The 72,089-nt window shown below is 38.9% G+C and overlaps 1 long non-coding RNA gene and 1 other non-coding gene across 2 annotated transcripts; one reads left to right on the forward strand and one right to left on the reverse strand.

Moving 5' to 3' along the window:
• Positions 1-16,325: 16,325 nt before the first annotated feature.
• On the forward strand, positions 16,326-16,536 carry LOC125995267 (small nucleolar RNA U3). The gene has a single exon (XR_007490821.1). It is a non-coding gene; the product is annotated as a small nucleolar RNA U3 (small nucleolar RNA).
• A 383-nt stretch (positions 16,537-16,919) lies between these two features.
• Positions 16,920-40,043, reverse strand: LOC126012292 (uncharacterized). Its single transcript, XR_007496814.1, has 4 exons — positions 39,985-40,043; positions 20,492-20,663; positions 19,779-19,958; positions 16,920-16,944 (listed from the first exon to the last, which is right to left on the reverse strand). It is a non-coding gene; the product is annotated as an uncharacterized LOC126012292 (long non-coding RNA).
• Positions 40,044-72,089: the final 32,046 nt, after the last annotated feature.

Below are 72,089 nucleotides of genomic sequence, written 5' to 3' on the forward strand. Positions count from 1 at the left end.
GAAGATCAATCTAGATCACAATCAACAGTCTGTAGTCTCTGGAAGGGCCTATTGGAATCCCCATGGATTACAGCAAGGAAACACTAGCGCTGAGTCAAAACCTATTAAGAAGGATAAACAAAGTATGCACAGCTTGGGGCAAGGTGGAAAGCAGCAACACGCCACCTACAAGGATGGATATGAATGCATACACTCTGGCTGTGTGGCCCCCTTAGCCTAAATGCAAAGGTGAAACTTGGGCAATCCTGGTGTGGTCAAAGGAAATGCTTCATTTTCAAAATCAACTTCTCATCCACACACTGTTTCTTCTTTTGGCAAAGCAGCCTCCCCACACACACCCACTTCATTGCCAGACAGGTCCCCACAACATCCACTATTCCTAGCTTCACTGCTCTGCATCACAGACAGGAAATGCTCCTTTACTGCTAGGTCCCCCAACACTGTCCTGACACAGGAAATCAATCTCAGCTGCTCCAAGGCCTCCTCTGTGACAGGGTCAACACCTGCTCTTTGTCAGAGCAACTCCAAACACTTCAACCCCTGTGCCACCTCTCACTGCAATACCTGTGTGTTGACCATTAGGCTCCATGTGAAAGGCAGCACAAGGGACGACTTAACTGTGCTACTGACAGGCTGATCTGCAGTGACTTAGGCATCACATTCATGGAAGGAAATGCACCAACTCCTCAGCAGGGAGATCCCACGAATAAAGCTGAGAACTACAGAACTGTTACTAATAATGATAATTAACATTTGGAATATTTCCATAAACCACAGCAGCATCTTTCCCCAAACAAGTGACTGAAAAAAAAAAAAAAGCCACGCCTGAGACAAGAATCCCACATCCCAAAATGTCCTCCATTCCCTTTCCTTCCTGTGTACCTGGATGGGAGCCCCCCAGAAAACATTCCCCATCACCTCCTAATTCCCTTCCTCCAACTTCCCCATGCTTTTTTTTGGTTTTTCGACCACACCCATTTGATGCTCAGGGGTTACTTCTGGCTAAGCGCTCAGAAATTGCCCCTGCCTTGGGGGGACCATATGGGACACCGGGGGATCGAACCACGGTCCTTCCTTGGCTAGCGCTTGCAAGGCAGACACCTTACCTCTAGCGCCACCTCGCCGGCCCCTCCCCATGCTTTCTGTTCTGTGCTATTGTCCTGCATGGAAACACAACAGGCTATGTGCTCTGCTAGGGGACCAGGCCATGCAAGGTTGGCCAGGCTACTGGAATTTTTCTCCAAACTGAAAACTTTAGGCTCAGAGGTTAATAAAGGTTTTAATTTTATTCCAGAGGACTTGAGAAAGTGCTTCTCTGGGTTTTATTTTGGGGGGCACACCCAGCTCTCTTCAGGGACTCAAGAGACCACGAGGTGCTAGGGACTGAACTCAGACCTCCTGCCTACAAAGCCTGTGCCTACTGAACTATCTCTCCAACCTGAGAAAAATCTTTAAGTGTTTTAGAGACATCTGCCAAATTTTCTGGCCTAATGCAAGTCGGACAAGTCAAATAAGCATTATATACAATTATCTCAGTGATTTCATGCTGGGTTTGTGCAGGGAACAAGGGCAGCAGGGAGGCAGGTAAAGCACAGAGCAGAGTGTTTCTCCTACAAGCTCTTGAGTCCGGCAGGTTTCCAGGGGGCAGTAAGCAACAGCCAGGCAGAGGGACTACTGGGGCACCAATCTTTCTCCAATGGTGGCGGAAGCGTGAGGAACACAGGATTGAGCCACAGGATGTCTGGCTGGTGGTTCCTTTTGAGTTGAGGTTGTTTGCAGGCTAGGGTCTAATTTTCAAAACAAAGTCTTTCTTATTTTTAATCTCACCCCTTCTCCCTTATATATTTGCATAAGCTAGAAGGGAAACCAAGTGGTAATATTCAAAGTGGGTCTGAGCTGCCTCCTTCCTTCCTCAGCCAGTAGCAATAGCAAAGAGTAGAAACAGGGAGGGTTCCTAGGCAAGATCACCAGACTCCTGGCCACAGGACTCAGTGCCCCTCATTCCAGTCTTTCCATCTTGAAGCTCAATTAATGTGTTGGAAGGACCTGGAGGAAGAAGAGAGCTCAAGTCCTACCCACTCCGAAGCAGGGTCCTTCATCACCCTTCCATCATCCACTGAGTGCAGAGTAAGAAGCAATAAAGGGAGAGCTGGAGTGCAGGACCTGGATTTTGACTGCCAGGAGGCCAGGTTGGATTCCAGGACTCAAAAAGAGTGAGGAACAGGAGAGGGGCAGCTTGTCTCCTACATGATTAGGAGGCTCACAGAAGTCCAGGAAGCTGCCACAGCTTAGCTTGCACCTGGGATATGTTCAGGACCTGCAAAGCTCCCAATCCTCTCTCCTGGACTGCCCACTGAGGACTGTCTAGCACAGGAGTCTCTCTCTTCTCTCTTCTTCTCCTTTTCCCTCTCCCTCCCCCCCTCCCTCCCTTCCTTCCTCTCTTTCTCTCTCCCTCTCCCTCCCCCCCCTTCCTCTAAAAACCAAAGGCAAACCTGGATGAAAGGTTAAAGAGAAAGGTTAAAGACAAAGTCACCCACCATGAGTCCTGGAGACCAACTGTGACGCTGACCCCAGGGCCCAGGGGGGCACTTTCAGAGGCTCTAAAAATCAGCCCTTCTCTCGACAGCATGGTGCCCTATTCCCCTTTCCCCAGGCTCCCTAAAACTCAGCCAGTCAGTGGGGGTCCTGTGGACCCTCCTGGAACCTAAAAGAATTAAAGACCTACACGCAGGGCAGACTTAGGCACTAGTCCACATCCTAGTGCAATGGCAAAGGGTGTCTACGGGGACAGAAACTTTGATGATATTTCCGAAGCCTCTGAACCTGGGCAATGGGTCAAGGATCCCCACAGTGCTCATGATGGTACAATATCCATTGCTTCTCTTGGGCTTGATTAGAGATCCACGCAAGTCCAGTGAAGCACTAAAGTTAAGAAAACAAAGTGGGGTTGGTGCAGTGATCCCAAAGCTGTGAAGAGAAATGCTTCTGCTGCTATTGTTTTTTAAAGAATGAAAAATATTTTTTCTCTAGAATAGAGTAATGCAAAGCAAAGGCCAGAAAGCTCTGGTGGCTAGTGGTGGGAGGGAGTGAATCTGGGGCAGTGGGGAGGTGGGGTTGTTTAACACAAGAGCTAAGCAGGGCCTGGGTGTGTGCCTGCCCCTCTTCCGCCCACCCACAGCTCTGGGCAAACACATTCTTGGCTGAGCAGGTAAGTGTGGGAGGCCTGATTTATTTTCCAAGCCTAAGAGCCTTGCCCAGAACTACTTAATCAGAATTGTTCAAGGTCATACAATCAAATATGATGTTAGAGCCTTACAAGACAAACAACTCTGGGGTCTGGGGGTAGAGGTGGATCTCTTGGGGACTAAGGACAATGAAGAAGGGAAGGCGGAGTTACTGTCCTCATTTGATCTTGCCTCTAGTTGATGCTGCTCAGCATCCACTAGAAATCTCAGAGAAAACCATGGAGAAAAGGCACAGCTACGAGAAGTAATAGCTGTTCTAATATCATGCATTATATGATATATATATCATATATATACATATTATATATATAATATATGCATACCCTATGGCAGGAACAATTCTACTGGGGGGTGGTGTGGTGCTAGGAATTGAACACTGGGCGTTGGCGATGGGAAGCATGAGCTTTAACCCTGAACTAGTTTCAGGCAACAGTGATTTTAAATGCTCCATCTCCTGGTACCCATTGAGAGTCAGGTGGAGAGGAGAATCACTATTTTCAGAGGAGGCTGAGGCTGAGCGACTATTCTGTACATCTGTGTAAGTCAGAGTTAGGGGGCATCTGTGACATTTCTCAGAGGCTGTACCACCACTGCCCCCCTCATTCTCATTGGTCTTTACAAAAGCAAACAAAAGTTCTCTTCTATTAAGGAATATCTAACTGATCACACACACACACACACACACACACACACACACACACACACACACACGAAAGTTCTCTTCTGTTAAGGAATATCTAACTGATCACACACACACACACACACACACACACACACACGAAAGTTCTCTTCTGTTAAGGAATATCTAACTGATCACACACACACACACACACACACACACACACACACACACACACACTTTATTTCCTTTAAGCTACTTTTCTGGGAGAGCTATTATCAGAGCCAGTCCCTACCTTTTAAGTACAGATAGGACAGTCCGGCCCTGCTGCTTTAAAAAAAAGCCATTTAAGCTGGAAGCATCCCAAAGCTCAAACCACAATCACCCCCACACAGGGCCCGATTACAAGCGGTTGGAGGCCTGCTTTGATCCCTGCTAGAAGGAAAGGGTTCCGGAGGTTCACACCCCTAGCTGTTATCAGTCCCAGGGAAAGTTGCTTTGTTATCTTTTCAAATACAGCTTAACGATAAGCACTTCAGGTGGTTTCCAGGCATCCATTTCACCTGTCCAGTTCGGACTTGTTCCTTGCAGGGTGTGAAAACTTTCTTGGGATCTGGCACATAACACCAGTGGCCCAACAATGCCAGTCTGGGTGAACCCAGGGATGGATGGGTATAGATGGCTCCCCTTTAGTTTTGCCTGAGGCCTTCAAAAAATAGGGAGTTAAGGAGGCATCAAAGGGGCAGCCAGGTCTGGCCACATCTCCTGGGAAAAGTCTTGGGTCTACTTCCCAGCACATGGCCTACTCAGATAGTGTGGTTGGTGGCCAACACAGATCAACTCCAGTACAAGAGCAGGCTGGCCCTTTTGTGAGTGGAACATTTGTTCATCAAGAGATTATACTTTTAAATATATTATAGTTAAGAGGGTAGCAGTAACATTATTTTCCTCTAAAATTAGACTCTCACCAAAGACCACAACCTTTCTTCTCTCTATTCTTCACAGAGCCAAGTTCTGGACGCCCTTAAAATCCTCCTCGAATGTCTGTGCCTTCAGGGAGTCTTGCTGGATTTTTCTGGCCAGATGAGGTCCCTCAACTTGTATACTCCAAGCAACACAATTCTTCCTGTTTTTATGCCAAAACACACTTCTCAGAGGCACTGACTGTCACTAATTCTAACCTTTGTCTTCCATTGGAAATCATACACTTATCCTAGCCTTAAGCCAGGTATCTGGCCAATAGTCTAATAGAATTTTTTAAAAAAGACTCCTAAACCAGTGCTCCAGGGTTACCACTCAGAGTAGTTTCTAGTTGAAACACACGCCAGACATGAACAAGAGTACAATGTTCTAAATGAAGGGGGACTATCTCTGTGGCAGCTCTTCCCAGAAGATGATCAGCTGAAGCAGACTGCCTGGTAAGGAGTATGGTCAGACTTACCTCAGAGTCTGCTCTCCCTGCTCTGTACACACAGACTCTCAGGGAGTGTATACCTGGAGGCTGAGAGGGGAACAGCACAGCCTCTCACAAGACTATCCCAGGAATCAGTTGGACACACACCACACCCAGTGCTCACCCCCTCAACCTCACCCAGCCCCCCTTTTCCCATACCAGGCTCTGCTCGGCATCAGGATGGCCTTGCTTTCATCACAGTGAGAGCCCTTTGTGGTAATATCCTACTTGGAGAGGGCAAATATTTATTCTAAGAATTAGATGTTTCCTGTATGACTACAGATCTGTGATAAGGAACAGGAGCAACTGTTTCCATAGTTTGGTTTTAGAGTGACAGTTCTGAAACAGATGTTCCCTACATTTAAGATTTGGGTGGCTTGGAAAGTATTCCAAAACCCTGAGAAAAATTGCCTAGATACAAGAAAAAAATTTGTTATAATGTTCAAGTTATTATCCATAATAGATTTTTACATGATTATTAATTTAAAAGAAGTATATGATTTTAAACACAGGAGCTGACAATGCAAATACATCTCTCTATGTCTCATTAAATAAAATTTTCCTAATATCATTATTCTACAGGTTCCATTAATCATTATAAATGTTAACTTGAACAAACTTCCATCAGTAAAATGTATTTTACTTGCTTTATGTGGACAGAATTCTACAGAGGAGAGCAGTCAATGAAAGTCCGTGGCCTCCAAAGTCTGAAACTCCCTTAGTATTTCTTGTATGCCTAAAATGGCTATGGATGTCCCAAATGAGCTTTATTTCATGGCTGGATTCCCAAATCCTTCTCTCAAAAAACTACATCCAAGTAGGTGAGGAGTAAAGAGGAGAATGGGAGGGGTGTGTGTGTGTGTTTAGATCTAGTCAATAAAGCATTTCATAGAATTCTTGGCCAACTGTTTTTGATAACATCAAGATAAAATATCTCAACAACATCCCCTTTACATGGAAACTCTTTCACAAAAGGAAACAAAGTTCACTTTACATTTCTTATCCTTCTGTGAATTCATGATGGACCCACCAATTAACATTCTTTTCAAAAGCTCACAGATCATCATGTAACCACACTTCAAGGGTTGACTGGTGACTGGTCCATGACCAGTACATCAATTTAACTTTCAGAACGCTTGCTTGGTTTAAAGCTTCATCAAAGGCTACTGTCTTCCTGGACTTACCCCCATGGAGCCCTTGCCAGTTGTTCCAGAACAGCTACATTGGGCTCTTGAGAGTCCCACAGCAAAGCCTTCATTCATGCCTGTGATCCCATAATTCTATCCCACACAATAATCTCACATAAGCATAGAAAGGCCCTTCCTTCCACTTTTGAACTCCTTACACCTTCAAATCCATTTTCCTGCTTAAAACTGAAAGTAAGCTAAAGTAGCCATCTGTTAGATGTGCCAAAATACATGGGTTTTTTTTTTTTTGGGGGGGTGGGGGGTTGTTTCTAAACATATTGGTGATGGTCAATTTTAAAAAAATCACAAAAAGACAGTGAAAAGTCACTAGTTCCCACCCTCATAACTTCTTCCCAGCCCACCTTCAAGTATGACCTTTGTTTCTTTCCAGAAATCCACTCACATACATCTGTATATTCCCCTTTCCTTCACGTAAGTAGAACACATACAAGTTCTTTAGATCAAATCCTATTCTGTTTTACAGAATACATCTTGGAAAACATTCTACATTAATACATATTGGCCATTATGAATGAGCTATATTATTGCATGAAATGGATACACTGCATTTTACTCAGCAATCCAGCTTTATGAACTTTTAACCAACACTTTATATTTTATAAATAGGAGAAAAATCTCAGTGAGAACTTGTGAAAAACATGAAATACTTGTCTTACTATTCTAAAAATCTTCAATGCTCAATTATTTTTAATTTAGTTTAGTTTTTCATTTGGGGCTTGGGACAATCTGCACACTCCTGTGGTCAGTTGGCAGGACAGGGTAGAGGCATGAAGACAGGCCCCCTGAGAAACAGGTGACAGAATCTGGATAACCAGAGACATGAGCAGTGGCATGCACACATATGAGAGGGACCAGAAGTCCCTCTTTCTCCAAAGGTGAAAAGCCCTATCAACAGCTAAGAGCAGATTTCCTTCCTGATTGCAGGTATCTTTAGCACTTAAGACTTTGGGGAAAAATTAATTGGACGAGGTTCAGCCCAAGGTTACATAGATAATAACTGATCTAGAATTCAGCCCATCTGTCTCAGTCCAAGGTTCTCCCTCCCATAACACACATAGCCTTGGTTCAATGCATGAGTTCCATTGGCAGTGTCCTCTGAGGAAATGATTAGCCCATAATTTTCCAATTAAAATATTTTCTAACTGAAAAAGCAAAACAAACGTTGGCAAGACTATTCGATTTGGCTACAACTCTGAGGCTACATTTATTATATCCTCTCTATAGAAAGGGAGAATATACTGTAAAAATTCTGCATGGGCCCGGAGAGATAGCACAGCGGCGTTTGCCTTGCAAGCAGCCGATCCAGGACCAAAGGTGGTTGGTTCAAATCCCGGTGTCCCATATGGTCCCCCGTGCCTGCCAGGAGCTATTTCTGAGCAGATAGCCAGGAGTAACCCCTGAGCACCACTGGGTGTGACCCAAAAACCAACAAAAAAAAATTCTGCATTGGGAGTGTAGACTGGGGGTCAGGGAAGCAGTTCAAAGGACTGAGTTTGACTGTGAGTTTGATTCCTGGCACAGCACAGCTTCTCAGGTGCTTCTCCCACTGGTGGCTCTCCCTCAGGTGGCTCCCCACACTATTGGACCAGACAGTAGCATATCCCTTGGGAACCAAATGCTGAGCTGTCAGGCCTGAATGGACACAGAATACTCCCAGGCATGGTCCCAAGCGCACTTCTTGGACACCTCTCACCCTCTCATCCCCGCCACCAAATGCAAATCTGAAGGTCAAGGAGGATGTACTGCATGCGGCCTTGCCTATGTGAGGCCCTGGGTTGCATCTCTGGAAGAAAGTGAAGCAACTCCCAAGGCAGGTTTAAGCCCGGAAGGAGAGTGTGGGAGAGACAATTCTCTTGAGCAGAGGACAAGTCCCAGCTCAGATTAAATCCTAGAAGCACAAGATGTTAGGGTGTGGACATACTGGTCAGTTTCCATCAGGGAGCACTTGGCTGAAGGGATGGCCTGGCCCCCCTCTAGAACCTGGTTTGGAATGAGTAGCTGGCAGAAACAGTGGTGCAGTTGATGGCCACATGGGAGGGTTCTGAGAAATATCCAAAGGGCTATCAATTCAATTTTAATCAGAGAACATTTTTGTTTTCTAAATCATAGACAAAGGCATGATATGTACAACTGGTATAAAGCCCTATGTCAAAGGAACTTGTTATATGCAAATATGTCTTGCTAGTTGAAATATATGAGCATGTGTCTTAAAATAATAAACAGAGAAGGAATTCTACATATCTGGTGGGAGGGCAAGGACAGAATTATAGACATGTGATTGTACAAGTACTGATGCAGGAGGATGAGGTGAGGCTGGAGGGAGACTCCAGCCGAGAACATTGAAGGTCTACGTCATTTTTCTCACCTGACAGCCCCTCTGAAATGGGCAGTTAGACATCATCACCCCAGAGTACTGAGTCACTGTAATGGAGCCTAAGAGATCAGTTTGCCCATGACAAGTGTTGAAAAGCAATAGGCCAACACACCTTACCCAAGGATGGCATTCAAGGACCACCAGCTCACTGCTCTCTAACTGGCCATTTATCCATGGGAGTTCACTCCAATGTTCCTGGCATATCAACCTGACTTCTGCTTATACCAGATCCATCTACTAAGTCTAGGTGTGGCAAGGGAGGAAGCCAAAGGAGGACAATCATATGCAAAACAGAGCAGCTTAAATTAAAGATAAGCACACTTAGATGATAAAGAAGAATACCAAACTCCCCTCTGAAGGAAGGCTAGTGTTCTTTTGGAAACATGTGAGCAGAGAAACAGAGCCAGTGTAAGCAATGAAAACCTATGTCCTCCTTTCCTTCTTGCTCTTCTGCAAAGAAAGCATTTCACAGTGTGAGACTTCCTTTATAAAAGCATCTATTCTCATGAGATGAATGTTTGCCAAGGGTGTGTGTGTGAGACTGGGAGAGGAAGGAATGAAAAGGCAAAGGCACAAGAGATTGGAAACAGTACAACGCCATCTGCTGACATAAGAAAAAAAAAAAGTTCTGAGCACACTGCCTTACACTGTTGTGTTTGAGAAAAATCAACACATCAACTTTTGGCTAAACTTTGTAAAATAAAAAATCAATAAGGAAAGCATATGGGATGTTGTTTTGCTTATGTCTGTCAAGTCCTGAACACTAACTCAAAATTTGAAGACCACCATTCCTCAATTGTAGACAGAACCATACCCACTATTATATTAGGATGTGCCTTTTTGAATTAATGCTTTAGTTTTGAGGGGGTAGATGCCAAGAAATAGAACTGCTGATTTGTATCACTGCACTGGGTGGTGGGGTGAATAACTTTTTGCATCGATAATTTAATTTAAATGGATAAATAATTTAAATCATAATGATCTGACTAGAACAATAAAATTTAAAAAAAATTGTGGAGATTATTCCACTTAAAGATTTCAGATAATCCTTGAAGTCAGCTAAGGAGCAACTGCTTCTGATAATGGAAACAGATACAAACTTTTAGCAAATCAGGGCTAGGATTAAACTCTTTAAAATCAGATGTTGTTCCTATGTCTTATCTTACACAAAAATTTAGTCTGGTTAGTTTCATCTTTTATGTCCTGTAAGTAGGAACAGGACACTACTGAACAGTCTGCATACTCCTCAAACAGTGCTCTAGAAAATTGAAAGCTTTATTAGGCCAAATCACATTGATGAGGCGAGGACTGAAGCAACTGAATCCATTTCTAACTGAATTTGTTGTTGTGCTCAGATATGTGGATATTCTCTTGAGAACTAAGGACTACAAATTTTTTCCATTAAAATTATTTTATTGTTGACAGCTTTTTTTAAAAAATAAAAAGATATGTCCCTCTCAAAATTGGGCCCACTCACAAAATATCTTGCCGGGGTTAAAGAAAAAAAAATAAACGTTAGTATCCCCTGACATATTTTCACAGAAGAAACATGAACTCAAAAGTTTTGTGATCTTTGAAATTCCCTTACCTTAAAAAATTGTTTTAGAACACTCCAGTCCTCTATAGTGATCTCATGAAAAATACCAAAAAAGTTAAAGCTACACAGTACCACTTCACTTTCTATAAGTGTGAGTCAAGTTTATAGGATGGTCCTCTTCAAGAGTTTCCACACAGTGATATAAAGTACTGGATAAGCAGTCCCTGAATCTTTTTTTACAAGTTATATCTCCTAAAATTTTTGTTTGTTTTTGAGTCACACTTAGAGATGCTCAGACAAGTGATAGAGACTGTGGTGGGATACTAAAGGTTCATCTGTGCAAAAACCCTACATTTAAACTTTCTGCTTCCTGGCACGTGGACCCACAGAAACATGGAACGTGTGCTCAAAGAGACAAATGCTTGGCTCTATACTCACAAGTCACTGCAGGTGGGCTTGGGGAACCATACAAGACATCAGGGAATCAATCTTGGGTCATCCATGTGCAAGGAAAGCATCCTACCTGTTGTACTATCTTCCTGACTCTCTTAAAACTATAGTTATCTAACACTCAGCTTCATTAGATACAAAAGAGCCTGTTGTTCTGAGTTGCCTTCCAGTACTAGTTTCTGTCAGACATTAGGCAGTAAAACACACAACACACTTTTCTATGAGAATAGAATTCTAGACAGTGTCACTCTCTAAAGATGACTTAGGGCTATTGAGTCATGCATTAACAAGGAAAACTGGGCTCAACTCAAACCACTATCCAGAATTTAATGTCCATCAATTTCATGAGTGCTTTGGCATTGGTACGATTTTTCATGTTTCCGTATTAATGACATGGCAGCACCTTCAGGCATTTGTCTCTTTGAGCACACGTTCCTTTAATATCCCACCACAGTTTCTATCACTTGTCTGATCTTGCACTGGTCTCTACACTTTAATCCAACTCCTGTTGGTTTTTTACATTACCCCTTATTTCCCATTTAAGAGTTTTGCTCTTCAGGAATGAGTGAAAGTACAATACAGCAAGTAGTTTGGAATCATATTCCTGGAGAAAGCCAGAGAGGGCACAAGGAGTAACTCAGACCCCATAAAACAGATTCCAGATCTGCCCAAGGAAATTTATAACTATCAGGGCAAGGCAGAAGAGGCATTTAGGAGCCAAAAGTTCTAGTAGGGGCCAAGGACTGGAGGTTCACTTATTGAGCACTACTCTAGGAACCCTTGCTCCACATGATGAGCAAGTTTGTTCTCAACTAAGGCCACTGCCAGGAGTTTGTGGGGAAAAAAAAGGATTCAGTATTAATTCCACAAACCTTTATGACAGTTAAAATATTTTAATAAATTAATAAAAGTGAAAAAACCCTCTAGGCTACTGATATCAAGGGTAAAAGAAAAGTAAAAAATTCATGAAAGCAAAAATCATCTACTAATGTCAATCTCTGGTTGTCATCTGATGTCAACATCATCTGATGTCAACTGCCTGGGACTGGTTTTTTTTTAATTACAGAAATCATTTCACTAACCTTTAACCCCATGAACCATAGCCACAGGCAGCTAATGAACACCAGACAGGCCCTAGCAGATGTTCTTACCTGGAGGCAACTCACCTTCTGCACTAACTCATCTCAAACTTATTTTAGGTGAATAGTTGAAAATGGGCAAGTAAAAGCAAATGGGGCATTTAGAAAAGTCTTTGTTAGAATCAAATAGTGTTTTCTCATTCAACCCAGTCTGAAGCAATTTCCAAGACTATTGCTAACTGCTTATTAAAAGAATCAGAAACAAGTTCCAAGTTTAAAAAGACACAACTCTTATGAATAAGTTGTTTCAGAAACTGGGTTAAACAGAGTTTAACAGTTCCCTTAACTTCAACTCTTTCATTTGCTTAAGTGCATTGCTAAAGCATATTGCTAGGAATGCTCTGTGAGTTTCCAGGAGAGGGATAAAGCCACACATCTTTCTAATTTTATCTGCCACAGCAGCTAAAATGCAAAAGTCTTGCAGATCCAGGGTTCCCACTCAGAGGTTGCTGAGCTAATTAAGTGTTCACTCTGAGATGACAAGAGGGAATGGACTTGAAGGCCTTCTGGCAAGGTGTCAAAATGCCTGTTCCTATTGCAGGTTCTTTTGCCAAGAGGTTGTTAGCACTGGGCCCAGTTCACCAGCTCCACAGACCCACTGGGCCCCACCTGCCTGCAGGCATGGATTGCCAGGCTGCCCACTCCAGTCCAGGCCAGGCCAGCAGCCAGTGTCCAGCACCTCACGTCCTGTTCTCCTGCATCTCCAAGTGGCAAATGCTGACCACAGAGGTCGCATTCAGGAACATTCATTTCACCCTCATCCTCAACTCTATGTCATTCCCTTTGGGGAAAGTTTTGGAATTGCTGCTTACTAAGAAAACCTTTTTTTGAAAAAAAAATTTTTTTTTCTCTTTAATATAAATACTACTAAGAAAAATGAGCTACAAAAGTCCCTCTTTAAACCATTCTTCTTTCACAAAGAAGTTCCAATTGGCAAGAGACAAGGAAGCAAATAGAGGAACAGTATAAATTTTCTTTGAAATATAGAAAAAAGGTTTCTGATAAATACTATTGGCCTATTGGCTGAAAAACAGTTAACATGTTTGTCACTTTCAAAAAGCTACAAGTGAAAAAAAAAAAAAAAAAAAAGAAAGAAAAAAAACCCAAAAAGCTACAAGTGAATTTCTCTGAAAAACCCAACGTCTTTTTTTTTTTTAAATCCACAAAACTGGAGCTCTGCCAAAGCATGAATGTTACAAAAACAAGTGCCACATGGCCTTCTTGAGGCTGTATGCTCACTCACCAAGCAAGGATGATGCTCTGGGAGACCTACACATCACAAAGTTGGCACATGAGTTTACGTGGTGCTCTGCTATTGTACATAGGGGCATGCTGCTTCCTTCTTACTAACCCCCATCTTCAAATCTATTGAGTGAGAACAAGACCACATTCAAGTGCAGGAATAAAAGTTTTACCAACTGTCTTTGTCAGGTCCACATTAGGCTTGGCCAAGAGAAGCAGGAAGTCCAAAGTAGTAAAAAGAGTGAAGCTTGAACAAGAGGTTTCTTCTCACTCAGGCCAAAGTCCCAGAGGGCTTACATGGTACAGCCTCCATATCTGACTCCATAATTCAAGATGGTGACAACCACATTACTGACAGTACAGTAGAAAAGATACACATAAAGAGCAAGGGAGACACACACACTCGCTCAGGAAAGATTCTGGAAAGAACCAAGAATTAGCCAGAAGTTCACTGCCAGGCCATGAAATCACCAAACTTCCTGGATCTGGAGAAAATCTCTGAGGTGTCTATAAAAGGGGGTTATAGGAGATAGCAGCAGGCTCTGTCATAAAACCTATAATGACTCACTCTTCCTCTTAAATGCTTTTACCTTTCTGCATGAGTTAAACCTCAATTTGTACACACTAGGGTATGTCCACACCAGTTATTTTTTCTTTCCTTCTGTTTCTTTACTTCTCTCCTTCTTTTCCACCTTCTCCTTCTCCTTTCGTATTGCTAGGTATCAAAGTCAGGGTCTCACACATACAAGCCAAGTGCTTTACCACTGATCTCTTTCCTGGCCCCACAATAGGTATGTAGGGCTGGTATCCATTATTAGTGTCCATATTCCTTTTGCTGAACTATGTTCAACATTTTGATTAGGAGACAGTGGGGCCACTCCTATCCATCCTTGAGACTTTATGCTTTATAACTATCTGACATTCAAGATTTTTTAGGTTAGAATATACATTTTTCCCCAATAATGTCTCCTTTGCCCTCTTTCCAAAATATTTGCAGATCATTCTCCCAAACTGCAGTCTATTTTTGAAGATGGAAAAAAAATCAATCAGTCCCCACCCTCTTAGTATGTCACAGGGAGTAGCTGGCAGTGGAGAGGAGAGAGGAGGATGGTAATGTGGACTCTTGTGGGCGGGTGCACGCAACACATCACGCAGTGCCCCACTGTCCAGATAAGACTCAATTAACACCAGTGTTCATCTTCTTTGAGACTAGCACTGAAGCAGGGTGCCCCGACCCAGAATAGTTTCCCTTCAACTTCACCATTCTGCACTAATTATTTTCCAAGAGCCTTTAATCAGCATTTCCTAAGCTGTGTTCCACAAGTATCAAGAAAGATTGCCTTGCGGGGGTGTGGGGCAGGGTAAGTACAAGGAATATTTTTTCTTGTATAATGAATTAAATTATATGCAATAAATAGTTTTTAAAGTCTTAACTGCTGCAAAATAACCAGCTTGTGAGTAATTGCCTGCCAAACCAAACCCAGGCCTGTATACTAGGAGAGCATAGGAAAATGTTGCCAACAGTCCTGGCCAGCCCTCTGCTCACTCTTGGTTGACTGGCTCCATGTAGATCTGCCTCCTAAAACCTACTCGGTAATAAGAATGTTTCAAAGATGTATTTAATCTTTCTCATCATCTTTTACTGATTTTTTGGAGGGGTGCTCCCAAATGGTGCTTAGAAGACAGTGGGATCACTCCTATTCATACTTGGCTCAAAGTAAAGACCCAAGGATACTGTGCTTGCTCAGACCCTGCAGTGCTACCCACCTGGGTAGTTTCTGGGGAACCAGGGCAACATCCACCCAGTGGTGCTTGGGTGCCACATGTAGCACTGTTCTTTGAAGGAACATATTAAGGAGTCCATGAGTTCCTCTAGATATATAACTTCTAGATGACCTCAGCAAATGAAGAGCCAGACCTCCATCAATCTTTTCAACTTTATCCTGGTATCATGGGTCAGAGTAGTATCATTCTGGAGTAGACCCATTGCTCTGGGTTATTTCATGTGTCATTTTTGTCCTGGGGAATCTTAAGTTAGGACATATGATCTATATGTACCCAACCTTGGCATCACACAGTATCCCAGAATTATGGAGTGTAGCCCTGGTGGTCCCAACTCTGCAGGGCTTAAACAGTACCTGATCTTAAGCTATCCCATTGAACTGATGACATGGGTAACTGAAAATTCATGAGAGAGACCCTTGAGTGCCAGCTATAGGTGCCCCCTAAAAAATATGGCAGCAGTAAGAGACATTCTCTATTGTCTAAGAGCAGGTGAGTGTGCAGCAGAGAAGACAATGACTCCCTCCTCTCACGGCATAGGGCACTCTCCACCTCACTAGGAGTCATGAAGTTTATGTTCAATGTGTGACCATATTATTTTTCCCTCAAAATCCACTAGGATTTGAGAACCCCCACAAAAAAAGGTTGTGTAGACCAATAGCAAATGTTGGTGGGCTGAGGATATGAGTCCTGTGATGAACTTGCTGGTGGAATAGTTGACTGGAATTCAGCAGCCATCCCTGAATTTCAGGGCCTGGGGCCTGTGTTTCTATCTGTGAACTCATGACAGTAGCTGCCTTACAGGGTTATCTCAGATCCTGGAAATGGTGTTATACTATGTCAGCACAGACCTGACAGTCCTGGCTGTAGCATGCCAAGCACAGCACTGGGTCCTCTTGCTGGTAGGTCTTTGGCTATCCAGCTCTAAAACTCAATCATTTGCAAGCCCATGTCTTCCAAACAATGTCTACTGGGAAGTCTTCTTTTGCATGAGAGCTTATAGGGGGAGATGAGACATAGAAAGGAGAACTAGCTAACCAATGAGAAGAGCAATGGGAATAAGTAGTGTTGGCAGGCAGGGGCCATAACACCAAGGAGCTCAGGATAGGGGTGTTCTGGGGACCAACAGAACAGAAGCGGGAAACAAAGATCTGGGGATACTGAACACAGAGTGTGGGCAAAGAGGCAACAGGTATTATAGTACCCCTTACTCACCTTTTCTCTGGGCCATAACAGACCGCATTTTAGAACATTCTAATAATAAAACTCACCTCTCAAGACTATACTTTCAGGGATCACTTCTATAGTATGTGACTAGAGAAGTTTCTCTGATCATGTAGAGCACCCGAAACCACGAGGAGGAGCCAGACTGTCCTCTTCTGAGCATCAAGTTGGTTGGTTGTAGGTGTTGCTTCTGTGACTGCCTTTGGCCATTGGTGATCATTCTTCCCTTCCTTTGGAGAGGGAGAGGATGCAGTCTGAAAGGTAAAATAAATCAATACATACATACATATATACATACATACATACATACAACTCACCTCTCCCAGGGCAAAAGTACTCATGCTCTCCCTTTTGGCAAAGGTGGAAGTGATGGGTAACATGGACATTTAGCTGCTAGTGGGGGCCTAGAGATCTCATGTGGCACTTGAGATCACAAAGGGCAATACAGGGGTCCACACTATCTACCAGTAGGAAGCCAAGAATTGAAGTGCATATGGCATCAAACTTGCCTGTGGGACAAAGCTGACTGGATGGGACTGCAATCAATAAAGATGGCTCAGTCACAGGGACAACATCACTGGAAACCAGTGGCAGGTCATAAATAACCAAGGCATGAGCAAGCTGCTTATATAGGCAGGTGGGCAGACATTCCTAAGGCAGAAGCATCACCTCTGGAAAGAGAAGAAGTGTGGGTGAGGATGAGAAGTTCACTAGCTATGAGGCAGCCTTTAAAAATAATCAGGACAGCCTGGAGCCACCATGCAATCAGGAAGGCAATCTCTTAAATTTATAGGGCCAGCACCCATCTTCCTACGTACATGAGAAGACAAAATGGTCTAGAGGCTCAAGGCCTTGGCATGAGAGCAGTAATGGCCTGAAGATCTGATGAGTTCTGTACTACACAAGCCATAGTTCATTCAAGCTCTAATCTGAAAGCCAGAAATTAGCCTTTGACTTGAATGTCTACAGAATAAATATTACTTGTAGGTACTACCCCAGGTGGCAATAGGTTTCTCTAGATAAAATCTTGAAAGATTGGAAAAATTATTTCAAACATTCAAAAGAGCTCACACATTTCTATCATATTTTTTCAGATTTTGTATTATTTCTATGGTCAAGCTTTTGTGTTTATCTTGTGATGTTAAGAGTTCAAATCCACATGGTAAGTCAAAGCGTGGTGAGTGCAGTTATAGAAATAACTACACTGAGTGCCCGGAGAGATAGCACAGCGGTGTTTGCCTTGCAAGCAGCCAATCAAGGACCAAAGGTGGTTGGTTCAAATCCCAGTGTCCCATATGTTCCCCCATGCCTGCCAGGAGCTATTTCTGAGCAGACAGCCAGGAGTAACCCGTGAGCACCGCCGGGTGTGGCTCAAAAACCAAAAAAAAAAAAAGAACTACACTGAGAACTACCATAACCATGTGAATTAATGAGGGAACTGAAAAGCCTGTCTAGAGTACAGGTGGGAGTGGGGTGGGATGGAGGGAGATTTGGGCCAATGGTGGCGGAAATGTTGCACTGGTGAAGGTGGGTGTTCTTTATATGACTGAAATCTAATCACAATCATATTTGTAATCAAGATGTTTAAATAAATATATTAATAAAAAAGAAATAAACTTATATAAAAATAAATTGTGAATATAAATTAAGAATATTTTGAAATTAGAAAAAAAAGAGTTCAAATCCAAAGCCTCACACACAAGGTATGTATGCTACCACTAAGCCACCTCTCCTGCCCCTCTATAGGATTCTTTAAATACCAAGTTTTTGCCATCTATTATACTCATTTAAAACACAATTTAGAAACCACTTTCTTTCTTCTTATGTTGAAAATGCAGGAATTTAGACTATTTCATGCTCTCCTTTTCTAGCATTTGGTCACCAATTCCACCCATAAATTCAATCATGACACAAAATTTTATGTTACTATAGAATTTCCTGCAGAAACTTGACTCTTTTCCTCCTCTAAAGAGCCTCCTTTGAAAAAAATAGTTTTGACAGATACACCTCTACTTGTCTGTTTTCCAACTGGATACTCTGTTGTCTGTATAGGGTACCCTACAATGGCAAGCACATTTAATGCAATGTAGTTGCATATGACAGTTTTGTTGATTGCCAACTAAAGCTAGCTTTATGACCCTGAGCAAGTACTTAATTGGTTGGTCTTTAATATATTCATAGAAAACAAAGAACGTGACAGTAAGAACTTTGTAGAACATTCACACATAAATTAGAATGAAGGTGTGTAGAAGATACACACAGTAAGTATTTGCTATTCCTACTGTATTTATGTGTGTGTTTCTCCTCTGGTTCATTAGCAGCATTGGGATGATAACACAAGAGGCAGAACACATGCCTGGCATATGTGAGGCACTGAGTTCCACTGTGGACACTGCAGGGCCACCCCTCTGAGCACCTGGTGGTCCCTCCCTGCACACCAAAATACCCCACACTGCTGGCAGGGGCTCTGGGTCTCCCAAGTTCCAATGGGGCCCCCATTAAAAAAAAAATTCAAAATAAAAAAAGAAGACTAAGTCTTTTTTTTAAATTTATTTAAACACCTTAATTACATACATGATTGTGTTTGGGTTTCAGTCATGTAAAGAACACCAGTGCAACATTCCCATCACCAATGTCCCAAGTCTCCCTCCTCCCCACCCGACCCCCGCCTGTACTCTAGACAGGCTCTCCATTTTCCTCATACATTCTCGTTATTAGGACAGTTCAAAATGTAGTTATTTCCCTAACTAAACTCATCACTATTTGTGGTGAGCTTCCTGAGGTGAGCTGGAACTTCCAGCTCTTTTCTCTTTTGTGAGAAGACTAAGTCTTAATCTTCATCTCTTTGTTGTTTACTACAATGACTATCAAAGAGGGAAGGGTTTGGGCCAAAATGAGCAGCAAGGCTCAGGCCTTACTTACTCTTGTCTCCGTGCTCAGAAATCACTCCTGGCAGGGTTTGGGCAACCGTATGCAGTGTGAGGGAATTGAACCCAGGCTGGATATGTGCAAGGCAAGCAACTTACACAGTATACCATCTCTCGCAGGAAAAAAAAAATAAACTTCTTAAAAATTCAAGTACACTTACATGGTTTGACTTTAGGAATCAAAAACATTTACTTTTTCTAAAGTGGAGAAAATGAACCAGAGCCTTAGCAATGATTCCTTCTACATATTCCAGTGTGCAAAGAAGAGGGCACAACAGACTCCACCTACTTTCCTTCGGAAAAAGAATCTCCAAAGTTGTTGGCTATAAAGGAGACTTAACTAGAATGTCTCAAACAAAATCCCCATTCTTGTGAATAATAGTTGAAACCTATTGATGCTCAGTGTACAGCAGGCAGATTTAACAGTGGGTCCCACTAGCCAGAGCATTTAACTTTCCCATAGAGCATGTGCTGTCAGACCCTGAAGGACCTACCCATTGTGCAAGCTCTGAGTGTGGTCTAGTTCTAGTGCTTTTAAAAAACACCACAGACAACCAGCCTAGTCGCCATCTACTCACCTACCTAGCAGGATTTCCTTCTTCTGCTGGTCCCTGAACAGGAGAGCCTCTGGCTCACTGAAATGGAATTCAGGGCAAGTCCACATTCAATCACCAACTCTATAAAGGGGTATTCCACAGAGGGAGAAACACAGCTTTGTTTCCTTTTTATGCTATCCTCCTGGCCATTCAAGTGGAAAGCTGTATAAGAAGGGAAGAGAATGAAAGATTATGGGAAAATCTACAGCACATTCAGGCATGTCTTCCTGCTGAAGAGTCCCTGCACCTTTAATCACCTTCCCACTTCTGCTCAAGCCACTGAGTGGTGTCTGGGCAACCTAAGCCAACTGCAGGAAGGCAAGTCCAGAACGAACACAGAAACAAGCCATGGAATTAGTCAACTTCTCCACCTGCCTTAGACTCTTCTGATGGTAATGAGTCCTGTTATGGGATCATGGGGCAAAGGGGTGCTTTTCCACATCATTTCACAACCATACTAGCTGCTCTGCTATTCTGAAGGAGCGAGCATCAACATATCTAAACTCAGGGATCCCAGGAAAGGGGAGGGCTAAGGAAGGACAGAGTGGGTTCCACGGAAGTGAGTTTTCCATAATCAAGTGTTAAGATTTTTATTTCTTTAAATGGGATTTAAAAAACAAACAAAAGCAGAGGTCTCCATCAGATGGGGCTGTCTTTGAGGTTTAAAATGGGGTTCACAAAGTCCGTGCACATACCTCATGCTTCTCCGCGGTTAACTGCTGCATAAACGGTTGCCCAGGAAACCTCTGGACTGAAGAGGCTCACAAGAACCCTCGCCTCAGCCTGTGGGTCTGACTCATCGCCTTGCTCCCACATCCCTCCTGAATTCTGACAGGCAGATATTTTTGCAACCTGGATGATATTTCCCTGGGCAAGGGTGCAGGGAGGAGGGAAAGGAGGAGAAAAAGAGAATAATTACTTATTCTAAATACAAGCTTCTTAGTAAGAATAAATGTTAAAAAGGCCAAGTCCATCTCTACAGCAAATACAAGAAGAGAAATGCCTTTCCTCCAGTATATGCCTCCAATTAACATTAACAGAGAGCCTTTATTTTCACATGACATGCTGAATTAATTAATTGATTGATTAAACCTCACCTTCGGAGAGATGGGAACAGGGAATGCAGTCAGGTGAACGACCACTTTCCCCAAAACCATAGAAGTCACCCCAGACACCCTGAGTTTTCTTGCAACCTGGCTATATCTCTGATTAGAACAACATCATAGTCTCCCTTCAGCATCACAAGATCACAGGCCAAAAAAGGCAATGCCAAAGCTCTGGGACATGACAATGAGCAGAGATGATAAGAGGCCAGAAAGAAGGGCAAGAGAGGGCCCTTCTAAGCATACCCACCAGCAGTGTCTGGAATCCTTCCTAACATTTTTTCATCATCATAGTACTGATAATTTACCTTTCAAAAAATTAACCATGGTAAGAATAACTTTCATCTTTTTGTGTGTGTGGTGATGGCAGTGGCAGACGGAACCCAAAATACCTCATAGATGAAAGGCATATGCTCTCTACCACTAAGTTGCAAACCCAGTTCCACCATTCATTTTCAATGAGCTAAGAGTGCTATCTTTCATTTACACACACACACACACACACAGAGGGAGGGAGGGAGGGAGAGAAAGAGAGAGGTTTTTCTCTAAGATGTTCCACAGAAATATAGGGATGAAAAGGGAAGAGACAGAAAGAAGTGCACTCAGAACCTTAAGCCATTTCCCTTGAATAACTGAAAGATTTCCAAAACTTCCATCTCTGTATCCACCTTTAAAATTCCCTCAATGGCTCCAATCACTCTCACAATAAAACCCTACCTACCCACCTTGTTTATTTTGCAACAATTCTCACAAACAGATCCCTGAAAAATCAATTGTTCCCTATTGTGACCTGGAACCTTAAAAAGAAAAGCTGCCTCCAAATCTATTCTGAGACTGAACCAAGCTATGTATCACAAAACTCCTAACATCCTTGGGGGGGGGGGAGGGATATCATACAGCACTCTAGGTAAATGCTTTCTCCAAGGCAATTCCTGACTGAACCTGAAGATGGTTAAAGACATGTTCTGGAAAATACATTTTATCGACCCAGCTGACCTTCAACTTCCAGCTAACAATCTAGTTTTTTTTATTTGTTTTGGGGCCACACCCAGCAATGCTCAAGGACTACTCCCTACTCAGTGCTTTGGAACAGCAAATGCTTGGGAGCATTGCTGGGGCTGGAGCCTGGCGTTCTCTCCTGCCACAAGAATGAATATATTTATTTTTTATATATTTGTATATTTTTATATTTGGGACAGAAAGGTTTGAGGTCACACCCAGTATTACTCCCGACTCTGCACACAGGGGTTACTCCTGACAGTACACAAAGGACCACATGGGGTTCCAGGAATCAAACCTGGGTTGGCTGCATGCCAGGCAAGAGCCCATTGCTGTACTATCATCCAACAAATTTGATTTGTTTTACTATCATTCAACAAATCAACAAATTTGATTTGTTTTAAGGCCAAACCTGACAGTGTTCAGGGCTTATTCCTGGCTCTGCACTTAAGAATCACTCCTGGCAGGCTAAGGGGAGGAGGATCACAGGAATTGAACCTGGGATAGCTGTATGTAAGGTAACTCATTATATTATGGCTCTGGTCCCCACATCTATTATTAATAGTTTTAACAGAACATCTGTTTCAAAGATGAATTAACTATTTCTTCTTTCTATACCATACATCTACGAAGAACAAGTTCTTGAATATCTCTATTACGACTTCTTCTCTTTCACCCAACACTGGAATTTATTGGCCCATGATCATAACTGGACTGTTGAAGTTTTCTTTCACAAACCTGAATAGCAAACCAATGCAAACGCTCTGGTGCCTTTACCTGCTCCTTTGCCTCAAAAGGTCTTTGCAGCCATATCAACTCCCAGAGAGCACCTGAGAAATTACCATTGCTCCTATAGTGCCATCCCTGCCACCTCCGCCACCTTCTCCTCTCTTCTGGTGTCCCTTGACCTGTCCTTCTACACCTGAGGGAGGCATCAACTAGAGTGGGGTGTCTGCGCAGCTGCTCTATCAAGGCTGCACCCTCCCACCCCCAAGAGTGGCAGCCTTTTGTACCAGCAGCCCTGGGATTTCCAATCCCCAGTCTCATCACAGTGTACCCCACCTCCATGCAAATGAGTGTGGGCTATAAGTTTAAAGAGTAAAGCATGCCAACAGCCTCGGGCCAGAGGGTCACTCCAGGAACTAGGCTTTAGAGACTCCTGTGCAGCCTAGTTTATATGCTTATGATCAAGAATCAGATGAGATAGCCTGAGATGTTATTTTTTGTATCCAGATTGAAGAAGAGACAGGAAGCTAAACACACCAATCACTAGACACTGACTGGCCCCTTTTAGACAGAATCAGTCCCTAAAAGCCAGCCTGGTTCTGGGGAAGAAGCTTCCCCTACAGCAGGGAACACCAGAACCCAGAGACAGTTTCACACAGACTGGGTTTGGGGAGAGAGAAATTTCCAGCCCATCCACAGTACAGAGACCTGCAAAGGTGATGGCATACTGGGGGAAGGAAAGTTATGCTTCAATGTCACTTTACCCAACATATTATCACCAGACCCAAGTACAAGGGACCCTGGAGGAGAAGAACATGTGTGTGTGTGTGTGTGTGTGTGTGTGTGTGTGTGTGTGTGTGTGTGAGACAGAAGCTCCATCACCAGTCACAAAAAAGTCCTCACAAGCCTCTAACTCCTTGGCACAAGCAGAAATTAGCTTTCTGCTGAAAATATGTCCAGTTAACTTTGCATGTTGTAAAAGTGGGCTTGAAGTAACTAAGGTAAATTCAGAAAAACTACTTCCATTCTTTGTTGGAAGCTGGGATTTGGGAGAGGAGATTTCCAAAGGTCTGGAGACAAAATGTGTATGCGCCCATCCCTGCCTTCTAGCTCTTACTCTCACTGGGGCATACCCCCAAGAATGGACCCCATGGATAAGAAAACTGACTTGGGGGAGGACTGTTCTCTAGGGGAAGTTCTGAATTCATTTTGGAAAACTCTCCTTAGGCTCACGGGCCTACACAGAGAGAGGTAGAGAGGTAGAGCTCAAGACAGGCTCCAGTCACCTGGAAGATGTTCCATAATTGAGTTTGGGAGAAAAGAATATAGGCAGAAACTCCATCCCATGCACACACATGTGAAAGTAGTAGAGAACAACCACAGTAGAGAGGGAGCCTTATGTGTTGAGGGTTCCTGAGTTTCTCAGAAGCTACCAGGGCTCTTCATCCCTGCATATGTCCCCACAAAGGGCACAAAACTTGGTTCCATTTTGGTTTTTTATGTTTTCTTTTTTTAAAACTGGATTTTTAATTTTTAAGCTCCATTTTGTTTTAAAAATCTCAGAACAGGTAATGGCGACTTAAGCGGAGCAACAAAATCTGCCCCTCTGAGTCACATGAAGGTGTGGAAAAAAGGCAGGCATTCTAGGAGAGATGTGCATTACTAGTATTCACAGCTCCATGGTTTTCTTTACTCACCAACCAGGAAACACACAAAGATATTCCATGTATAAAGGCCTTTCATCTATTCAGAAACAAATTAACTCTAAATTTCTTTTTACAATACTCAGCTTTTCTCATTCTTGCACACCCATGCACAGAAAAAAAAAAAAAAGAATGAGTAATAGTAAAACAAAGTAGTGGTGCACTGCATACCCCTCTGGCTGCGAAGAAATGAGATAAGATGTATGGGCTTCCCTCAAATGTACACTTATATGAAAACTTTCGAAGAGGCTTTTTTAGAACATGTTGGAATCTCCCCTATGAACTTAAGAGTCTCCTCACAGGTTGAAAGCTCATTTGTGGGGCCAGGAGGAGTTCCCCTACGGGTGATTAATAACATGATTCTTCTTTTGAGTTTTCCAACAACTGACCATGAAATTAGCAAAAGTTCTCTTTAAATGTATTTTTTTGAACTTTCCCCTGCCCTTACCTCCAGAGTCTGATATTGACAAAGACAAAATACCCTAACACTCTTTTCTTAAATAAAATCACAATTCAAAGAACATGAAATGTTGATGTTCTGAGAATACATTTTAACCTATAGACCTTAGTGAAGGTTTGCAAAAAAAATTTTAAAAAGAGGAAAATTAAATGCCAGCAAATGGGAACTTAACAAATTGATAACTGTTGGTATTCCAAAGTTTTTCACAAGGTTTTTTTGGACAGCTACATTCCATAGGAGCACAAAATACTTCAATGATTTGTATAAACACCATATATGTATTTGTATATGGACATGCATATAGATATATGGCTTATTTCAATAATATTCTTACTATAATAAAATAGCAGAGAACATTTTTATGGGCCACACCTGGCGGCGCTCAGGGATTGCTCCTGGCTCTGTGCTCAGAAATCGCTCCTGGCAGGCTCAGGGGACCATATGGGACGCCAGGGATCAAACCCGAGTCTGTCTGGGTTGGCTTCGTGTAAGACAAATGCCCTACTGCTGTGCTATTGCTCTGGCCCAGAACACATTGTTTAGAATTAAAAGGGAACTTGAAGTGAAAATGTTACGGCCAATTGAAAACAAAAACAAATCTAGTTCATTTTGAGTTTCACTCTATATAAACACAAACACAAAAAGCAGCCAGTGACCTGGACTCTGGTTGCTTAGTGGTCTTCCAGGTGGAGAGGTGGGCAGGCGAACTACCCATCATGATGTCAGAGTTAGATGCGGAGAGCTTGAAAACACATTAACCTGTAAGACCATCTTAGACACGAAGAGAAAATTCCAGCCAATTAATTAGAATATTTCAGTGTTGACTTCCTTGTTAAAAGCCTTGGGAGGGATGAAATGTTCTAATGCTAAACTTGCTCCCTCAGCAGTAAGAAATGAGGCTACTTATGTGAGAAGAAACAGGACATGCTGTGCTGCCATATGAGCAGAATGGAGTGATGCCTGGGGTGTGAGGATGGCGTGCAAGGAATTTGGATCCTCTGAGGAAGAAAAAAACAAAAAACAAACAAACAAAACAGAAACTAGAACCGGAAACATGAAGCAAGATAGTACTCTTAAGTGACTGCTTCCAATCCTCCTTAGCCCAGGGCAACTTTTCTTTATTCTGAAGACTTTGGAACAGATTCTCTATACTTTAGGGCACAAAAAAAAAAAAAAATAGAAACATAACACAAATTTAAAAAAATAGCATGATTTAAATATAACTATCAACAAAACTATCCACCCAAATTCCCACTGTGCTAGCTTAATGGTGTGTGTCCAATTCAGGGAGCTCGAGCTGATCAGCCTTACCAACCCAGGGAAAGGCCATCATGCCTCAGCCATGTGGATGGCATTTACTTTTCCTACAAAGGGCATATCGATTTTGTGGTCTTCCTTTCAGAAACTTAGAAATCCAGAGCAAGAATCAGGAGACCATGAGAAGAAAAAAAAACAACTAAGGGATGTTTTACAAAATCCCTAACTGTATTTCTGCAAAACGAAGACTGCCATCAATCTGAGAATGCTCCTGTTGCAAAGTGAATGACAGAGTAACCATACATCAAATGCAATGGCTGCTCCTTAGTAGCTCCTGGTGAGTCTGGACAAAGCAGATTTCAATCAATTGTCAAGTACTTAAGTTTGTCCTTAACTATAACTGGCCTGAGAATGGAGGAGTGGGCAATCAGTGCCTGGGTGTGGGACACAAGAAATTCTATGCCAACTCTGCAGCTTTCTTTAAACTCTAAAATCACCCTTAAAGAGTCTCCTCAACTTTCCGTTATGGAGCCCGTGGCCCTGAGTGAGAGGCACTGCCCGTGGGAACCATAGTGGGATGTTGCTGGCATCCTGACCATCTGTGTGCTGACCAGCAGACACTCTGGACAATTGGGGGAGTGCTGCCTGCCATGCCAGGAAACCACAGATGGTACACCAGTGTGGTAAGAACTAACATCTCTGAAGTGCCTGACATCCCCTATTCCCCCCTCCCAAGTGAAGTGAAAAATAGGCAATTTTATGCAAGACAAAAAGACAAAAGGCTAAATGGGTTGGCCTGGTGCCATCACTACTCTGTGAAAAAGCTTGACAAACAGCCATCATCATCCCTCACTCAGAAAAAAAAAAAACTGCCACAGTCAGGAAGCAAGCAGGTGGGAGAAGGCTTGGGCAGATGCCCCTCACACCCCATCAGTGCTGTCTCTTGCTAGTCAAGGACTAAGGTGCAAATGATCCCTCTGAGCACCTGTACAGGAGAGTGCTGGTCACATGAAAAAGACGTGTTTAACTGAAGAGCACAGATATGTTATCACTTTTCAAGAATCTGCCCAGTCAGGAAATGCACACAGTGCTAGACGAGCCAGGTTTTGCTAGGAGGAGGCAAAGGCTTTGGTGTACTGTTCGATATGGAAAAACATTTTGCTTATAGGGAATAAACATGTGGCATGAGTCTTGTGGCTGCAACAGAGTTCTTTCGTGTTGCCTTGAATTTTAATCAAAAGAGGAGGCTGGGGATTTATCGTCTCTAACTAAAAAGTTCCAGAATTTATAAACGACATGACAAGGCAGTATTAATTCTGCCAGAAAAGTATAATCAAATGCCTTCACCCTCTCTCAGAAAACAAACATATTCTACTAGATTTAGCACTAGATGGGGGGGATGGAGTTACCACTACTTAAAGTTCAACCTACAGAGAAATGAAGTAGAAATAATCCAGAATTTTTTTAATAGTTAAGACTTGCTCCACCAGTACAGTTAAAGAAAACAAACAGCATGGTATATATAATGGACTGTATTATATATACTATATAATATTATTATATTATATATAATGGACTGTATCTGAAAATAAAATTGACATAGAAAATAGCAAACAGAATAAGAGTAACACAGCTAGAAGTAAACAACTATTAAAATGATTTATTGAGAGCCTGCTTATATGGGTAGCTAAGGTGGTGGTTGTTGATGGTTAAACTACAGATATAAAAGAGATCATTTAGTTAAACCAAACAGACAATCATGCAAAACCTGCTAAGGAAATGAGCAAAACAAAGCTTGGAGTTTTTCTCTCATCTTATACCTATTTACATACCAGATACATCTACTTAATGGTATTTTTAAATCCTAGCTTGACCAGAGTAAAACATATGTAACTGTTCACAAGTAATTGGTGGCAGAAAAGTTGAAGGACAGTCACTGTGAAATATATCAGACGAATGTCAATAAGTGTTGTGGTCAAATAATTTGCTGTCTAGTCAAGTAATGGGTTATGTTATGTAATAATTAAGTCAATGGTGGAGAAATTTAGTTTTGAAAGCATCACATATGTTCTTTTATTTTTCAGTTTCAAGGTATGGCCCAAGATGTAAAGAAAATGCAGTGGTGGGGAGGCCAAGAGGCCAGGATCACACAGTTACCATAGCAAATTTGTCCTGAATTTTCCTGTAATTGATTAAAGCTGAAAAGGAAGGCCCTGACTTTCTACTTTCGAGAAAACCTTAATATGAAATTTCTGATTGCCTTATGGAAATATAGAGTCACACTAATTAAGCTACTTCAGCTCTTCCTATAAAAAAATGGCTCTTAATAAGGTAAAAATCCATATATTGTGGCTGTGTGTCCGCAATTCAGGCTAAAAATTACTATTTTCAGTCACCTCAATCTTAATATGGCTAGGTCAGATCTGACTCTCCTCCTAGGAGTGTCCAAGATGCAACAGCCCAGTTAAGAGCATCTAAAACCACCCCCCTAACAGCCTTTCCCTGCACTGCACAACATGGACATGACAAATTAAGGTTGCTGGGAGAACAGGCTATGTGCCAACTATAAGGCAAGCATCTACACCTCACAATATCTAGGATCCCAGGGATCAGCAGCATGTATAGAAGCACCCTGTCCAATGTATCAGCTCTCTGGGTCACTTTTTTCTTTTATTCCAGATAAACCATCTAACTTATCCCACAGAAAATTGAAAAAGAAGAACTACTAAAACCTAATGTTAGTAGAACACAATCAACAATAGAGCAAAAAATGTGCAAAAGCAATGAAAAATTCATGAACTAAAAGTTGGTTTTTGAAAAGAGATAAAAATAGCTAATAAATCTCTAGCTAAAATAATAAAGAAAAATAACTCAAAAACAGAAATTAAAAGCACAAAAGCTTATGCTTGCAGAAATAAAAAGAACTCGAAACTTATAAACCATTATTTTTCAACAAGTCGGATACCCTAAAAGAGATGAATAAATTACTTCAAATACAAAAATCTACCAAGACTGAATCAAAAGGAAATAGGTCTGTCACTAATGAGTTTGAATCAGTACTTAAAAAGGTTCCCCGTGGCAGGGGAGAAACCTCAAAGAGTTAGGTCATATGCAGAAACCCCAGGCTTGATCTCCAGCAACTCCAGAAGTGCATCAGGGAAAACCCCTAAGAGCATGGTTGGATCTGGCCTAAAAACCAAAAGAAAAATTTAAGTTTTCCTAAAGAAAGTCAACAGTCTAATGGCTCCACTAGTAAAATCTGTCATAAATTTAAGGAGGTAATAAAATCACACAGATAGAACATGTGAACCAATGGAAAAGAAATGAAAGCCCAGGAATAAATCCATGCTTATATGGGTGAACTTCAGTAAGATCATCACAAAGATACAAAGGAAGGGGCCAGAGTTGTGGCTCAGAAGAGCACAAAACTCACATATTGTGAACCCCGAGGTTTCACTCAGCATTGCAATTTAAAAAAGAGTACACAAAATAGAAAGAAAATTCTTTTCATAAATGAATTTGAAAAAACTGAAGATGCAAATGCATAAGAAGGAAACGAAATCCTTGTTTTATGCCATATACAAAATGGACTAAGGACTTAGACTACTATATTTCTGTACAATAACAGAAACAGCAAAAAGAAAACCATGGAATGGGAGCAAATACTTGCCACCCACCCAGCTGATGGCTAAGGGAGTGGTAAACTGCCACAAATATCTGAAATTACATGTAGATAAAAAGTTACCTACAACTCAACAAGAAAATATACAAAAAAATTTAAATAGGCAAAAAATGTGAACAAAATGTATTCAGAGAAGATATTAACATGGCCAACAGACTGCAAACTTTTCAACATAACTAATCATTAGGAAAATGTAACTAAAAACCAGAATAAACTATCTATTTATTAACTTCAACTGTTGGGACAGCCATTATTTCAAAAACAGTAAAAACAAGAACTGGAAACATCTGCAGAAATTGAACACCTTGTAAACTGAGGGGAATTAATGAAGTTTCCTTTAATATATAGTCTAATAATTTTATTATGTGATTATATTATATATCACATATAATCATATATTTACACACAAAAAGAGGTCTACAGTATTAGCAATGAATTTACAGTAAATAATCTCTCTATACCTCAATTATTTGTTGTTTTAAAAAATTTTACTTATCTTTTGGAAATATGCCTTATTTAGTTGAAGAATAAAACATGAATCAAATGATAAGTATCAATAGGGATAAGTTTATGAAAATACAGTTTTAATAACTACTAATATTTTAATTATATTCTATTCTTTATGATTTTTGCTTGAAATATGCCTTGCTTAAAAAATTTATTTGAAAGAAAGGGAGAACAGCTGACCCCTTGTATGACCTCTTTTTCTACTACAACAAACAAGATGGTGACATCCATGTGGTCAACAAATTATCATACTTGCTCCCACATTTTGAAACAAGGTAAACAGCATGATAGAAATAGGAAAATGGAAATATAGAACTCTCTTTTCTTTGGAATATTTTTAGTATTTCTAAACATTTTTAATCTCCAAAGAATGTACAAGTTTGCAACTTGTACTGTTTTACTACTTAACACTTAAGGTTGGCTACTACATAGACAAAACCATGTTTGATTTTCTATAGAAATTCTTTCCTTTTTATGGTTTATTTTGCTTTTGGTTTTTGGGCCACACCCTGTGGCACTCAGGGGTTACCTCTGACTCTGCGCTCAGAAATTGTTCCTGGCAGGCTTTAGGGACCATATGGGATGAAGGGAATTGAACCCAGGTCCATCCCAAGTCGGCCATGTGCAAGGCAACACCCTACTGCTGTGCTATCACTCTGGCCTCTTTCCCTTTTTTCTGCTTAAGAAATTCAAGCTTCTATGCATGGAGAGTAAAGTTATAGGAATAATCACTTTTGTTACATTTTCAAACAATGTGAACCATGGTTGTCTGTTGTCTGACTTTGAAGTTATATACTATATATCTATATCTATCTATATCTATATCTATATCTATATCTATATCTATATCTATATCAAGAGCCTGTTTCTGTGAACAAGCCCCAGGTAAAACTCTTTTAAGTAGATTTTATTATAAGAGATGCCTAGGGCTGATATCCTAAATGCAGAATATTTTCCAATATATATCATGTTACCATGTAATTATTAATTATGAAAAAATTAAGGGATAGTCTGGTTAATTCAAATAATATTCATAGCTGATAAAACTGACTTCCCTAAGGTTACTAAATAATCCCACAACTGACATCTTTATAATATTTATTTAGCTCTGGATCTTCAAGTAAACATTTTAAATTTTATTATAATTAAAACTGGATTCATCCCTAGGTTGGCCCAGAAATGACCGTTTTCCTTGTCCAACCTTCTAAACAAAACTCCAACCAAATTTTTTAGAGGGAGGTAACAAGATGAATAAGTGCAAAATTTCCTAAATTACTAATTTGAGGCTAACAGATTCTGTACAACCCAAGTAATCAAATTTATTCTTAACCAATGTTAATTACTCAGAGTCACTACTGACAAACTAAACAGGGTGTTCTGTATATTTGGTACAAAAGATTTAAAACACAGTTGCAAAACATGGAAATAAATCCTAATTCTCATTAAGAAAAAAAATGTCTTATTTTAGAGATTTTCTATCTTGTCTACAAAATGTAAATTTAATATCTTAGAGAAATTTTATACACAATCGCTTCCTTTTCATCATTAACTATTTCAAGATCCCCTGTGAAAAATTTTTACAGCAGGGTATTTTTTTCTTAACTGTTGGGCCACATACTAAGAAATTCAGACCCCAGAGCTCAGGTTAGCAACAACACTGGCACGCCCTCTCCTGGAATAAAAGGAAATTTGCTATGTTTATTTACACTGGCACAGAGGTACACAAGAAGTTATTTCTGAGCAAGTCGCATTATACAAATAAGGAAAATAACTTAGTATATCTCAAGGTCAAGCAACTTACGATCTCAAGTAAGTTTGATATATCTTGATTGATTATACTCTAAAAGTAGGCAGGATCTGACCATGTTGTTCTAAAGTATGTGTTTAAAAGTAGTATGTAGAAATGACCACATCAAACTGAAAATATCAAATAAAGCTAAAGTAAATTGGTATGATAGAGCATCTCTAGTACCAAAACGACAACAACAAAAGCCTTGAGTTTTGGTTAATGACACATCAAACAAATTTAAATACATATGTTACAGGGCAAACATTATCTCAAAAGTCAAAAGATGATCAGACAAGTTGAGGATCATTACATTACTTCTATCCGTCAAAGGAAAAACAGGTACTTTATAAGTCAAAAGATACCTACTTGGATACAAGTTTTGCAAAGGATCTATACATTCTGATGGAATTAGTTTGCAAGAGCAAGAATTTTTCCTTTCTGTAACCACCCAAAGATTTCAATGTTGTAAATATGAGAAAAAGTAAATATGTAAGTATGTAAAAATATAAAATACAAAAAAATGTAAATATTTAAATACCTGTAAATATGAGAGACTGGTTCCTGATGTTGCACAGACTGATTTGTAGGGCCAGTGCTCACTCTCCTCCCTCAACCTCCCACTTGCGCTCCCACAGCACAATGCTTTCAGGAGGGGATCCCACAGCACAATGCTTTCAGGAGGGGATCAACTTAAAAGTTTCACTCCTCTGATGAAACTTTCAACGTGGATTCCTGGTTTCCCAATCAACAACCAAAACAAATAAAAGGCTGAAGTGTCCTGTATTTCCATCACAGTAAATGATACACGAGGCAGAAGTTGAACTGCTTCCTGACTCCTGTTTCTCCCACCTTTTCCATACCCCACTGGTCACACAAAGCCACATCACTGCCACTGATTCCAAGATCTTTTTTTTAACCCAATGACAGATAACTTTCATGTCCTCACAAACTTTTCTCCAACATGGATAACAAACTAGTCCGATTGTCCTTCTAGGTTCAGCTCTCTTCCCCACACTCCTCCCACGGATCTCCCAGCCTTCTCACTTGCAATGTCCTCCCTAGTGAAGCATAATTGAGACTAACCCCAGACACCCCACTTCCATGTTTTTACTATCCCTCCAAGTATGTCTTAACAGAGTGCTTGGCAAATAATTGGAGAATCCCACACATCTTAGCTGATTTAAGAAATTGCTTCTGAGTGAGGGAAAAAGTCAAAAGGACTAATTTTGATACATTAGAGTACTTAATTTAGGAAAATAGTTTGGTGAATATCAAAAAATTAAAGTTCTTTATTTGGGAGAATGTTTAAGTATCAGAAAACTGGATTTTCTCAAAAGATACAAGCAAAATGTTGTTCAAAGCTGTTGATTTTACAGGGGAAAAAAAGGTTGATTTTAGTATCTGAGACCCCACGTTTACCTACTTTGCACTTTTTTTTACCTAATTTGTCTTTCAGGGGGAGATATCACAGAGTTATTAAACATCAGACCAATCAGTCTAAACTAATAATGGAATCATAGATGCACTGATCAGAAAATCTTGGAACAGGTTTAACTTGTGGGTAAGATAAATTTTCTTTGTTTTCCAGATGCAAATCCTGTAGAAGCCATTTTGCTTAAGTATTTTCTCCAAGTACAGCGTTTGATTTTAAATAGCAGTGTCATTTGAAAAGCAAAACTGTTTATCACCTTTTTTTTTCATAGCCTTTCACTGCCGATTTACTAAGCTGTTGTCTAATTCAAGACATATGTTTCCTGCTAAGTTTTCTTTCCATTTAGGCTTAGGATTAATTTTTATGTTCCTGTTTGGAGGTACTTTATTTCACATGGATGTAAGCATTATCAGAGAGAGCACTATCTTCTGAGATTACATGGTCCCTGTTGAATTACCTCAGTAATTTGGTTTAAATGCAACTGACCAGTTACATATCTATTACTGGATAGTTCTACTCAACTATCTATATACAAATATCTGGTTCTATTTATTAAATTAGTTTTATGGAAGTTTTTGAGCTCAAGGAGCATGTATCTCTTGATTTTATTCTTTTAAAAGTTATTTTGATTAAGGGCTGAAGAGAGAGAGAGAGAGTACAATGGGTAAAGTTTTTTTTTTTTTGCCTTGCATGCAACTGACTGGGGTTCACAATCCCAGTAACCCATATGGTCCCCTAGCTCTTCCAGGAATGATCACTGAGAACAGAGTCAAGAGGAAGCCCTGAGCATAGATGGGTAAGGCCTGAAAAAAGTAATTTTGACTATTCTAGATTCCATTTAAGTTTTAGAACCTGTTTACCATTTACATAAAAGCTTTTCTATATAACTATGCCTAATATTTTAAGACTGGCTATTAAATCTATATATAGATTTGGGGAGTGTTGCAATCTTTTATATGTGGAATATATTTCTATAATTAAGAATAAATTTCTGTACCCAAGAAATAAAATTTTTTCCTGTACCATAGCAAAATTTTGTGATTTTTAATAGATGGATCTTGTTAAATTTATTACTATTTTGTATTTTGGAGTACAATTTTGACTTACCAATTAACACTGTGTATACATATATATGTAATAACACATTAGGCAGCCTCTTGTAAATATCTTTTTTTTTCACTTATTATGTTTTCTAGGTTCATTCTAAAATGTATCTCAGGGGATGGATATACCACATCATAATCAACCCCATCAGTAACAGAGCTCAGTGTTCTGGTGATTTATGGTTCTCTTATTAAATTCTAGACTCTGTGTCCATGAAGTCTTTCCTTAGTTTTCAAATTTCCTATTTCTATTTGTTAACCTGGTTCTCCAAGGTCACATCTGCACATACTGAGCAGCTAACCAGTGACCTGAGCAGAGGCTGAGGTTAGACAGACACCTGATACCTGAAAGGGTCCCACCCTTGGAGAGTAATCTTGGGTGATGAAGGGGGTCTGAATACAGAGCTGTTTACAGAGCTTAAAATGAGGTAAAGGAAGTTATGTGGGGTACCAAAGCTATACATGAGGTGATGAAGCTGTAAGAGAAGAGATGGAGCAAGTACATGAGGTAATAGCTTTAGGGGTGTGGTGAATCTATTACTGCAATGATGCAGTTTTATTTAGGATGATAGACCTATATGTGAGATACAGAATTTTATGTAGGGTGGTGTTTTATGTATGTAGAGGTACTGAAATTGTGTGTGGGGTGAAGAAATATATGAGTTGTACCCAGCTCTCTAGGCACCTCCCTTAACCTTCACAATTTCTGGGTTCACAAACATCTATCCTCTGGCCATAGAGTTTGATAGTCAGCTACAGTCAGATGGGGATCTCACATCTGTCTTTCCAAAACTCTCTTATATCTAGGATTTCTTTATTAAATTTCTAGCTGGTGGCAGCAAACTCAAGACAGTACAGCTGTCGTTTTCCCTGACCATTAGAACTGAGCTTTAGCCAGTAAAACTCTGGATTTTTATTCCCAAGTCACCTTCACTTAAAAATGAATCTATCAAAACAAGACCAGACAAACCCAACACAATTCCAATTGCTCTTCTAATCAACTGAGATGGGGGTGGGAAAACAGAAGAGATTCTAGGAAGAGAAGGCCACAAAAAATCTGACATTTTTTACCCAAAGTCTAAACAGTCTTTTGGTTTGGTTCCTAATGTCCAGAAATTATGGTTTTCATCATTCTCATCCAGTTTTATATTTGTTTATTAAAAAAGGAAATCTATCCTCTTCACATTGGCACTAATGGAAATGACTTTGGTTACCCATTTTTATTTTTTTGGTTTCTTGGGCCACACCCAGTGATGCTCAGGGGTTACTTCTGACTATGTGCCCAGAAATTGCTCCTGGATTGGAGGACCATCCAGGAGGCCGAGGGATCAAACAGGATCAAACAGTAGTTCGTCCTAGACTAGTGCCAGCAAGGCAGATGCCTTACCATTCCATGCCACTGCTCTGGCCCCATCCATTTTTATTTCTTGAACATAATCTATTACAAAAAGTTAAGTATGCATGCCATCTCACCTCAAGTACCCACCCAGTATTCTTGTCTTATATAAAATACATCATGTCTTTAATATTTTCCATAAAGATCTTTGTTTACCTTGAATACTGTGGCCTTGATTCAATCCATAGCATTACAAAAAGTGCCATGAGCAAGCTCTGAGTACTGCCATCTGGCCCATGAACCAAAAATAGTGTTTAACAACACTGAGCTTCCTCGAAATAAACCCATTGCTTGATCTCAGTCATGGTTGGTAACCACAAAGCTCTGATGGCCCAAATATGATAAATTCTGTAGTACTTACAAAGTTCTGCAGAAACAAAAAGCAAAGTCTTATAGAATATATTACTAAAATTATGTATCACTATTGTTCTCAACCAAGATTTTTTACATTCTTTTTTTCCTTCCAGTTATGCCAAATACTGTTGCAAAACTTACAAGCCAAAGCTGCTTTGTATAGCATTATTTCATATTTATAGAATGCTTTATAGTTGAGTTTTTTTAACTTACTATTCTACTTGGATTCTCATCAAAACCTCATGTAGTAGTTGTGCTAAGTATTATCCTCATATTATCCCTGTTGGAACTTAAACACAGAGAGATTATTTCACATGGCTAGTTTTAAGTCAGACCAAAGATCTTGTGAACTCTGACAGTGCTTTGTCTTGTTTCTTCGGGAAATATCTTCCAATGCATTGATAACTTCCTTAAAAGTCATGAAAAGTGGGCCAAAACATAGTAAAGTGGTTAGGATGCAGGCTAGGCCCCGGTTTGATTCCTAGTACTACAAGGGTTCCTCAAGCACTGCCAAGTACACTCCTGAAGGCCCTTGCACAGCAGAGATGACCTAGGTAACCCCCGTATCACAGGGTCCAAAGAGCATCACATCCTTGAGCCCTTGCACTAAACTTCATGGTATTGGCTGAGAATTGTCAATAGGGTCCCCAGGCCTCCGAGCACCACGTGAGAGGATGGAACGTTTAACATTTGTTTTCAGGAAAATATTAATTATCAGGACATGGGATGTGAATATATATATATATATATTTAATTCCTAAGTTACCAGCAAGATATGAAGGCTCAGAGAGATGAGTGGGTATCTTCCCTTAAGCCTTTAAGCCCTGCCAGAAATAAACTCTGACCACAGTATCAGGAATTAGTTTCAAGGACTGCTGAGTATTACCAAGTAAAATGAAAAAAAGGAAGGAAAGAAGTTATATTTCCAAACAACTGCAATCGTAAAAGCTATCTGTAATATCAACTTCCACATCACACATAAACACAGATACACTCTACAAATACTAGTATATGAGAGACTGAGCAATAGTTCAGTAAATAAGACACTTGCCTTGCACATGGTGACTTGGGTTCGACCACCATGTATGGTTCCCTGATCAGTGCCAGGAGTGATTCCTAAGCACAGAACCAGTATTGTTAAGTGTGGGCCTCCCTTCAAAAAAAAAATAGTCCATAAAATCCTCCTGGGAGTTAAATACTAACTCTCATACATATATATCCTCAAAATGGCTAAAATTAAAATATCTAGGAGGGTATCTCAAAGAATATATTGAAATATTTCAAATAGATCCACTAGGAGAAGCATGTCCATTTTTCTCATTTAAACAACTTCTCAAATATCAAAACTTCCTTGACCCCTGAGTCCCTTAGAAGATATTATATGTTACTTTTTTTGTTTTTAGTCTGTATTTCTCTAACAGAACATTACCTTCATATAATATTTTATTTTGTCATTCCTCTCTCATCAGATCAGGATCTAGTATACTATCTGGCACATGGTGCGGACTCAATAAATATTTGATAAAACAAACAAAAATCTCTTAAGGGCAGGAGCTGGTCCAGAGGGTAAGACATTTGTCTTGCACACAATCAACCCTGGTTCAATTCCTGGCATTCCATATGGTCCCCAGAGCCCACGAGAAGTGATTCCTGAAAATAGCCAGGAGCAATCCCTGAGCACTGCCAGAAGTGGCCCAAAAAACAAACAAACAAAAAACTTTCTTAAAACAATAAAAGTTCTTATTAATTGATCCATAAAAAAGATCAAAAGTCTGAAGGTCCACAGAATGCTTATAGAAGACTAGGATTGCTGGGGCCAGAGAGATAGAACAGCGGTAGGGCATTTGCCTTGCACACAGCCTATCCAGGATGGATGGTGGTTTGAATCTCAGCATCCCATTTGGTCCCCCATGCCTGCCAGAAGCGATTTCTGAGTGCAGAGACAGGAGTGACCCGAGTACCACTGAGTGTGACCCAAAAACAAACAAAATAAGACGACTAGAACTGTTAACGTGCATGATAATATAGATTTGTTCTTTCCAGTAGAATTTACCATGTAAACCATCAGTAACTAAAACAGTTAAATCACATTGAAAAGCAAAAGAAAACAAGTAACATTTAATTTTTTTCTAACCCAGTATATCCTAAGTATTATTTTATCAATTATTCAGGTAAAATTATTGACTTTTTCATTATAGATCTTTGAAATATGCATAAGTGATCACAATTGCACCAAAGTACATTTCCAATGTCAGTAGCTCTTTGTGCTCATATTGGACAGAACAAATATAAACCAAAATTTAAGAACCATATTAAAACAGGGAACATCGTGTATATTTATTGTTTTTAACCTAGCATTCTAAAACAAAACCCTGGTACAATTCCATGATTTCCAATGTTTTGTTTTGTCAAGACAGTTTCGATGGATATTACAAAAGGAATAATAGTCTTCATTCTCAAAAACAATTTCAATCAAGATAACTAGCACAAGTCTTGGAATTATATTCAGATGTTTGAATTAAAAATAATGAATACCCTTCTTCCTTGGTTTCCTTAAGTAAGAAACAAAGTAAAATCCTGACAGATTCTGTAATTTGTATCTGCACTATTTTAGGGGAGGTTTCGAGGGGATTGCTATTTTCAAATAGCAGACTGTTAAAATCCTATTTCCTCTAAACAAACAGTACTTATTTCAGGTTAATCAAAACATATTGTGCTGGGGCTGGAGAGATAGCATGGAGGTAGGGCATTTGCCTTGCATGCCGAAGGACTGTGATTTGAATCCCAGCATCCCATGTGGTCCCCCTGCTAGGATAGATTTCTGAGCGTAGAGCTAGGAGTAACCCCTGAGCGCTCTGGGTGTGACCCCCCCAAAAAAAATATTGTGCTAAAAGATATTATATATATATATATAGATGTCTAAATGCATTTAAATAATTCTTTTTTTTTTTTTTTTTTTGGTTTTTGGGCCACACCCGGTGACGCTCAGGGGTTACTCCTGGCTATGCGCTCAGAAGTCGCTCCTGGCTTGGGGGACCATATGGGATGCCGGGGGATCGAACTGCGGTCCGTCAAGGCTAGCGCAGGTAAGGCAGGCACCTTACCTCCAGCGCCACCGCCCGGCCCCTCATTTAAATAATTCTTAATCATTGCCTTACTAATATTCTTGCATTCTGTAACAGAAACAAAACAGTAAGAATACTTTACATTGTATTGTTTGGCTCTTTTATTTTTAGGGTTTGGGGGCCACACTCAGGGGTTACTCCTGGTTCTGAACTCAAGAATTTTCCTGGAATTGTTTGAGGGACCATATATGGGGTGCCAGGGATCAATCCTGAGTCATCCTCATAAAGGCTCAAACAAAGCCTGACCAGCTCCAACCAATTTTAATATATGCATTTAAGTCTTTGTTGTGTCTCTTAAAGACCAATTATTATGCACCAAAAATGTTGCCATAAACTATCAAAATATCATCAACCAATTAATGTCTTTCAAAATATTATTTATAAATATTCACTCATTTAAATCATAACCAGTTATTTAAAATCAATATGTAAAGCACCCAACTAAAGTCTGTAAGATTTTAAAGCTTTAAAATTACAAAATTTTCTTGTTTTAAAGCAATAAAAAAGTAAAAGATAAAAATAAAAACCAAACCCACAAGAGCAGCTACTTACTCAGATATGTACTAAGCGTTATTCCTTTTCCTTTCCTTTTTCTTTACAAGCAGGCTTGAGCTCAGATTAGGCAAGCGAACTCCAAGTAACTTCTCTTACTGTGAAAAACAAGAATAAAATTCCAGTTTGTGTGTGGGTGAGGAAAATCAACATTAAACTCCCACATTAAACTAGATAGGGACTGACTTCTAGTATTTTCCCCCCACTTCCTCTCCCTCTTCCCCATCTCCTCTTCTCCCCATTCAATCCCTTTCGTCTTACCCCCCCCTCCAAAGTTATGGGTGACCTGACATATCAATAGCTGTTTTATATCTTCCCTTCTATTTTAGGAAATCTTGCTGGGCAGAAGCCTAATAAAATAGCCTTAATAGATGGGCAACAAAAATATTCACTTCACTATAACTTATTTTTTAAACCAATATGACTCTTGAATGGTAGCACTAACCATCTATGTATCATACAAACTATGACACATTGTAAAATTAAGGGAACTTTTGAAACATCTATTAATCATTGAGTTTATTTTCGTATATTACTTTTATTCTAAAAATAAAAATAATCTATATTTACCACATTAAAACAAAAACTTAAAACATTGAAATGAGTAGACTAACTTTCATGTAACAATCATGTAACTTTAATCTATTTTCTTGAATACTGTGGCACTTTTTTTCTGCAAAGAAAAATGTTGATGTGGCATTACTTCTAATTTTTCATGAAGTTCACACAATCATGTTCAAAGTTTCACTTAGGTGAAGCAATATGAAGTCTTCATTATCTTCATCAACCTTTTCTGTATTTGTCATTACTTTTAACAAAAAATGCACTCTCTTCACATATTCTCAGGAACTTGGTAAATTCAAAGCAAATCTCATAGTAACAGTCTCAATTTCTACTTTTTCTACCCAAACTAAACACATTTTAGTTTTGTTTAGGGAGGGATAGTAGAAGGGTCATGTGACCCTACAAGGCCACATCCATTGGTGCTCCAAGTGTGGGTACCAAATGTAGTGATGGAACTAAACCAGGTTCAGCCATTTTGCAAGGAAAGCAAGTGTTACCTTCACTTCTATAACTCTATGATGTATTACTACATCATTAGTAACCATAAGTATCTTTTAGCCATCACTCTTAAGTATTTTCACAGATAATGAACATTTTTTGTCTAAACTAGTGGTCCTTTCTCAACTATTACGTTCCAATCCACTTCCCATGACCCACAGCAATACCACAACAGCAGTTTTTCCCCATCAGGGCACACCTCTCCAAGTATCACTTCCCACTCAAAACTTTCTCTGTAAAAAGCCTGTCTCTACCAAACAATAAAACTCTGCGTGTAAGAGTCATTTCTACTTGAATCATCTTCCTTGATCACTATTCTTTACCCAGCATCTTCCCTACTCTCTAGCACCCCTTAAAAACCCTTCAATAAATATTTGACTAACAAGAGGCTGAGAAAGAGAGGGTCAGAGGACAAAGGATATTTCAATTATTCTGTTATTGGTCATCTATGATGAGAACACCCCACAATCCTAAATCCAACTACATCAACCATGTTCCCTCTCTGTGTAGGATGGTTCTCTTCAGAATAAAAAAGTTTGTACTTTTTCCCCAAGGAAGAGTCTCTTCACCCCCACATCCCCGTAAGTAACCACCCTGTTTCTCTAATCCAATTTTACACAACACTATAAAGAGCTTAATTATATCTGTTCCCTCCAACCAATCAGCACTCTCATGTGAACATGTACCAATCCAGTTTTGAACCCACTGCTCCCAATATTGCTCTTGTTAATGGTGCCATTTACATCTTTAAGGTATCTCTTCCCCCAAGGCCCTAAATTTTCTGCTGATGTGTTAATCCCTCCATCCCTCCTGGATGGTCAGACTCACCCACATCAGGATGGGGGGAAGAGGGAATTTTTGAATATAGAATAATAGAATCTACCTGGGGGGAAGGGAGAAAGAAAAAAGAAGGCAAAGAGCCAGAGGAGAAGGAGCAAGATTAGCTGCTCAGTATAGAAAGTTTAGCAGAGAAAGACGTGTGAGGAAATGCACATGGTGGCTACCGCCCAAGAATAAAGCAAGCTGACTTCAAAGAAACTTTAACTGACTGCTTGTGAATTACTTTCTCACTGTTGCCCTGCAACCTTCAGATCCGCTGGGGCTAGAGGTGCCATGGTGAGGGAGGCCTACCCAACACATGGACCCTTAGACTTTATATTTTATAATTAAATCAATCATCCACCTCAAGCTATACAATAGCCAGGTACTATGTTAGGAAAAGTGTCACAGAAACTGTTCGCTACTGCCACCACCTACAAGGCAGGCACTATGACTAGCTATCCCAGAAAGCAAATAACTGAATACCCTCCAAGCCACTTGCCACTTGGGTGGCAGCGATAATCATCATTGGCTCTGAAGAGTTTTCATCTTACTGGACCTGTCAAGGAGTATCTAAGTTGGTCACTCTTCTTTTCTTGAACTGTTTTCTTGCATTGTTTTCCAGAACCCCACATGTCTGGATCTTCTAATTTACTCCTTCACAGCTAGTCTTTGTCAAAAACTCTTAATATCAGCATGGCCTAAGGCCTTTTGTTTATAAACTTTCTCTCTGCACTTCCTCTCCTTGATCATCTCATCATCCATGTACATCAACAGCACTTTAAATACCATTAAATATCTCACATCAACAAAAGTCAAAACCTCTTTCCAAAACTCAAGACTCATATTTTCAGCTCCTTATATGACATCTCTCAATATCTAATATGTAAGTCACACTGAACACTACCCCTTACTACAAACTTCTGATGTTCCTCTGCCCCAATAAGTAATGGTCCAATCTGAATTTCCTACTTAAATCCTACAAGTCATCCCAGACTTTTCTTTTTCCCTCAGACTCCACATTCAATCCATCAGCTTATTCTATCAAATATTCTATCTTTTAAAAGTGTTCAAATTTGAGTTGTTCTCTCTCCTACAACCATTACTAATATATGCGCTACCATCATCTCCCTCTGGATTATTGCCATACTCTCCAAGCTGTTTTTTCCTTTGCTTCACTTCACACTATTTTCAAAAGAGGGTAATATTAATTTTGAAAAACCCAATCAATGCCCTGCACCTGTTCACAACCCACCCATAAGTTTCCTTCTTATTTCATGTTGTTATTAGTGGTTTACATGGGCCATAATTGGCACCAAGGAAATTCTCAATGGAACTGCTACTTCTCTTTCCCTTACTCGTCCACATTTGTTTCACTTTTCTCTTGCTTTGGATGCTACTGCAGGATGTGAATATATTAGTTCAAAAGCACCTACACTTGCTATTTCTTCTCCATGATCCTTTGCATCCCTTCTCCATCTCCTCTCCCACTGCAGAGGACACCTCTATGCTCAGGTATGAATACAACTGGGAAGGCTTTGTGGATCCCACTATTTCAAGTACCCACCCTCCATCATCATCATCATTATACATTCTATCTTCCCTAACTCTGACTTTTTTTGTACTTGTTCATATTCATTCTTATTATTCTCCTTAGATACCCTCTTCCTTCTTTTTTCTCTTCATTTTATAGATTTTTAAGTTTCTTAGAGAAGAGAAACATTTTGTTTAATGCTCTCCTATCACAAGAAACTGATTGGCTCTTACTACAATCTTGGTCTACATTTATTAAGTAAATAATGTTGGTTGAGGGGCCTGATAGCACAGTGGAAGGGCATTTGCCTTACATGCAGGCTGGGTTTGAGCTCTGGCATCCCATATGGTCCCCCAAGCCTGCCGGAAGCTATGTCTGAGCTCAGAGCTAGAAATAACCCAAGTGCCACTGGGAACGGCCCAAAAACCAAAATAATAATGATGATGATGATGGTGGTGGTGGTGGTTGAAAGTAACCTCGTGGACAGGCCTTAACTCTTCACAGCACATTCTTGGAGAACATAAAATATGCTATAATAACCAACTTTCGTACAGTAGCTTGACCATAGGGACTTAAGACAAAGACATCATTATGGATCATTATTTCCCAATAAAATTTCATTTTCCTCTATTATTTGAATGTAATTTATGATAAGTGTTTTATTTAAGTCTTAAATTTTAAATGACATTTTAGTTTCGATTAGCAAGATCAGACATCCTCAATTTATATCAGAACTGCCCACCCACTTCCTTCTTTGTGAGTTATATATTCATTTATTAATGCTTTGCCTATGAATGTTGTTTTGACTCAGAGTTTTTGGAACTCACTAATGTTATTAACAGCGGCAATATCTGTAATGATGTCTTGTAGCTATGAAGATGCTTATACTGTCGGGTAGAAAGAATAGTGACTAAGTTGAGTTGTGGTTACTTGCTTTTTACTAGTTCTTTAAACTTCTTCGATTTATCTATAAATCTTACCTTACCTCACCCAAATGCTTCCCTAACCCTACAACCAAATTTTTCCCATATCTTTTCCATGAGTTAAGTCTATATTCCAAGAGTTCATGGCTCTCACAGACTGTAACCAGCCTGCACACTCTTCCATTTCTAATTTCTTGGACTCCAAGTCACCACCAGTCAGTGGTGGACTGAGTGGACTTGCTACAAAAGTTATTTTACCAATGGAATTTCACAGCTAAAGCTGGAGCATATTTTCAAGCATTAAGTCTGCTCCTGCATACTCTTTAAACCATATCTCATTTTACCAAGAAATTCAAAACCATGTGCAGTATTTTCAAATGTATCATCATCCAAATACTATTATGAACAGAAACAATATGATTCCAACACTCTGGTATATTTCTCAAGTGTTAGCACTGTTTAAAATATAGACCCCAATTTGCTTAAGAATATGTATCTCAATGACCTAGTGTAGAAGCCTAGAACTGTGTATGAAAATCATATAAACATTTCAGTAAATGAGAAGATGAAGAATATTTACTAAGGACAAGCTATATGCTCCACTTTTTGTGGTGGGGGAAGGGATCACCTCAGGTGATGCTCAGGGATTACTTTTGGCTCTGTTCTTAGGAATCACTCCTGGAGGTTTTCAGGCAATCACATGAGATGCCAGGGCCAAACCCTACATCAACTGCATGCAAGGCAAGTGCCTTGTTCACTGTATTATTTCTCTGGCCCCAATGCTCCACATTTTATATACACTATAATAGGTAAATAAAATGGGATTTCATCTACAGAATATATAGTGGCTTTATATGGTAGGCATGAATCAATGGTCTTCCAAACCCCCAAGAAGTTTCCTAAAGCCCAGTTCCTACTTGCAGTAGGCTTGGTATGACTAAATTGTAAGAAGCTAAAATCATTGATCACTTTTTACTAACATTTACTATCTATGCCAGAATGATATCTGATAAGCATGTGAATATCAATCCTAAACAGATAAAGTTGGTTTTAAAACATTTCACTTAGTCTAGCAGGTCTAAAGTATGCCTTCTCCAAAGAGCTATGCTGAGAGAGCTTTCTCAGGTTTCTCAATTTAGGATTTTCATGGGAAAAAAAATCAAAAGTTGGTTTTATCTACCTGCCTAATATAGCCTCTTCTGTATCACCTAAGGTATGAAGTAATAAATTACCTTCTCACATGATGACATTAATGAATAAAAACTCCTTGAAAAAAAAACGATTCGTTGCTGTCTTTATTCAGAAGGGAATGTCCCTTAACAGATAAAATTGTAAGCCCAGTTCTTAATATGCTTTGCTTACCTCCAGAACTTTAAAAATTCACATTAATTTATAAAATACTCTAGGTTTGCTGCAGCACATGTTAGTATTTTAAGAGGAATAATCAACCCCTATACAAAAATTACAGACCATCTAATATTCAAAGTCAGCATCAAGTGGTTCCACAGACCATGTTGTCTAAACTCCTTTTCCAGTGTTGGTTTCAAATCAGCACAAATGTTGGACCCTATCTCCCTCTCCCAACTTCTTCACCAGCCCTAACATTGGGCCTTTACTGTGCATGGTCATTCTGGAGAGCCAATGAATTGCATCCTGGCTTTTACATAACTGTGCTGGAAAATATTTTTCACAAGGTTCTTTAAACAAAGATTCACGTGATATATTTCTGCTTTACTCTGGTTCCAGGAAATGTTTGGTTTCTGCAGATGTTTCTATGCTTCCGGTTGTCAGAACTATATTAATTCTGTTTTTCCCCCTTTCTTTAGCAACTAAATAATATAAAATCAACTTTATTGTCCAAATCTGATCAATACTGATACATATGTATGGAACTACTTAATGGTTCATCTTCTTTTAACTTGAGGTTGGTTTTTTTTTTTTATAAAAAAACAAAAAAACAAAAAAAAAACAAAAAACAAAAAACCTGCTTTTTACCTTTGGCCTAAAAAGTCTCCACTGCTTTAACAGTTATCAGAAGCAAGCAAAGCTATAAAACATAAAATGCATAGACAATGTTGGCTGGCTTGTATATGCCAGAGAAAAATAAGGAGGAGAAAAGAGAAGCCCGGTGGTGATTTGACACTAAGAAGAGAGGTAAGTTCCCAGAATTAAATTCAATGCTCCAAAAGACATGATCCCACCAACAAATGGGATTTGGTTTATTAACAAACATCATTCTTTGTTTATGCTGATCCCCCCAGTTTGATTATCAAATTATGTCCTTGGTTGAATTTTTTAAAAGGCCTTTAGATACTACCAATGACTTTCATTAAGGGTTTGGAAAACTAAAAACCATGTTACTGAAGAGAAATTGGCTTGGTTGGTGACAGGTCTGCACTTCAGCTTCCCACAGGGGGACCAGCAGCCCCGAGGGCTGTGGCCAGGACCTGATTTTAGCCTGTTTGCTCCTAGCAATAGGCAATAGAAAGTGGCTTCTCCTAAGGTGTGCCAAAGTGACTAGAGCAATAACTATCAATCCAAGCCTTGACATTTATTTCAGATTACTACTCTACCTCTCTTACAAAGCTTTTGAGATAATTTATTTTAAAAAATAAATACAATAAATTCTATTTTGTAATTATGAAAATGCAAACAAGAAGAAAAAATACATTTTTACTGCTACGGTCAGAAAGTTACTTAAATTAAGCATATAATAAAACAAAAGAGAAAAACCATTTACTATATAATTCACACTAGCCACACTAGGAAATTAAATCTCAGGACAAATATAATTTTTCCTTGATTGATATGCAAATCTGAAAAAATTTGATGTGGATTTTGATATAAGTATACTAGATATTTTATTTTTTTCCTCTTAATGATACTGCTTCATTCTTTTCTAGTAGTTTTATTACTACTAATTTAGAGCAAAAATAAAAATTTAGAGCAAGAATACAAAGCTGTCTAACACTCTGGATTAATGAAATGTAAAATCTATTTCTGTAATGATTACAATATTCTGCACTGATAAATATTGAGCATAGTAGCCACTGGCCACAAGTTACAATTGATCACTTTAAAAAGAGGCTAGTTCATCCAAGTATCTAAGTTTCTAATTATACCCAATTTAAATTTAGCAGGCCAATATTAGAATAACCAGTATCCAGTAACTGAGTTCTAAACATGATCAAACATTTTTCTAGGAACAGAACCAATTCAGGTTTCAAAAACAAATGTGCAATCCAACAAATTACAAAATTTAAATGGGGATCCACAGAGGTATCTCATCATGTTACATACATGCTTTTGATCCCCAGCACTGCATGGTCCACTAGCACAGAGCCAAGCGTACTAGCCCAAGAGTACTGCCAGGCACTGCACACAAATAAAAGTGAAGAATTATATATACACTTAACTCAAATGTATAATGTTCAATTAGAGTCAGTGAGAATGTGAGTTTTCCAATAGTTAGAAATTAGAAAATGGAAGGCTGATAATTACAAACTTAAGAGACTGTATTCCTGCTTCTTGGAGATGCGCTTCGGGAGCAAAGCCCATGTGGGACTTCCAATTACACATTTTGAGCTACCCAATTAGCCCAGGCTACCCACATGGCAACAGCTGCTCAGAAAGCAGTGAAGGAAAACAGTACGCCAGAGGGGCCCATACAGGTGTTCTCTTCATGAGCAGAGTCCTCTTGGGAGCATGCAGGGCCCACTGCACAGGAACCTGTGCTCTCCAGCATTTGGGCGACAGCTTAGACACAGGAAATGAACACCATAGGACAAGTGCAGAGGCATGAGGACCCTAAACCCTGTGATACCAAGGAAACCTGTCTCTTCTTATAGTGGTCCCCATAGAGGACCAGGCAACTTCATGCCCATTTCTGAAAAGAGGTCCTAGGACATGCCACACTCTAGCTTAGCTCTAACCAAAAAGTTAGAATTCGTATGTAGTTGCTCTCAGTCCAAACACAATACCAAATAAAGGTCACTTTTACCGTAAGCAAGTGTTGCTTAGTAACGAGGTTCACTTTCCACTATTATCAGGATTCAGAGGAACCAAGTGGAAAGTTCATCCAAGGTCATATTTGTCCTTAGAGAATGAGAAATCATTTTGTTAATTCTTTACCCAGCTTTATGATTTAAAAAAATAATTCTCGTACTTCCAAGAGCAGAAAAAAATACCTCTTAATTTCTTCCTTAAGCATGGAAAAAAATAAGGCGGGAAACCTTAGTCGTTAAACAACAAAAGTATGTTATCTCCTCTGAAGAGCCATAAAAATGAGATTAGCATGACTATCACCATCGTTTCTACTCAGTAACATAAAGTCTTAATCAATTAATCGCAATAAAATAGTCCTGAGACACAACTTTTACAATGAGATAATGATACTATTCTTGTATCTAAGTGATTATGCAGAGAACTATAGAGGTAAAATATTAAATATAGATTAAAAAGAAGTTCAGAGACCATAATGTAGCTCAAATGATTGAGCATGTATCTTGACCTGTGTGAGGCCAGGGTTGGATTCCTGACAACATATTAAAGTTTCTTACATTCAAAATGGTAATATTTTTTTTTATTTTAGTTATGGGGCTACTCTCAGCAATGATCAAGAATTATTCCTGGCTCTACACCAGAGAATCTCTCCTGGGATGCTGAAACTAGAACCCAGGTCAGCTGCCCTCAAGGCAGATACCTATCTACTTGTTGCACTATCAGCTCTGGCCCCAATGAGGTTTTTGTTTGTTTTTTAACAAAATGAAAATGAAGTCATGAACTGAGAGAAGATATTAATAACAACGAAGTATCTACTTACAGATTGTGTGGAGAACTAAAAATAAATATGTAAACACAAACAACTGAATTGGAAAATTTTAAAACTGTGACTAGCTAATTAATAGAAAATGCAATCTGAGTGGAAAAACAACCCTACAAGGCTTGAAGTCAGTATATTGGAATGTAATGCTCGGCTGAGATACAATTTCATGCCAAACTGACAAAATACCATACAGTAATGAAAGAAACTACATTTACAAGACAGTCTGACAATGTCTGATCATTGAAAGGAAGCAAATATCCTCAATAAAATAGTTCCATTCCTGGACTCCACCAGGACAACTGGCAGGTGTACCCCAAAAAAGTGTGTAGAACAAGGCTTTTAGCATTGCTTGTAATAACATATAGCTGCAATAACTCAAATGAGTCCACACCAATATATAAAACAGTTTCTGAGATATCACTATATATATGTATACATACACATACACACACATATATGCTTAAAAGATCAAGGACAGCAACAAATAAGAAAGACGGTAAAACAAATAAGACAGTAAATGTTCTGTAAAAGAGTAATTTCTGCACAATAAAAGAAATAACCAAGAATGTAAAAACCCACAGGAAGAAAGGCATTTGCAATTATGTAAACTGATAAGGAATAATATAAAAAGATATAAAGAACTTCTACAAACCAATAGCAAAAAATAAAGCAATTCTATTTTAAAATTCTCTAGAGCTGGAGAGATAGAACAGAAGTTAAGGCAGTTGCCTTGCATGCAACAGACTTGGGTTTGATCCCCAGCACACCATCTAGTCCCTTGAGTACTGCCAGGAGTCACAGAACCAGGCAGGAGTAACTCCTGTGTGCTACCATGTGTGCTCCCCTCCCCCTCAAAAAAGAAGAAAAAGTATTTGGCATAATTGTATGTAACTTTTTTCTTTTTTTTTTTTGATTTACACATTTGTGTTGTGAATAAGCATTAAATCCTGATATAAAGGCTAAACAATGAGATTAAAGCAAAGAAGTACCCTGGAACAAATCCCATGCAACTGATAAAGAGCAAGCTGCAAAGCAAGCCGGAACAATCAGCAGGAACAGATGTCAACACTGACATGCTGGTTGGCCAAGGTAGCAAGACAAAGAGTTCCATGACTAACTTTCACAGGAAAACATCAGAGGGGACACAGGGGGTTATGAAAAGTTTTTTGCCTTCTTTGGGGGTGACAAAAAACTAATCCCTAGAGAATATGACAGCAGGGAAGCATCTGAGTATTGTATTAACAAAAAGCAATTTCCCACAGGTGATTCCAAGACATTTCACTGCTCCTTCCACCAAAGCCCCCATCTTTTCCCCCAGTTGAAATTACTCTTACAGTTACTCTTAATTTGCTCATTTCTAACAGTTTACTAAGCACCTACCAAGTCACTGTTAGGATGTAACTATTTTTAATACCTCAACACAGTTAGAAAGAGCTTTCTGAGGGTCTTTTGATAGGACCAAGGTTAAAGGACAAGACTTAAAACTTAGAAGATGAAAGGATAGAAAGTAATAGATTTCTCCTCCTGCAAAATAAGTTTCCTTCTCAAAGCACAGTGAAACCACGACCATGGAGCTAACCCCAAGATTATACACTGCAGTCCTTTGTTTTAGATAATCTTCTAATATTTGGCCCCTGTGCTTGAGAAACCTGTGCCTCCTTTTGAGGATAATATAAATAGATTATTTAAAACTTACCAGACACTGTGCTAGCTCCTGAGGATATGGCAATAAATGAAAAAATATTGCTGCTCTTAATTCAATTTATAGTAACGACAAGGAATATATTATAACACAGCACAGCAAATTCATGATAGACGACTGATACAGGTCAGTAATGGGAGAAATCTAAACTAAGGCTGAAAGAAAGAGGAACTAGCTAAATGCCACTTCATGATCCTCCAGTCCTAAGGGAGGATTGGCCCAATCATGTCAGCAAGGACACCAGCTCCACTGCCTTCCCACACCCAGCACATATTCTCCCACAGGCCAGAATTAGGTCAGCAAAGGCAGTTCCATGATAGACTGGCTGGAGCCTGAGGTAAAACCCCACCTTGCCCAAAACATATCGGCCTGGAGAACATTATTGAACATAGCTGAGGGAACGTTAAGAGAAAAAAATAAGTGGAGAGTTGTAGAAAAAGAGCCAGAAGGATGAGCTACAGTTATTAAAGTACTATTTCCCTTTAAACAGAATGTTGTATTTGGCACAAAACAGGAAGTTGACATAGAAGGTCATCGTGTTCATGAGCCATAACAGAGAAGAATGGAAAATAAAATGCAGCATGAAATTAGTATACAAGAATAATGGGAAAAAAATCAGGTTTTAAACAACCAGAGGTAGTTTTGATTAAAAAACAAAAGAGAACTATGAATGACAGTGAAGTTTATTTGTGTTTAAAGATACAGCAGTAAAAAAAAATTACTGGCAATACAAAGGAAATACATGCAGATGCGAAGCCCATGGGTCAGAACCTTTTCTGCCCTGTTTATAAAGAACTCACACAGAGATATTAAGTGAATCAATGCACAAACAAGTTTGGACTTGAAAGAATTTGATCAGAAACTAACAAAGGTTAGTGATAAATAGCTAGTGTCCGATAATTCTTGTTTCCAAGAAATAGAATGAGCTGAAGGGAAATGAAACAAAAAGCATGATGCATTAGAAATCTACTGAAACCTTCAAAAGCGGAGAATATTCCAGGCTCTCATCCAGGGGTTTAAAGAACAAAATGGAGGTTACAGGAAAGTTTACATGCTTTGCTTGTTTTATTTACGACGTCACAAGCATGAAAAGAAATGGTGCTGCGTTTTTTAGCTTCATTTATCGCTGGGTTATGAGAAGGAAATAATTTTCAATCTAGTTTTAACTGAATCATGAATTTTAAATTTTTATAGCATATCAACTGGACTTCTGGCCGTTAGGTTTCTTTTTCCACTAACCCAAATGACGCATGACCAACCTGGAGTACATATGTAGCCTGGTCTCTGTGGCCTCCTAGTGCCAATTCTCTAGAATGACAGCTTCTAAGCAAATTCGACAAATGGCTTAGATTCACAGTCCTCAAGTTATTTCTCCTATGTGGTAATAATGTTATCCATTAGGTAACATCTCAAGCTCTATTCATAACCATAGCAAACCTAAGAGCGAGGTCAACAAAATAGCTGAAGGTGTGTAGAATTAGTCCTTCCTGTGTCCTCACCATGATTATTCCCTACAGCAATCTGTGACAAGCTTTGTTTCAAACAAAAATTTGTTTTGGCTTTTTGGGTCACACCTGGCTGCGCTCAGGGGTTACTCCTGGCTCTGTGCTCAGAAATCGCTCCTGGCAGGCACAGGGGACCATATGGGATACCAGGATTCAAACCAATATGCATCCTGGATCGGCTGCTTGCAAGGCAAATGCCCTTTCACTGTGCTATCTCTCGGCCCGTTTCAAACAATATTTTACTTTATTTTATTTTATACATTTATAATGTTTTATAAATTCATGTTTTATAATATATTTTCATAATTATAGTATAATTCATAGTATAAATTATTATACTGTAATTTATATTTTATAGAGTATTACAGATTATAATATAATTTACAATATTTTGTAATATAAATTATAATAATTTATAGTATTTATCATGTAATATGAATTTTAATATTATTTATAATGTGATATAAATTTTAATAATTTATATTAGTATGGTAACATGAATTATAATATGATTTATGATATTTTATAGATGTTATAAATTTTATATTTTATTGTTTGAAACTAAACACTGTTTCAAGCAATAGTTTAAATATTATCTGCCTAGACATTTATCTTTTATCACTTCTGACAACTTTATTTGGTTACCTTTTTCTCTCCCTGTTTATTCACCTGAAAGATATAGCAGTTACAGCTCCCTATCCAAAAGTCTCTGAAAAAATCTCCCTGACTGCCTCCAATCTTTTGAGAATCTGAGGGCATTTCTTTCTTTTTCTTATTTTGTAAATTAAAAAAAAATTATAGTCATGGTGAAATCACAAAGTTATTCATGATTGGGTTTCCGGCTGATTATAATGTGAAGAATGTCTCCAAGGTCACAGGAAAGTAAATAGTGAAGGTTATTTAACATTTAATTATAACTGTAATGAAAAGAGTGAGGCAGACGCTGTATAGAGGGTGGAGATGACTAAGAAAGCAAACTCTTGTGAAATCAGCTATGATGGCTAAGAACAAAAATTTTAAAATGGGTAGGAACAGCAACATGCTAGAGGTCTGGAAGCAAATAATCCAACTGTCGGGGTCTCAGAGCTGAATTCCAAGGAGCAGGAACAGGGGCAAAGAGAAGAGTTAGGAGATTGCTAGGTTTTTTATAAATGTGTACAATTCAGGGTCTTTTAATTTTGTCCACATATCATTCAGGCTTGAATTAAATTAGAAAATGGCCAAGCAAAAATCAGAACCTGGGGTTTCTGATTATGTTTCACTATAAGAAAATACTGATACTGGGAGGGGGGTAGCTTGGTAGGTTTTGTTTTTGTTTTGAACCATATCCCCCAGCGCTCAGGGGTTAATCCCAGCTGTGTGCTTAGGAATCACTACTGAAGTGCTCGGATACCACATGGGATGACGAAGATTGAACCTGGGCTGGGCACATGCAAGGCAAATGTGCTTGCTACCTGCTCTTATTTTATGGAGGCAAATTACAAAAAAACTCTATCTAGGAGGGAGAAACAGAACAGCTTGAAGTGCATACAGCTGACTCATTTTCAATCACCAGCACCCCAGAGAATCCCCGAGCCCACCAGGAGTAAGCCCTAAGGCACAGCAGGGTACGGGCCATGAAACAAATAATATCAAAAGGCACTATAAAACTGCACAGCTAAATGTTAGGAAGACACATTCGAATAAGAACTTGCAGAGGGTCGTTCTGTGTCAAAGGGAAATACACAAATAACCCAAAACCAATGAGACAAGTTTCACCTGAACACTTGGCAGTTCTTTGAGATTTACAAATGTCTCCGCTAGTGTTTATCATTGTTTATGGCTTGATATATGTGAAGTTCAGAACACTCCCTAGCTAATCTTAAAAGTCTATACTACTCTGTACTAGGCCATGTTTATAGACTACATGTTTCTAAGATATTTTTACATGAACAAAAATAAATTTCACACTTGGATCCAAGTAGAATTGACGAGATGGATAATCATGACTCATTCATTACAAATGCATGATAGATTCAGAATAAAATCTGAAGATTAGAAAAATCTTTTAACCCTTTTCCTTCTTTTAAAATTTACATTTTATTTACTTAGAAAAAATATGCCCTAATGACTAAGTGACATTCTGGACTTACCAAGAAGTAAAATGTGATTGGTTAATTATTTTCAATAACCAGAAAGCAAATTATTTATCACCGATGATATTGTAATAGGTATTTTAAATTAGCACTAGAATAAACTGACTTCTAAAATCAAAAGAATTCTTTTAACAGAGAGTAAGAGAGTATTATTTTTACTTTAAATTATGTCAATTATGGCTTTAAACCAAAAAAACATGGCTTAATGGAGAAGCAAACAATAAACAAGTTTTATTTTAAAACCACTATGTTATCTTAACAATTCTGATATCATATATGCAGAAATGATTCTGCCTATTTACAAAGAAATACAGGAATATATAGAATTTTGCATTGGAGCGTAACAGCATCTTAATTAAAGTAGGACTATACTTTCCAGAACATAATTTCATTACTGGGGATTGACAGGAAGAACTGCAGAAGAAGAAAGGCATCCATCTCGAGGTGAAGATTGTCTTGGGTAAGTGACAGACATGAATGCCAGTGGTTTCCAGTTCCTCTTTCAATTTTTCTGGTCCAAATCCAGCTCTTTCTTCCTAAGAAGGAAACTACAGACCATCAAGGGTCCTAGCCTAATGGAAAAATGCAGGCAGGATACAGAGACAGAGCACTGGTATTCAATATTTAATGACTGGCCTGCATTTCATGTGTAGCTATAATAATGCAGTAAAATAAAGCCCTTCTCACAAAGTAGCTGCACATATTGATAAAGCTTCATCAGCTTCCAGAATTATGTACCTTTTTGCATATGTATCAAACATCACATTTTAAAAATACATTTTAAATATTACACTTTTCTAAGCAACCAGTGATGTTTAGAAATGCTCAAAGAAGTTGAGCCACAGCACGTTAAAATATCCGACTTCCTTATTATTAAATTTAATTTACAAAATTTTTATTAAGTAGTTTTGTTCATTCAGCTCTAAAGCTGTAAAACATAAACCATGTTATCTTTAATGGCAGCCACTGAAATAATTCTTTAGTCTTCAGTACTGGTAGCTAGAGGTAGTGCTAAAATTCACAACAGAATACAACAGACTCAATAATTGCCTATTAGAAGCGATGATGTTAAGATAGCTTCATTTCAGTATCAGCCTAATTTACTCCCTTAGCATCTGAGTGCTATCACAAACAAAGAATCCCAAAGTAAATAAATAGAATTGCTAGCCCATTTTTATAGTTAAAAATATTAAGATTTTGGGGCCAGAGAGATAGCACAGTGGGTAAGGCATTTGCCTTGCATGTGACTGACACAGCTTCAATGCACAGCATCGTATAGTACGCTGAACCTGCCCGTAGTAACTTATGAGTACAGAGCCAGGTTGCTAGGTGTGGCTACCCAAAAAACTTAACATTCTGTTTTTGTTCCCATATTTTTTTGGCTTTCCTGAATGGCAATGCCATTTCAATGGTCATCTAAGTGGCTAGGTCCCTACATTCACCCCATGACCTACCTCTAATATCAAGCGCAAAGTTAAATTATTCTAGAGTATGGCAGGGGTCTCAAACTCAATTTACCTGTGGGCCGCAGGAGGCAAAGTTGGGGTGATCCTTGAGTGCAAGTCAGTAGTAAGCCTTGAACATTGGGAGGTGTGACCCAAACAACTGAAACAAAACAAAACAAAATTCCTCTAGGGCAGGGCCACAAAATGTTGTATGGAGGGCCGTCTGTGGCCCGTGGGCCGAGAGTTTGAGACCCCTGCCTCAGACCTATGGGTATTTATCTCCATGTGTTGTCAGTGCCTATATAGGCTGCTCTAAATTCTATATCTGTGTTTCCCCCTGGACTGCAGTGGCAGGGGGTGCGGGGGGGGGGGGTGCGCAGTATTAACTCTAGCTGTGCCTAGAGTTCTTTCTGTTTATTCACTTAAAGGAGGTGGATTTCCCGGTGGAGGGATTGATGAGAGATTTTTTTCTGAAAATGATGTAAAAGATCAAATAAATTTAGTTACTTTTTTAGATTCTTTATAGCCTACACCTTTTTTTATGATGTTAACTTGCACTATATATCCCATGATGGTTTAGAGACACTAAATATTTTTCCAAGATTATATGCCAACCTAGCAAAAATGGGAACTGAACCTGGGTTGACTCTAACACAGTGCTTCTCAATTATTTTCTGTCATGCCCCCTAGGAAGAAGAAAACATTTTTCATGTCCTCTACACAACTGTAAATAGTCTCTTTATTTAAAAAAAATTTAACCTGCTAAACAAAAATATATAAAATAATTTGAGCTGATTTTTTTAATGTCTGGATTAATGGCTACAATGAGCACGTTTTGCAATGCACAGCTTTTCGAAGCGGGGTTTGAAGCAGGACACAGCAACTCTCAGCTCCAGAGACATACAGACACATAAACACGGGGCTTAGCTTGTTATGACAGTGTTTGCCAAGGTCAAATGCACCCCCCTTTACAGAGCCTCGAGCCCTCTGGGAGGCGTGCCCCACTATTTGAGAAGCACTGCTCTAACTGCAGAATCCAGGTTTCCAGCAGATCAGACATCTTGAGAATAATGCCTGCATCTGACTTGCCTTAGTATCTGCCTAACTCAAGTAATTCACTTATATTTAGTATGTGTCAAAAGTTATCTGTCGACTAAATATACTCCAAGTGAGAAAGTTAAACTGAGGTGTTACTTTATATCAAAGAATTGTCCCTCCTCTGATTTAAACTAGAGGACACTTGACTGAAAATACAAAGTTTCAAAAAACAATCACAGAGCAGACAAGACAAAAATAAAATCAAACTAGTCATTTATAATTGCTATATAGTAGACCTCCTACCTTAGTCTCTAAAATTCCATCGACACAAAGGAACAGTTTAATGTTATCCTACCTTTTAATACTACATTCTAGGGACTCTACTGGGCTTTCTTCCCAAATGAATCAATTCCATGTCTCTGCCCCTCTAGGACCAACTGCAGTTAAGTGGGCCAAAACCAGTCATGTTCTTAAGTGATAATAATTAGGGGAAAAAAACAACCGACTATCAAATTCTGCATAAAACAGGGTACTTTTCTGAGAGCCTCACACAGATTTCACAGTTATGTTACTCTAGCTGAATCAAGTGCAGGGGAATTTCACTCTATTAAAACAAGGTGTATGTGGTCTGCTCCCGTGTCTAGCAAAAATCCCCTATGATACTCTGTAGTGAATAGGAGATAGATCAAACACACCAAAATGCCTATGACAATACATGTAGGAATACAATTGCTATCCATATTGACTAAGCTATAAGCACCATAATTTCACAATATTCAGTTTCATGTAGATAGAGAACACTGAAAAGAATCTCTTAAGCTACTCATGACTATTTTCTCTCTCGCAATTTCTCTGGTCCAGCTCTCTCAGCTAAGGTCATTCAATTGACATTCCCAGGTCCATATCAAGCTCTACTCCTTCCCCACTTCACGATAAGACAGTAAGCTCATTTTCTTAGATAAGGCAAAATATAGTCCTTTGGGGGTCAAACTCTTCCTCCTTAGCCTAATGGACCCATTACCTAATCCTTTTGGTGTTCCCTTCCAGAGATTTCCTTCTCCTGGAGCATCTTTTCAGCCTACTCCTGATTTAGCATAAGCTCTCATATTCCTTGCTGGAAATCAGTTTTTTTTCTACAACTCTGCCAAGTATCACCCACTCACCTGACTCAGAGTTACAAAAATTGCGTACTTTAAAAATATCTTTGCTCTATCTCAAGCTTTGTTCTTTCCTTTATATTTGAATAAACAAGACACAAATCACTGATTAGTTTAAGCTCCTGATTTAGGTAGGCAAATGCCTGCTCTATGCATGACTTTTACAATGAGAAAATTTTCACTGCAGACATTAACCAGCTGCTGTTACATTTATGTTATCAAAATGAAAGAAGAGCCCTGAAATAAAGCAGATGAGATTGCACATTTACTGATCAACTGGAATATAAAAACAAATAAAATTTCTAATTCTGTCCACCTTCTGGGAGAAAAATAGTATCGAAACAGGAAAACTACTATCTCTTTCATGACTTGGTATTACTTGCCTCCTGATGGAAGATTTTTAGGGTATTTGCAGTTTCTCTTACACTTTCTCTGCTTTCACTATTATTTTGGATCATGTTAGGTAACAAGAAACCACTTCAATAGAATGGAAAACCAGTATCCACTGTAAAACTAAGCCTGGCTTTCCATAGTTTTCCTTCTTTCAAACTATCCAAAAAACTGGCTTCAGAAAAGTCAACACTAACTTTTAGTCTTTGGGTATCTCTAGCAACTGGTCACAGAAGACAAATGAAACTAAAACAAAACAAAACAAAACAAAACAAAAACCTCAGCACAGTGCTACAGTGCTAGGGCATTTGCCTTGCATGTGGCTGACCCAGGGTAGACCTGGGTTTGATCCCCAGCCATATGGTCTCTGGAGCCAGGAGTGATTTCTGAGTGCATAGCCAGGAATAACCCGAGCATCACCACATGTGGCCCCGAAACAAACAAACAATAACAACAACAAAAAATCCTCAGTAGTGATCTCAACGTTTTCAAAGCAAAAACACTGAAGAGATGCAAGATAAACACAGCCTTAAAATTGCATCAAAGTCACTGACTTACTTCCCAGTAGGTCCTGAGTTCTAAAAGTAATCAGTGAGAAGTTTCTTGCTTAAAAGCTTTATCAGGATCTGCAACTCAAACTATCTTGTTAAATCATCATCACTACTTAGATCTTTTCAATAAAATGTCTTTCACTGACAGGCCAGAGGAATTCATAAATAGGAGTAACATTTATAAAGGTGGGAGAAAAATCTTTAGCATAGCAAATATCAAATTATGGCTTTGGGCTATTGTCAGATTACTTGAATAATATATTTTGTGATATTCTTAAAATAAGTTATATATTGAGGCCGGAGAGAGAGCACAGCAGTAAGGCATTTGCCTTGCATGCAGAAGGTTAGTGGTTCGAATCCTGGCATCCCATATTGTCCCCCAAGCCTGCCGGGAGTGATTTCTGAGTGTAGAGCCAGGAGTAGCCCCTGAGTGCTGCCGGGTGTGACCCCCCCAAAAAATAATAAGTTACATATTTGTCCATTGTATTCTTCTACCTTCTTATCTGCAATAGGGACTGAAAAAAATCAGTCAAAATGAAGTATTTTCCTTCAGAGATCTCTGCTGAAATGCTATTGGTATAGTTCTTCTATAATCTATCTCAGAAAAATAATAATAAGTTAGACAAATATACCAGATAACACTAAGTATTTAAATAATCATATATAACTGAATAAAATATAACTCTCTACACTTCAGCAACTTTTTAATTTGTTCTTAAAAAGCTCCAAAACAAAAATGAACAACAGATTAACTGCATGTGATATCTACTACCTCTGTTATTCTAGGAAAACCTTTTAAACAATCTCTTCACAGCATAAAATACAGAGCCTGGTCCCTTTTGAACTATAAAGACAAAAGGATATCCTTGACCTTCAGGGCATTAAAAAGAAGACTGAGCCCCCTAACGGTGACCCGGATTTGAATCCTGGCTCAGTTACTTACCCGTTGTTCGACCACACACAAGCTACTCAAGCTCTGAAAGGCCATTACTTCAGAATAAGTAGCATGTGAAGACTAATGCTTCTACTTCAGAGTTGTGAAGGTTGAACTGAGACACTAGCCAACCATGCAGCACCTAGCACAAGGTGAAAGTAAACTCTTTGCTCCTACCCACTCCCCTGAACTCTATACTTCCTGATGTAAACTAAAATGGTAGTTCTTATACTCCTCATGGAGTAGTTACCTTCTTGGGAAAACTGTTTAAATCTTATTCTGACATGGACGAATCTTGCAAACTTTATGCTAAGTGAAAGAAGTCACACTCAGGAGGATAAGTGTACAGCTCCATTCATATGAAGCTCCCAAAGTGAAAGTCCTAAGACTGTCTAGAAACAGCAGGACTGGGAAAGGAATAACAGTGACAGAGGAAGGGAGATAGTGAGCTAGCATTTAGTAGGTAGGTTCACAATTCCAAGTGGGAAAGCTATAAAGATTATAGAGATGAATGGAAGGTCAAAGCTGTACAACAAAGTGAATTATCTATAAGCTAACTCACCAATATACTTTTTAAAAATTGGTTAAAATGGAGAAAATGAAATAGATGAAATGGAAAACTTTCTTATGTTTATTTTATCATAAAAAATTTGTTTTGTTTTTGTTTTTGAGTCACACCCAGCAGTGCTCAGAGGCTACTCCTGGCTCTATGCTCGAAAATTGCCCCGGCAGGCTCGAAGGAACATATGGGGACGCTAGGATTCGAACCACCGTCCTTCTGCATGCAAGGCAAATGCCTTACCTCTCTGCTATCTCTTCATCCCCTATCATAAAGAATTTTAACTTGGGCTGGAGTGATATAGCAGTAGGGTGTTTGCCTTGCATGCAGTTGACACAGAACAGACCTGGGTTCGATCCTCACATCCCATATGGTCTGCCAAACCTGCCAGGAGCAAACTCCTGAGCACTGCTGAGTGTAGCCCAAAAAACAAAGAAATATTAACTAAAGGGCCAGAGCAGTAGCACAGTGGCTAAGGTGTTAGCCTTGCATGCAGCACATCTGGATTCAATTTTTGGAATCCCATATAGTTTCCCAACCCTGCCAGGAGTAATTTCTGAGCAGTAAAGAATAACCCCCAGTGCTGCTGGGCGTGACCCAAAGCCTTCTGCCCGCATTTTTATTTTAGCTAAATAGAGCTTGCTATGTGAAAGAATGAAGTATTTTGAAAAAAATATGAAGAGTTATTTAAGAATTATGCTGCATTTACTTATTCTAACTCCCAGTCCAAAGAGCTCTATGAGAGAAGAATCAGGAAACTCTTCCCATTAGGTAAAATAACTTTCCAGATTCTTGTTATTGAGTGATATGCCACTACTTGACCCTCTTGAGCTCTTCTCAAATCCCACGATGCCTGGATCTCAAGCAGTCATTATTTCCCCTCAGCCCTCTAACTAACCCATTCCTGTCGCCATCCATAGATGAAGTGCCTGATAGATTCTCCAAAGTAAATGAATCTACTGACCTTTCTTCTGCTCCACTTTGAGTCTGTCTCTCTTCAACAGGCATCTACAACCCCATTTCTCAGCCTCTAAGTCTCTAAGCCTCTCCCCCTATTATTACTGAACCCATTTTTCTTCGAGAACTTGCTTTTTCTTTCATCTTTTCTCTCAACTTCTAAGTGTATTAAACTGAAATAAACACCATTTCCCCTCACAGTTCCAGAAGCTAGACATCTGATATCAAATATTCTGATTTATAGATGGCTGTCTTTATACTATACACTCACATGACAAAAGAAAAGATCTCTTCAGCATAAGAATAAAGAGAGGAGGGAAAATTTGATAAGCAGAAGCATCAGCTCTGAATGAACCAGAGGTCAAGTTTCTTCAGGTTCTGATTTGAAAAGCTTTCAGACCACAGCAAAAGTTTACATTACCTAATACTAAATAAAGATTTCCCCATGCTGCCCTACCTAGATCCTATCCCTATATTGGATTGTCTTTTTTTAGTGATAGTTTCTCCTCACCATCTCCATTCATATAATAATATCCCTATCATTTAACCACTGGAATGAAATTTCTTATACCATTATTAAGCTTTTCTCAGCAAGACTCTCCAACTTGGTCCACTTCAGTGGCCTCCATCTACTTCTTGCCCCAACTTGACCTCTTGGTGGCATCTGATATTACCTACTTCCCTTTTGAGATCTGTTCTGAGGCAGTTCCCCTTTCATGACTAATCTATATAAATGTTAGGAGTGTTCCAGAGTCCTTAGCCTCAATTTGCACCAAAAGAACCATTTCTGATTTTTCCTATTTCCCCCCAGGTACATATGATGTGACCTTATCTTATGCTATACTTTGAAGTCATACTTCCAATTATCTGATAGCTCTGTCTCCATTTTAATATCCCATTCTCTAATGTCTAACCTTCCCATCCTATTCTCCCATCCAATGATCAAAGGTTTGAAACATCTATAACCATCTTCTATCTTCTCATTCTCTCTCTGCTACTCCAGGCTACTGTGTCAGTAAGATCATAAACCCTCCCCCATCAAAACAACACTCCCACTCTTTATCTTCTCTGTTTCCATCACTATTCCCAAATCCCATGAACCATAGAGTTCTTTACCTCAACTTCTCCAAAGACAATCTTTGGACCCTTTTGTTTTGATGTGTATGTGTGTTTTGAAAAATTACATTTTCTCCAATACCCAATTCAAATGCAAGTCTTCAAAAAACTCTCGGGCTGGGTTAATGACACACTTCAAGAGCAATTTGAACACGAGCCTCTTACAATCTTTGCTTCTTGCCCTTCACTTCTCAGTAAAATCTACTCTGGATCATCTCAAAATCAGGAATTCAGCCATGCTCATTTTCATTCTACCATTAGAGTCTTAAAAAAACTTATGGGATCTCTAGCAGACCAGGAACTAAGGGTGGAGACAGGAAAAGCATGCTGGGTACAGAGGTCAACACTGGTGGTAGGAATTGCCCTAATTCACTGTCACTATGTACCTTTTACTATAACTGTGGAAGACTTGTAATTCACATTGGTCTCAATAAAATTATTAAAAAATAAAAAATATTGATAAAAATGTTTTTGGTATACACTCAAAAAACTTATGTGTTCTCCCTATCTATCTATCTATCTATATCATTATAGATATATGTATCATTACAGACCTCAAAGCTCAATGATTTCACTGCCATGCTGGTGAATCCTGGTGAGTCTACTACAACTAAACATGTAAGAATTCACATATGCATTCTACTAACCATCATATATGGACAGGATGAGTATATTTCCTCTCATGAATGAGCTCAAAATCAAATGGGGGAAAAATACAGATACCTCACACAATATAATCGAGGAGTCCAGAGATCTAAAGCTTGCAGGTCATTCTGGAACATGAGAGTCAAGGAACAAAGTGATTAACCTGACAAGTGTGGAACACTGAGAATGGAAGAGGCCACTGGAGAAGCCTCTAGGACAGTCTCATTCCAAACTGAGGCTGAAAGAGCACAAAAGATGAAAGAAGGAAGAGAAGGGGAAAGTGAAAGGCAGGAAGATGAGATCTATGAATTAACTGGTTAACATTGTCATTTTCCAAAGTCCAAGCCAAAAAAAAATTAGGACCCAATTTATGCAAATATTCCCAGATTTTTCCTGGGAATGTAACAATATAACCCCCATTCTGAGACACATTTCCCTTCAATTTTTTTTTTCTGCTCCTCTCTCACTCCCACTGACCCACAGTTTGGGGGAGTTTGGGGACCGGTTTCTTTCTGGTATCTCCTCCTAGTGCCTGATTATCTGTCCTCCACAATAGTCTCTCAGGTTTCTCTCACCCCTGCCCTTCCTTCTCACCATCTCCTGACCCCTTCTCTTTTCCAGCTCATCTTCCATGCAGAGTGCAGAACTCAGCTACATCATTTCATGCTGCTCTATTTATTCAAAGATGATGTTACCAAGAACAATCACTATGTTTTTTTTTTGGGGGGGTTGCTAAACATAACTTAACAAGGACACCTTTACTGTATCCAAAGTTGTTCCTTAGAAAAAGAACACAAGAGAAAAAATAATCATACTACAGAGATGAAAAAACTCAAGATTAAATTTCTAGTTTTGTCAGTGTTTTATCACACTGTATGAAGTGTCAAAGAATTTCTTATATAAACCTTGTGATGTACTTTATCATATATCATTATCAGTGACTAATAAGCATTTCCACATTTGTTGTTGTCTTAACAATTATCCCATTACTTAGAAAGCCGATTATACAACTGCATAACATAATTATAAATTATATAATTATATTACCTCTTAACTCATTTGTTACTCTTTTAATATTTATCATGCATTCATTGTGTCCCTGAAATTTTGATTAATCAAGCACGTGAATGATAGGCTCATGCATGAATTTGGGTAAAGAGGATGTAGAAAGAGATGATAACCTATCTGGAACCATTATCCTAAATTAAAGTCACACTATGTTGGGGAAGTGGAAATAAAAGTGAACTAAAGGCAGGTGGGAATGGGGAGAATAAGTAAGAAGAGTTAAAAGCAGATAGTTTAAAAAAGTAAGAATACTAAAGTTAGTTGACTTTACTTACAGTTTAAAGGATGTCTGAAATACAGGTGGTAAAATTACACTTCATTCCTCAATCCAAGAACTCAGTTTGGTTCCATTCCAAGGAAACTTGAAGGAGCTAAAAGGAGGCAAGAAAAAGGTAAGATCTCAAAATCCAAGAGATGAAGGCATGCCAGCCACTCATCCTCCCACCTCAAGCACTTTTTTAAAAAAGTTAATCATCAAATTAAGTGTTATAATCCAATTCCCAAAATTGTTCTACTCTACTTAAAACTGCTGTCACTTCTAATCATCTCACAGGCAAATGCATTTTTTTCAAACATCATTGTCTTCAGATTCTGCAAATCTGAAGCTCTTGATCATTCTACTTTTTTTGTTTTTTGACATTCCTGACAGCTGCTGCTCCTCTCATTAACACTGCAGATTTAACTCCTCTTCCCAATGGCACTCAAACCCTGGCTTTCACGAAGACTGGTTGTTGGTGTTTCATCTTCTGTGTTTCCTTAAGAACTGATCCATCACTTTTGGTATGAAAAATGAGAAATATTCCTTTTTTGACCAGCCATTTCAACTAGAACCTTGGTTCTATAGTTTTAACTACGAAAGAATTACCCCTTTAAATATCTAAATGCAAATGAGCTACAAGAATAAAAAGAAGTTTCACATCTCCTCCACACTGGTTTCTCTCTCGAGTTATTAAACAACTGATTATTTTACAAATATGCATGCATGGAGACTATTTTCTCATGCTTGCTTTCTCTCATCATTCTGCTGATTCCTTCATTTTTGTCTACATCGTCTCATCTTTTTCAGTTAACTCCATCCATTACTGTAGATAAATTACTTCACTGGGACGTACCTCTTGTTTTTCCCTCCCCCCCACTCATCTTTGATACCCCATAATTTCTTCCTCTAGCCCAGGTGTCCTCAAACTTTTTAAACAGGGGGCCAGTTCACTGTCCCTCAGACCATTGGAGGGTCTGACTATAGTAAAAACAAAACTTATGAACGAATTCTTATGCACACTGCATATATCTTATTTTACAATGAAGAAACAAAGCAGATACAAATACAATATGTGGCCTGCGGGCCATAGTTTGAGGACCACTGACTGCCTAGACACTAGGATGATTTCTTCTCTTTAGAATAATACCATCAACCCCTATTTCCAAATACAGAGAGTATAGGAACTTTCAAATATGTTCCCAGAATTTTTGACACCACTCTCCTTAAAAGGTCTGACCTAATGCTCCATCTCTAGCATGTTTGCTTCTGAGGAATTTGATGTGGCAAAAGCACACCCTGCTCCAAAATCCTTTCCGACTTAGAAAAATGAAGAAATTAAATTTTATTGTACTCTAAGTTGCTAGATTTAGATAGTAATTTGCCTAATGGCAACAGACAACTAATTCAAAGAGTTCTCTACTATCAAATGGATTAGATCCAATTTGGGGGACACTCAAGGGCACTATCTGCCCTTATTTGATCTCTGAATACACACACAATGCACTATTTGACCTCACATCATATGTTCAACTTCTGCCTTTACTTTACTCTCACTATTTTTATATTCCATTGCTTTGTACTCAACTAGACTCAACATTTTATACCCAATTCAAAAATATAGCTGCCAAAGAAATGACTTAGTTTTGTAACTATAAGTACACATCTATCAGATTTTCCAAATTTCCAAATTTAATTTATATTCTCCATATAAGTGGCTACATAGATATGACATTTTATAACTTTCATGATAGCTCTTTAAAAAGTTTTCCATGAAGGGAGCTGGAGAGATATTACAGCAGGTATAGAGTTTGGCTTGCAAGTTACCCCAACCCAGGTTTGGATGTATGATCCCTCAAGACCCATTCAGAGTGATCTTTGAACACAGAGTCAGGTGGAAACCCTAAGCACTGCCAGAGCAGCCCATAAACTAAAAATTGAAGTTCTGAATGTCTTAACAATGGTATGCATAAAGCTTGCATGACTTCAAAAATGTGTCTACGACAGCAATTTGGTAGGCTATATTTTTAAAAATATACTTTAAATAATCAATGCCATGCCCAAGGATCAGTTTTACCAGACGTATTAATACAAGTAAGCAAAAAAAAATGGTATAAGGCTATTCTCCATTACATTATTTGTAAAAGGGAAATCAGCAATAATATTGAATAAAATTAAGGGGGAGTTCATCAAACTAACGTGGGTTGATATTTCAAATAAAAAAAAGGTCTCATGTACAGTCCTACTCAGATCTCCATGAAATAAAAATGAATAAAAGCAAACTTCACTAAAAAAAAAATAACCCATATTTATAGCTGGCAGGCTGGGAGCAAGGGGGTGGTAGCATGGGATGCACTCTAGAAACACTGGTGGAAAGAAGTCAACACTGGTGGTGAAATTGGTCCTGAAACATTGTACATTTGAAATACAACTATGAAGAACTTTGTAAATCACCATGGTTTCAATAAAAATCTTAAAAAATGCATTTAAAAATAAATTTAACAACAAATGTGAAATGCTATCTGAGAAATACTGATGACTCTAACAGATACTGCTTATTTGAAGAAACAAGCCAACATAATAAAAATGTCTGTTCAATGACTGGAACTGAGTCATGAACAAGTTTGCAATTGTGAGGAAAAAAAAACACCAACTTTATGACAAACAACCTTGTAACCCTGGTAATTAAATGATTAAAAATGACAGTTCACCATAAGTTAATTTCTAAATGTAATGTGATTCTTATACATAAAATAATTAAACATTTTGACAAAGTTAGACAATAGATTCTGAACCTCATACTGAAAATGAATGTGCAAGAATGTAAGAAAAAGTCTACAATGTAGAGGGAAGACCTACTACTTCCAGAAATTACTTGTATTAGAAAGTTGCTTTGATGAACAGCAGGTTTGTCGCCTATGAGTAGACATACAAACAACTAGAGTAATAAAATTCAAAGTCAGATCTAAATACAAATGGAACTTTAAGTGTTATATATATGTTATATGGCACATCTGAAACCACTGAGGCAAAAAAAAAAACGGAGAATTAATAAATGATTAAAACTGGTCAGTCATTTATAAAGATAAAAATAGATCTATGTTTTAGATCATACACAAGAACAGATTCCAAAATAATCAAAGGCTTAAGCATAAAACAGAACAGTCACATAAATACTAGGGTACTGAGGATGGTACGTTCTCTAATCTTGATACAAGGAAATTCACACTGGCAGTGTGACACTGGCTCAAAATCAGGATGAATACAACAGGCTAAGACTGATCAATTCAACTAAATGTTGAAGAGGGTCACACCCAGATGTTAGCAGCAGTATTTCTGGCTTTATGCCCGAGGCCCATTCCCAAAAATACTCAAGAGACTATTTGTGATACAGGTATTGAACTTGGGTAAGTTTCATGCATGCAAGGCAAGTGCCTTGAACCCTGTACCAGTTTCTCCAGCTCTAATTTTTTTTGTTTGCATGGCATAATGAGAAATAGCAAAACACAACATATGAAATGAGATCAGACAGTTTCATGAATTCCTAAAACTGAGGAATATGGACATAATAAGGACAAAGATGCAAATAATACAAATATACATATATCTGCTAAACATAAGAAAAATGCATATTTTGTTTCTAAATAAGTAGTAATTTAAAACTGCACTAAGATCTATTTCACAACTATCAAGTTGGCAGGAAGTAAATAAGAGAAAAGTCTTAGCTCACTCTTAGCCCAGCTCTGAAGACAGAGGCACTCTCTTTCATACAGAGGTCACTGCAGAACTGGCTACCTCCAGGACAGAGGCAGAAAAAGTATACAAACAGCTCATTCTGTCCCAGACAGTACAGATGTGGGGAGGATGGAAAGAGTGTGCCAAAAGGACACAAAAGTCACTCTGAATAAGCTCTTGACAACTTGATGGATCAAAATAATGATGACCAAAGGAAATCAATGACAACTTGAGCAACAAAATAGTGATAAGACGGAGTCTACATTAATACATAGAGATTAAGGACAAAAAAATATTTTTACTTGGAGAAGGAAGTCAACTTGTGAAAGGAGAATGACTATATCAAATAACACCACCATTGCTAATAGGAAGATGTCACTTATTCCAGGGGGCTAGTAAAGAGCCAGGAGAAAACCCTGAGTAATGCCATACCAGTGCCTCTCTCCCTGACTTGAGCAAGAATCAGCCATGAGTTCTTAGAGCTAGGATGAAAGCTTGAGGTGTATCAACAAGATAGATAATGTTTGAAGGGGAGAAATAATAACTTTAGTCTGGACTAGCCTGGATGACCAGGCTCTAAGCAACCAATCAAAGTTAATCTCAATAGCAGAGGGTCAAACAGACCTCAGGTGGCTCTGACTCTGATGCAGTGAGAAGAACACAATGTCCCTCGTGTAGCATTCCTGCCAGAAACGCAAAACCTGAATCTAATCTTGAGAAAACTTCAAACAAACCTTTGCAAAATGAAGGACATTCTATGTAATAATTGGCCAGGATGCTTTAAAAATGTCAGCGCCACGATACACAACCAGAAACGAAGAAACCATTCTAGATCAAAGGAGACAGATGTTAGGTATGATTCAGGGTTTTCTTACAATAAAGACATTTGGGGGATAATTGACGGAAACTGACTAAGGTCTGTACTTAGATAACTATCATTGTATCTGAGTTATTTCCTGATTTTTTAAAAAGAATTAACTTAATAAATGGGGGGGTGGAGAAAGCTCTGGCAGAGAATATATAACCTGAACCTAATGATGGAAACAAACATAAATTAAGTAACTTCTTGGTAATAGAAAAGGATGGATTCTAGGGCCAGAGAAATAGTACAGCAGTTAGGGCATTTACCTTGAAAGTGTCCAACCCAGGTCCAATCCATGGCATCTAAAATGGTCCCCTGAGCACCACCAAGAAGTGATCCTTGAGTGAAGAGCCAAAAGTAAGCCCTGAGCACCGACAAGTGTGCCCTGCCCCAAATACTCTGCCCTAAATCCCCCCCCCAAAGTCAATTTAATAAAAGAAAAAAACTGAAGTGATAAAATGAAAGCATATTGAGCAGACAAGTAAATATATGATCCTAAAATAAACTTCATACCACAGAAATATTATAAAGAATTGTAGTAGGGAAACTGGTGAACCAAGATATTAGATTAAAATTTATGAACAATATAAATTTATAAAGTATTAAGTTATATAAGCTTTTTCTTCCTTTTTTATCCTATTTGTTATCCTATTTCTTTTTTAGAAGCCCAGTTTTATTAGGCAATGCTTGACTACAGAACTATGTGATCTAGATTTTTTAAGGAATTCTTATGGAATTAGAGGTAAAGATTTAGGGGTGATGGGCATCATGTATGGAAAACCTTAAAATGATTCAGAAAAGAAAAATGATATGCATACATATAATAAAGAGGACAAGAAAATGCAGGTGATAAAGGGAGAGAATGTCATTATAGAAAAAATTTATAGACAATAAATGCTTTGCAATATTCTTGTAGTTCTCATCAATCATTTATTTTTAGTTTGGGGGCCACACCTAGTAGTGTTCAGAGATTACTCCTGGTTCTGTATTCAGAGATCACTCCTGGCAGGGCTCAGGAGACCATATGCAATGCCAATGGTAGAACCTGGTATGTCACCTACAAGGCAAACCACCCTGCTGGCTGTACTATCTTTCTCTAGCCCCAAGATGTTCTAATTTTATATTCTAATTCTGTGAGACAGAATAGAATAGTTCCTGGAATAAAAAGTCCCCTATCAAAATTCCCATGCATGGAAGCAAGCTATTCTTCTCCATCTTATTTCCCTTGTCACCAAGTTATGACTTAAACCTATCCATTCAACAAGGTCTATGTCTCAAGGCAAATAACAGTTGCCCATTCGGCTGAGTCAGCTTGGTTCAGTCTCGATCCCCATCCATTCTGAAAGAGTTAATAAAAATAACATGTCTTCACCTGCAGGGTTACAGTCTGAACACTTGATCCAAAGAAAGCCAAAGCTCCTCTTCTCTTGAAGCCTGCCTGAGCAATAGGTGGCCTCCCTCCCAGACAGCAATTTCACTCCTCCTGTTGAAATGTTAACTTTCAGAGGTATCTATCAAAGGCAGACCATTTGTCTCCATTAGCCAAGGGATGTCTAATGGACACTGGGAGCAACTCAGCACTCGCTGATTAATAAACATTGGCCTTCAAGAGAAAAGGCACTAAGTAACAATCAATAACTTTGTGTTAAGCATACAAAGCTAGAATTAAACTGTGGCTGAGTTAACTCTGAAATTAATTTTAACCTTTCATGCAACATATATCAAAAACACTGATAACAGTAATTTTTTTAAGATTATGTCAGGCAAGCTTGCCTAAAAATTACTAATTTAATAAAATTAAATATTCTAATAAAATTTAAATTAATTAATAAAATTCTAATAAGATTTAATAAAATCTCAGCAAGATTTTCTCTCAAATAATCTATAATTTCCTATAATCTTCAATGAATCCAGAAACCTGTCTTTAAAAATACTTTTTAACAGTCAGATTTTATTCCTTAATGTTCATTTCTTCTTCGCCACTTTTTTGGTACCATCATTTAGAAAAAAAATTTACCACCAACTGATTCCCATGTCATCTTCTGTAATTTTCTACCAAGATAACCTACAAAGTTCTCTATTTCTCATTGTTGGAGGAAGTAACAATACTTTAATTTCCAAAAGGCATAGATGCCTACATCTTCCTCTGTTATGTAGGAAATTCTCAGATTTTTAGAAAATTTGATACTCAAAACAAAAACCTCACTTCATATTCGCAGTTCCTGAGGGGAAAATCACTTTCATATTATGAACATTTCTTTCTATTAAAGGACACAAGGAGTACATATCCATTCAAAAGAGAAAGTAAAAGTGTTTCTCAGTCTTTGCTTTAGGTTTCATTCTTTGAATTCCTAGGACATACATAAATGTCCTCTTGCATATTAGGATGTCCTAAGTCTGTGTTGACCTATTTAATCTTTATTTATAAATAAGTAATATATTCAAATAGTTAAAAATTCCAAAGTACTAAGGGTATTTCAGGTTCTCCAGCTACCTAAATCCTTCTCTTGAAGAAAATAACACCTTATAGAATGTTAACATTAATTCCCAACCTTCAGAGACAGAGATATACCTACATGGACAGATGTTTCTAACAAATTCTTTTACATACTTTACATATTTACATATTTTATTCTTAAGGATGCATCTCTAAGAATATAGCATGTCATAATAAAATTGGCTTCCTCCTTTTAATGAGTTTGTGTGTTTTGTTTTGCTTTGTTTTGGGGCCCCATAGGCAGCATTCAGAAATAGCTCCTGGCAGGCTCGGTGGACCATATGGGATGCCATGGATCAAACATGGGTCCATCCCAGGGCCGGCCACATGCAAGGCAAATGCCCTACCGCTGTACTATCACTCTGGCCCCATGGGTTCTTATGTATCTATGTT

Source organism: Suncus etruscus, chromosome 1 (assembly GCF_024139225.1).
Source record: "Suncus etruscus isolate mSunEtr1 chromosome 1, mSunEtr1.pri.cur, whole genome shotgun sequence".
Lineage (NCBI taxonomy): Eukaryota > Metazoa > Chordata > Mammalia > Eulipotyphla > Soricidae > Suncus > Suncus etruscus.